Genomic DNA, 72,089 nt, shown 5'->3' with positions numbered 1-72,089 from the left:
TTATGCAAAAGTATTTTTCCAAAATTCCTCAGTGTTTGAGTCAATCTATTCCAACTTCTAATTACATATATTTAATGTTTGCTTCTTAAGATTTTCTGGAATGTCTTCCCTTTCCTACATCGACTAAGCCCAGTCAGAGACACAGATATTTCAGTAAGTTTTTTGTACTACTATATGTATCTCTTATTTGTCTCCTCCTGGTTTTTATAATAAAGTCTAGACCATACAAAAATGATTGATCTGTGTCTGTTCTTGTATCCTTAGTTATTTTTGATGTATGTTGTTATTTTTCTTCAATTAGATTATAAGCTTCTTGAGGACAGGTATTATGTCTTCTATCTATGGTATCATCAACATGTAGAGCCTAATATTTGTGATCTAGTTTAAGCTCAATGAGCACCTGTATGTTGTTGTATTCAAAAATTCTAGTAGCAATATCCTCAAAACTGAATTTTGATGCCTCTTATCAGCAGACTTCCATATGATTAAAATTTTTCTATATTCCAGTTGTTAATTGACTGAATAATTTTTCACCCTCAAAATTTTGGTGCATGGAAAGGTGTGAAGAAACAGAATACAATATGTGCGGTAGATTATTGTGTTAGATATTTTCTAATTCTCGCTATAGATCCACTCTCTACCATTTCTCACAATTTAATATGCTTCAAGAAGCCGACTTACTTGTCCTGCATCAATTAGGCTTTTTCTCTCTAGTTTCAGTACGATTTTAGCTAATAGGGGCACCGTAAGATAAGAGAGACAAGGAAGAAGAGGTCGGAGTATTATTTTCCCTTAGTTCCTTTCCTGATAAGCTGAAACTGGAAGTGGCTGCTTTTCTCTGCCTAAGGCCACAGTTCCTTTTGAGGGTCAAGTGGCTCTTTTAATTCAGCTCTGGCTCTTGCTGCATTCTGGAAGTCTATCCTTCTCAGTTTCTTCAGGACTAGGAGTGGGGAATCCTCCTAATCTTGCTACCTCTGAGTTGTTTCCTTTGACGTTATCTCATACTCCTACTCTCATCTTTGTAAATAAAGTTGTCCCTTAATTACAGTCCCCTCAATTACTCTTCTTGTGCTACCTTTTTTCTTTGGGGACCCTAAATTATACAATGTTTTCAGTAAAGGATGAAAAGATGACGACATCTTTTATACTTAGTCTTGCCTAAGTTTATTCTTAGGGAAAACATTTGTACTTGATATCAGTAAAGTGTTATTTCTGGTAACCTTTATAGTTGGTGATGCGTAAATAAATGGAATCTAGGTGATGTCACTTCTAAAGGGGGGAAATTCAGCTCAGATTGACCTTCTGGAGAATTAAATAAATACAAAAATGAAAAACCAAAACCACACAACATATTGGCGAAGAAGTGATGACATTTACCTGCTTGTAAAACAGGCACTGTGTTTTCTGCTTCTTAAGCCCATAAGACAGCTAACAGAAAAGATCTCAAAGTGGCTTGACAAAATTTTGGAAGTACCATATAAAAGAGTCTGGTTGACATCTTGTCATGTTAACTTTATTTCTGCAAAGTCAGATGTTCTTATTCTCCTTTACTTGATGTAAGAAGATTAAGGGGCTGCGTGACAGATGGTTTTAAAAAGTGCATACCATTCCATCTGGCCCCAAATGGAAAAATGAAAGTCACTCACAATTTTTCAACTAAAAATTACGGTGAGATGATTCTTCAAAGTGAATTTTAACACTTCACAAAGGAATTCCATAAGATTCTAGTGATGCTGCATTCCAGTTATTCCCCCGTTATGAACCTTTGTGCCACTTGTCACCCTGGAGATCACCAAACTTTGACACAAAGTTAAACTCAGAAAGTTCCAGAACCATATTAAGGCAGTGACCCTTAGCTCAAGTTTCAGCGACCTCTCTGCTTCCTTCCAATTTTGATAAACTTCTTTCAGGTGAAGGTCTTATTCACTAATCTATTCTGTTGTATAAACGATAGAAAATATTTCATGTGTTCTCTAATTGAGAATTTTCATTTACAGATAGATAGCGCTTATACCCAAAGAAACAAAATACTAACTGTAGCATTTAAGTCCCCAGAAAATCAGGTTAAGGGTGGCTTTATGGATCCAGAAGGCATTCTCAGAGTGCTGAATTTTCCCAAACATACAAAATTTCCAACCTATACAGATCCAGTGCTCAAAGTTTTAAAAACCTTAGGTTGATTCAATCCTGTAGCAGATGCAAAGAAATTTAATTAAATGTCACTGGTGTTGATACGATTTTGCATTAAGGAGAGACTGTTCTTTAATAACAGACGGCAGGTTTTTTTGTTTTATGATAAAGTATAATCAGGTCAGATTGGAGATCATATAAAAAACTGTATCAATGTAGATATGATTATTACACAAGATAGGGAAAATTTTTTCAGTGTCAGAACATTTTCACATTTTAGTTCAAAGTTTTATATAATTGTTAAATACAGGGGGGAGTATGAATTTAAGATTAATAAGATAGATTTATAGTAATGTAACACCATGTTTATAATAATTAACAAGTAATGATTAATAACCAACATTTATATAAATAGTTTTAACTTCATAGTTACATTCACATGCACTAAGTATGTAGTGTATGTGTGAATAAATCTCTGTGACACAGAATCCTTTACAATAATGTTAAATGACATTTCATTAAGGAATTAATAACGCATTATATTAACTACTCAGTTCATTCCTCTGTATCTTTGTTCTCACTGAGGGGAAAAGAAAGATTATAATTCTCATATTATTTTACTATTTCGCACTGCTATTATGTTGAGTACATGATCTTCCTCTGGAAAACATGTATGAGACTTTTCCTAACACAATTTTTTTGGATGTCTTACAATATAACTATCCATGATATTCAGATACTGTTATATTATTAGATATCACAATTTTAATTGATTATTTAAATTGACTGAACTTTAGATTCACTTCTGGCTGTTGATATTTACGTGAAATTCAGGGCAAAGAATATTAGTCACATAATTGATTAGAGATATATTGTCAGGGAAACAAATTTCCTTGCTATTTCTTTCTTCTTTTATCATTTCCTTTCTTGCTTCAGAAATGTGTAGACTTCAGACTGCCAAGTCTGTGCAAACTGCTGCACTAATTACACTATGTAAAATGATTTTTTTTAAAGTCATATAGGATTCATGGTTTCAAAGGCTTATATTCTAATTGTAGAACAGAGAAATATATATAAACAAATAAGCAAATTTAAATTTGCGGTGTATACTAGGTAAAACAAACAAAAAGTAGAAAATGCATCATGACCAATTGGAGTTTATCCCAGGAATGAATAGACGATTCATCACTTGAAAAGAAATCAATGTAATTCACCATTTTAAGAAAGTAAAGCAGAAAAAACACAATCGTATCAACTGATGTGCAAAATGTGGTAGGAAAAATTCAACACAGTTTATGTTAAAAACTTTGCCACATTGAGTGCCTGATAAATGGCATCTGCCAAAACCTAACATTATTCTTAATTGTGAACTTCTGAATTATTTTCCTCTAAAATTGGGAACATTTTTCCTATTCTACATTGTAATGAAACTCCTGGCCAGTGAAATAAAGCAAGAAAAATAAAGTCTGGGAGACTGGAAATAAAGTAATAAAATTGTCCATATTTGCAGACAATGTGATTGTTCAAGTAAAAAACTCCCAAGGATCTACAGGAAATCTCTTCAAACCAGGTGAGTTTACAATGTTGCAGAGTACAAAGTCAACATACAAAATCAATCTTATTTCTGTACATTGGGAAATCAACAATTCAAAGCCAATTTATTTATCATACAGTTTACTATACCTCCAAAATATTGAAATATATATAAATCTAATAAAACGTATGCACATCCTGCATGCCAGAAATACAAAAATGAAGATAAAAAGAATCAAAGATTTATTATCAAAGAAGACATACCAAGCTCATGAATTGGAAGACTTGGCATAGTTCTGATGACAATCCTCCAAATCTATGAATAGACTTAATGCAATTAAAAGAATGTGGAAATGCAACCAAAATATTACCTCCAGGGCAAGACTTCAAGATAAACAGTTTACTAAAAAACTTTTAAGAAACAGTAATTGTCATGATACATAATATTTTCAGAAACTAGAAATATATGGAAAGCAACTCAATTTCTTTTATTAAAACACATTACCACACTACCAAATAAATAAATAGATAATCCCCCCCAATTACTCTAGCAGTATTTTTTGGTAAATGTGGAGAAGTTGCTCTAAAATTTATAAGAAAATGCAAGTAATAGTTAAAACTCTTCTGTTAATGAAAAAAAGTTGAGAGAGCTTATATTATATAATTTTAAGGATTACTATATAGCTACAATAATGAATAATTTGTGGTATTAGAGCAAAGATAGACCCATAGATTAGTAAGAAAGAATTAAGAGTCTAGAAATACACTCATACAAATATCACCAGTTGATTTTTGACAAAGTCACAAAGTAAATTCAATGGAGAAAGAATAGTGTCTTGAGCAAATGATGTTCAAACAATTGGATAGACACATAAAAATGACCCTTGATCTGTTCTTCATAGATTTACAAAAATTAACTCAAAATAGATCACGTATCTAAAGGTATAATGTAAAATTATTAAACTTTTATAGAAAACATAGGAGCAAATCTCAATGATTTTGGGCTATGCAAAATGTTCTTATAAATGAGAGCAAAAGCAAAATCCACAAAACAAAAGTTGGACTTTAACAAAACAATAAGAAAACAAACAACCCAATTATAAAAATTGACAAAACTTTGACTACTTACTTCATCAAAGAAGATATGCAGATTACAAATATGTTCAGGAGAGGTGTTCAAGATAATTGTCCAAGAAGAAAATTTAAATTGAAATCAAAAGGAGATAACAGTACCACTACACACCTATTACAATGGTTATAATGAACAAAGTTGACACTATCAAGTGCTGACAGCAGTATAAGGTAACTGGAACTCCACAGCCTGCTGGTGGGAAAGCAAAAACGGTACAGCCTCTTTGGAAAATAGTTTGAGAATTTCTTGGCAAGGTAAATTAACATAACACTCAGCAACTGCATTCCTAGCTATTTTCCCTAGAAAAAGACAACTTACATTCACACAAATGCCTGTACATAATTTTTACAGCAGCTTTATTAATAACTACACCAAACTCAAACAATTTAAGTGCTCTTCAATGGGTGAATGGATAAACAAACTATAGTATATCCATAAAATGGAGTACTACTCAGAAACGAAAAGAAATAAATTATTCATAATGAAACAACATAGATAAATCTCAAGGACATTACACTGAGGAAAAGATGCCAGTCTCAAAAGTTTACATACTATATAATTCCATTTATATGAAATTTTGTAAAAGGAAAAACTTGAGGGACAGAGAACATATCTGTGGTTGCCAGGTGTTGAGGTGGGGAGAGAGTTTGGCCATGTAGTGGCAGCAGGAGAGAATTTTGGGGGATGATGGTATTATTCTGTATCCTTATTAAGATGGTGGTTACAGAAATATATAAATCTGTTAAAATTCATGGACTGTATATAAAAAATTATCTTACTGTGTATAAGCAAAGTAAAACTCACAAAGTTACCCCATCATATCATCAAATTGGAAAAAACATTTAGATGTGTATTTTCTTTTAATGGGAACAATGCCAATTCTTATACACTGCTAATAAGAGTGTTATTTGGCAAAAAGATTTTTGAGAGCGATTTGGCAGTATCTAAGACCCAACAATTCTATTCCTAGGTATATACCTATATAAATTCTCATATAGGAGTGCATGGTAACATGTACAAAAGTGTTCATACTAGTGTAATGTGCAATAGCAACAATTGGAAATCACCTATATGTTCATTAGAAGTAAAATCACTAAGTAATTTTGGTAATTTACATAATGACCTGTTATAGAGAATTGATAATAAATCTGCTAGTACCATTTATTATGGAGTATGATGCTACTCACAAATATAATGCTGAAAAATGAAAGATGTGTAAGATCCACAGGACATCACTTATTACATAGAAAAAGTATACACATGCAAAATATTACTGTACATATTGAGTGGGAATGCATATCAATTTCACAAAAGTGTAAAGACATTCAAGAGAATGGTGACTATAAAATTGAGTAAAAATGTTACCTTAGGGGTGTGTGTGCATTGGAGAAAGGGATGGAAGAATGTATGATTAGGTAGAATGCATAGAAAGATTTAACTGTATTTGCATAATTATTTCTTAATGTATGTGGTTGATACCTGATTTTTTCTTGTATAATTATATATCTAAAATATTCTATATAAACTTTTTTTGAAAAGAAAAACTAAGGAAAAATAATGTGTATTAAGGTGCTAATAAGTCTAACATTTATCTTTCCAAAGAATGCTTAAATTTTAAATAACTATGTAAATAGTGTGATGTTTCTCTTAATGGACATTGTCAGAAATGACAGAATTTCAGGACACCATAATGAGCTCAGATGGGGGTAGACAGCTGAAGGTGAGATGGCTTCACAGAGAGCCATCATATCCTGGAGACGAATTTGTAAACTGCCTCTGAAAAAAACTGGGCTTGAGTAGTAGAATTTATACGTTATCACCGCAAATCCCATCCTTAATCTATCAGTCATACTCCTTTAGTATTGAATTGTAATCATAATTGAGAATGTTTGAGTTCTCTATAGGGAATCCCAAAACACTGAAAATCAAGACATATGGCTACTTCCTGTGGTGATAAGTATTTTAAATATCAGCATAGCTGTCCTTCAGTTCTGATTTCAGTGGGACATGTTGCTACATGTTTTCTTTTAGAAGTTTTTTCTTCCTACAAAGAAAAGCATATGATTATAGATAAACAAGAACCCAATAAAATAAACAGAAGTACTACGTAAAAATGATTGATCTTTCTCTTCCACCCAATGTAACCATTCATGGCACATTACTCTGTTCCTCCTCCTCTCCTCTTCCTCTCCCTTCCCTTTCCTCCTCCTTCTTCTCATTCTCTTTTCCCTCCCGTGTCTCTCCCTCTCATCTGCCCCCACCCCAATCCCACTGTCTTCTTTCTCATCTAACATGAAGATCAAAGAAAAAGATTCTGGGATGATGTCATCATCTAGTATGGCTCAAGCAGTAATGTTCTCAGTTAGAGGCATTTAAAAATGAAAACACTCCCAGAAAAAAGGCAGAACTTGATTGTCAGAAAGCCAGGATTTTTCTTAGCAAGAAATAGAACACAAGCAATGTTGACAGGAGGATTATGTGTTCCTAATATGAGGTTAGGCAGTTTGCTCTATGGAAAAAAATTACTATTAATATATTGTGACACATTTTCCTTTAAGTGAAAGAACTATTCTGATATTTACATTTTTTGGAATACATGTATTAATTTAGGCCAATCCATAACTTTTTTTTTTTTGCTACTAGATGAAACAACATAGTTCTTAAAGACTTTATAGTTGTATTGGTCTTCTATTGCTGGTTAACAAATTAGTAGAAGTAAATAAATATAAAATTGTCTAGACCTGAATATTGGTGAAGCTTAATGTACATTGAAAATATTAATTAATGATTCAGATTTTTTACTTTCCATGTATTTATATGTATTTAAATGTTTAAAATGTATTTATATCTACGTATTCATTTAACATATATATAGAAATTGAACATATATTTACCTACTAAGTGTCAGGCACTGTACTAGTTGTTTGAGATACATTAGTGAATAAAACAAACAAGAATATGTGCCCTTCTAGAGCTTACATTCAAATAAAGGGACAAAAGCAAATAATTAAGTAAAACACACAACATGTCAAGACGATAAGTGCTATTTATAGCAATAAAGTAGGGAATTGTGATAGGGAATGGTATCAAGGTTCATTTCTCATTGCCAACACAGAATTATATAGATTAGAATCAGAGAACGAAGGATGAATGGGTGGGAATTCTTGTCTTCTTGAGGTGTACAGACATAAACAGAGATAAAGGTCCTGAACAGTAGTCCTTATCATCATATGCATTGTTGGTTGTTGTGAAGTTGAGATTATTGGAGGAGAAAGGGACAGGTGTAGGGTTTTTGCCAGGAACAAGGGCCATGGAGGCATGAAGACTCTGCAGAGATGGAGGGGATTGACCTGAATGTCTAGAGGCCTCGGGGTGGGAAACTTATCTAGAGCTCCCTGAGTGGTGGGGTGCCTTCTTGAATCCCAACAGTGGTAAAGAGGTATAAGACTTACTGAGGATCATTGTAGAGCACACAGAAAATTTTGACTCAATTTTTGCATAATTTTGCATAATTATTGCATAATTATTGGTAGTATCTTTTTTCAAAGTCATCAAACTTGAAAATAAAACTTGGATATTCACATGTACTCACTTCATTTATCATTTTGAAGAGTTAAAGTCAATTTAGATGAGTTTGAAGGTGAACCGCTATTGAAAACAATGGTGAGATTAGTTGAGCACTGATGACTATAAAGCATAAATCACACAATGGGAAATAATAGAGAAAGTATTGAGTATAAGTAGTAGTCTTTTTATTAGAATTTTTTTTTTTTAATTCTTGGTGTAATAGATTTTTAAAGAGATCCTAGAGAAAACCAACAGGTTTCAGAAATGAATGAAAATATTATGGCTAATCCAGAAAGATGATAGTGATAATGATGATTCACAAATACTAAAAAAAAAATGACCAAATGAATGAGAGTTGCATATTATGAAGAAAGGTCATGGTATTGAGATCTAACTAGCTTAAGGCAAGGGAAAAAAATTAAAAGACTATAGTCTGACTTAATTGGTGGCTACAAGTAAAATAAGGGATTTTATGAATATATAACTGCATTCATGAAATTTAACACTTTAGCCAGAGTCATTTCAGTTAAACATTAGGAAAAGCCATTTTGAAGATGAGAGAAATAAAACCCTGGAACTTCTACTGAGAGCTTGAGGGGATCTGTTCCTGGAGTTTATTAAGCAGAGAATGACAGCTCTCTGATTTAGATAATGTAGTCATTCATCTCCTTCAAGCATAATGTTGGGATTTGACGAGACTTCTTTCTCTTTTTTAACAGCTTTATTGAAATATCGTTGATATTTAAAATTTTATATATTTAAGGTGTAGAATTTGATGTTTTGATAGATGTATATACTGCGAAATGATCACCACAATCAAGGTAATTAATATATCCCAGTATCTGTCATCGTAGTGATGGAAAGAGAATCTAAGCATACTTTTCACATTAGATGAAAGCCAGAGTTTTATCGGGCTTGGTCTTGGATTGACTATTAAAGGAATGAACATGAAGGTGTTATGTTTATAAATGGTAGAAGAAAAACTTTGAGATAACACTCATTATCTTGATAAGTTACAAATTATATCACTTAGTATTTCTGCAGCTTGTCCATAAAGTAGCGCATGTCATCTGGACGTACGTTTAAATTCGAGAACAATATGACCAGTCCAATTCAACTCACAAATAGCATTTACTGCAGCAGCTGTGGATCAAGCATTTATTTCTCCTAGTCAAACAGATGGCTGAATACGTGTTTTATCATAGCATGACTACATCACTATAGGGAAGGGGATTACCATAATTGTACAAACACTATTTTCCCTGTCCTTTCACATCAAGAGAATTACACTTCTTTTCCCTTGTTTCTTTCCTTTCTTTTCTCTCTCTCTCTCTTTTTGGTGTTATCATCAGGTATACACCAAGGAAGAAATGCTGTCAAATTAACTCACTTCTCTTAAAATCTCATTCTTGCTGTGTTAATGCCTAGATAATCACTGATAAACAAATTCAATTTTTTAATCAAGTATAGATACGATTGGAAATTCACTTAGAGGTTTTGACATCATTTTATGCATTGTCAGGAAACTGAATTGAAGGGAAATATCTCTCACAAATAACACAAACACTTTTCTATGTATATACATAGATATACACAATGTAAAAGCAAATAAAAAGAAAAAAGAGCATGTGGAGCTATACAAGATAAAAAAATGTCTGTTTCCGTGGTGTGCTCTTCCTTCTAGAGCAAACAACGATTAGTGATGTTATTTCGAGAGAATTCAAATTACTTAAAAAAATATGTTTATTTATCTACTTGTTTTACCATATGGAACCAAAACATTTTCTCTTGATCACAAATTACTTCTTCCATTGTTATAATTCACTGATCTATTATGCATAGAGGACAACATATCCTTTACATAAAGCAAAATGTTTATTTGAAGGTCACAAAAATTAGAGAAACATAAGTACACAATATTAAAATTAAGATCATTTGTTTATCGAAAGGTATTTCTAAGAGAGTAAAAATGCAAGCCTCCAAGTGGGAGAAGACATTTGCTGTCCCTTATCCAACAAAGTCCTTGATCAGAATATACAGAGTTCCTTCAAATCAAAAAGAAAACAGAAAACCCAATAGGAAAATGAACTAATGACAGGCACTTCAAAAAAGGAAAATATCCAAATGACCAATAAATATATAAATATGGGCTCAACCTCATTAATCATCAGAAGAATAAAAATTACAGGACACTACTAAACAACAAGAATGGCACTAATGAAAGATATGTGGAGCAAGAATTCTCATACACTGCTACTGGGAGTATAAATTTGACAAGCATTCTGTTTGGCATTATTTAGTAAAATTGAATATGTGGTTACTTTATAACCCAGCAATTCCACTGCTAGCTATATTCCCAATGGAAATGTTGGATATATACACTAATATTCACAACCAAGTCTATTCATAGCAGAACTTTCATATAGTCCCAAATTGAAAACAACCCAAATGCCAGTCAACAATGGAAAAGATTAATACATTTTGAAGTACTTATTTATACAATGGAATTCAATATAGCAATGAACACTACTAAGTTACCCTAACTAGTTAGAATGGTGATTACCTTGGTAGGAATAGTGCCTGAGAGGGTACATGGGGGGACTTTTTGAGGTGCTGATAATATATACTGTTTTTAATGTGATATACAGGGGCATCCACTTTATGAAAATTAACTGAGTTTACATGTATGAAGACATATACCACCTATCTGGATGTATGCTATGCTTTCATCTGTTAGATCATAGCTACCCCTATTTGTTTTACCTGCAAGATTTAATATGTAAGATTACCCTGGCTTTGTATAAATTGTTCTAATAATTAAATCAAACAAACAGCACTTACAAATATAGAAAATTCACGACATAAAGAATATTTTTAAAAACCTGCTTAGCATGCTGGGTACAACTCCCTGGCATCTGAATCCTGACCCTTTTGGGGTCATCTGATCTTGTTCTCTTTCCTATGGGTCTCTCATTGTTATTATCTCTTGTAGTTTATTCTGCATTAGTATCTCCATTTCTTAATTTCTCAGAATCTTTCTTACTAAAATAATCTCTCTTTATGCAGTTTTGCCAACAGTAGGATAGGGACTGTATTAGTTGGTTTTGCTTCCTTCCTACATGTTCTGCATAATTCTGCCAAGGACTGCCTTTCAGAATTCCTTTGCGTTGTCTCTTTAGTCTGTGCACGTCACTACTCTGAGGAATCATGGATGAGGCATGTTCCAAAACTGTCTGTTACTTTGACACCCTGACTTCTAGTTATTACTTTTTTGGGCACTACCTTGGACTTATCCTCTGGGCAATGGTGAATCCAGGATTTGTGGGGTCCAAAGCTTCTACAGTTCAGAGTCACTCTCTTAAAAAAATTACAAAATTAAAAATGAAAAATTAGGTATGCAAGTATTTATTTGCTTGATTCCTGGCAAGGGCCCAGCAAATGAAGAGTACTAGAGCTTATGCCCAGGGGCTTATTATTAAAGCTACCTCTGCCACAAGATTTTTACTCTGGTCCTAGTTTAAAAAATCCCTTCCTTGAATGTTCCGATATTTATCTCTGTGGTCTGGACCTAAACCTTGTTTTCATCTTTCTAAAATTCTAACTGCAAGTTTTCTTATTTTAAAAAAAACATTTGTAATCGTCTCTCTCATCTTTAATCAGTGTTCAATTTCCTCACTTTTCACTCTGAGATCTACGTGTCTGGTATTTCTTGCAAAGCAATGTCCTTCTGTTGCCTGTATGCCCATTTTTCTCATGTCTCTAGGACTTTGCATGTGCTGGCAGCTTTACCTACAGTACCTCTTGTCCTTCTTGGATACAGGAATTCTTATACATTCTTCAGGGTTTAGTGTAACACAATCCACTTGCTTCTTGGAGCTCCAGTCACATTCTCATGTGTGCCTCCGCTACAGCATGCACCTCATGGTGTTACAACTCTGTTTACTTATCTTTGTCACACACTGGGTCGTGTTATCCGCAAGAGCAAAGATTGTGCCTTTTTACTTTACATTCTTTCCCAATTACCTCACACAGAGGCCCAAGAATAGGTCCAGACTGTATACTCAGGCACATCCGTTGACTGCCTTAATCTTTAATTTTAACTTCTATTTTTGGTGAAAAACTACCATGATAAAATATGACCTGCAATGTTGCGGGTTTTTGTTCTATTGTCACTGTGTGCAGTGCGTGCGTGTGCGCGCACGTTTTATTATATAATTATGACCTTGTGGGAAACATTATGTGAAAAGGGGAGTACTGAATATCTAGTTAGTAGAAATACGCTGAAATAATATATGACATTCTTGAATAGAAGAATATTTGGAAATCACCTGTCTCTATCTGTCTTCTCACTTGCAAACAATGTCCTTCAGCATTTATTCAAGGAAAAAAAAAAAAGAATTGGTTGCCTAAGTAGCTGCAGATCACCTTAAACAGGAGCACAGTCCAACTATTTCAGAAAAAAATACAGTACCATTTATGCATGAGAAACAAAAGGGAAACCATCCTGGATTAATATATAATGAAGGAAATGCTAAGTATTTGATCCAAAGGTTTCCCGAATCTCATAGTTCCTGCGTTTTTTGGAACTGCTTCATGCTGAGAACGGTACAAACAGAAAAGAATGTGAAATGAAGCCATGTTGAGGGCTCTGGGGTTTTACAAAAAGTTACTGTGCCTTTTAAGAATGATCAAATCAAATGGTTTGTTCCCTAGCTTCAGTGGCTAGCTCAGGCTCAGTTGCATTTGAGTACGCCATATTTATTAGAAACATTATGGAGAGAACCTAAGGCATCAGTCACAACTCCACAGGCCTCTTAAAACGGAGTTGAGAAGCATCACTGAATAATTCTTATCTGAGTGTTGTCATGAGAGGTAAAAAAGGTTTCAATCCTCTAAGCAAATATAATCCTTCTTTAAAGACTTATATTAGCTTCTCTCATAGGAGCCAAACAGCCAGTTTAGTCATTTCACTCAGTTTTTATTTTTAAATATGCTGCAATGTAAGTCAATTAGGTGGATTTCCTTACTTGACAGAAATAGATGACACAGTGGATGTCCTTGGGTATATTCCATGAGCTCTTAAAATCATATTCTAGCTTAGTGACATAAAATCATTCTGATTTCAATGTAATAGCCAAAAAATGATACCTGCCTGAGTAGTTCATTAAATACATATGGTCCAGAAGTTAATCCTTCATATGTACTGCTCTGAAGACTTAGGAAGTGCTTAGGGTCAAAATCCTTCAAACTATGTTTACTTGTAGAGGAAAATATACTTAAGGACTTATTGCTTAAATAAGTGTTGCTTAATTTGTTTTCAACTGATAATGCCTAAGTAACCTTCAAGTTAATAAAAAAAATACAGATATAAATTAGATACTTTAGGAGTACTAAAAGGATCATCAGTAAAGTATTTTTGTATACAAGACATCCTAAACCAAACCAAGTTCAAATTATAACTATTCCTCAAATACCAGCTTCAGTCCTGTCTTTTCGTGAAACATTTCCTGATGCCCCAGTCATCATTAAAACATTATTTGTGTGTATTACCATTTCCTTTATTGTTTTACATCTTAATCCTACCTAGTTTGAATGACAGTTCAACAATTTCCTCATGGTGATGAGAAACTCTTTTTGAAAATAGTTTTATATTGAATTTTCTCTAGGGGATCCTCTGCTCTCCAGCATTTTGCAAAAACTAAGAAGCAGATCTTTATTTTATAACTATGGTTGAATTTCTATTCTCTTTTCATGAAAAAGTTTAATTCACGCCATCAACCAACTTTCCTACTGCACAAAAGTCACTGGATTAAGGGGCAACTTCCAAAGTGCTTTTTAGAAAAGCTGAAGTTTTATTCTAGCTATCGTTTCAGAATTTTCAGCAATTTGAATTACCGTATCAACTTGACCAAAAATTTTCAGCTTACCCTTTGGAATATTCAGTATCATTTTATTACCACTATGAATGAGGTCTGTGTCATAAGCATAGTTATATTTTCCTTGTCATTTAAAAAATATATTCACTACCATCTGTTAGGAAATGATAGTTCAAAGTACTTAGTAATCAATGTCCTAGCAAAGTAAATTATTACAAATTATTACAAACATATTTCCCCTGTTTAGGGAAAAGGATATTGGGCAGAGTTAACTTTAAGATTCAATAGCCATGCTTCAAGGATGGAAATCTATGGTAAAATGGACCCAACAGTTACAGCCATGACTTCTGAGCTTGGGGAAGACTGACAATAATGCAAAGCATAGCTTCTTACTCAATATTTACAAGGTACAAGCCACTGTCACAGGTACAAGAAGAATCCTAGATGTGCACCATGCATGGCACATTCTTAAAATCAGCATATTGAGACTAATACAAGTGATAAAATTTACAAAGGAAACTGCAATAACCTAATGATTCTCAGCCTATTGCTAATCACAGAGATCAAGTAGTTTGCACTGTAATAGCTGTAGTTTTTGTAAAGTCTCCACCAAGTATCCAAATTTACACTCCTAATTCATACTTGGTTTGCAGTTCTGGGTTTCTTAAGTATCTCTGTGCTCTTAAACAGGTTCCTTAAGCTATCTAGACTAATAAATATTAAAATTAGGCACTCTCTTAGTGTTCACTTAACTCTAGCATTACCCATTTCTGATATTGACATAGAACTCAGAATTCACTGTATGCCAGAAGTATATACGGCTGCAGTAATAATCCACTTTTACATTAACACATGAGCACCTATAAACAGCAATGCTCTAAAATGCTGAACCAACTTTCTGGATATTCATTAGTTTTTCTTAACATTAGATGGTATTATTGCTTTTCACTTAAGAAAATTGAGTGAATAAAGCAAATAAAGCCAATCAAGTATTCTAATAATGCAGAATTTGTGCCTCTAAAGTAATTAGAATGGGAATCTAGTATATTCTTCATAGTTATAAAACACATGTAATATAATTGCATTTTTTCTTGTTTCTAAGACTATATACTTAAAAATTACCTAAGGATAATTGAGACTATTTCCAGTCCAAGCTAGTATCAAGTTGCAAATATAACTTATAACAAAATAAATCATTCATTTTATTGACAGAATGGTTTTTATAATTTAAGTGTATATTTTCCCTGAATGATTCAATCATTTGTGTATTCTACATTTAAAATAAATAAATATTATTTTACTGGGAGCATTGCTTTTTCATGTAAGCTACATAGTAGGCTTATGGAAAATTTGGCAAGTCTTTCAATGTCTAAGAAAGCTATCCGAAGATATGTCTTGTATCTTCACAAAAACTTTCCAAATATTCACGTATTCTTTCTAAGCAGATATTGTGAAGAGAAAAATCATTATTGTTAAAAAGATTCTAATCCAGTCAAGGAGTATCATACATCTTGACTATTCTTTCAATTTTTTTCTAGATTTGGTAAATGCATTTTCTTGAATAGAAAAATATTTTTCAATAAAATTTCAATTTATTGCAATTAAATTTTCGGTAGAGTATACAAAATTGTATTAAAAAGCTTAGCATTACCTTCTTTCTATAAAATTTTCATTAGTGAGAGGAAAGATGAAAAAATCCAAATATTTCTTGCATATGCTAAAGAATATGGTAATTTTTAAGATATTATGAACTTTAGGACATTTTTATTTTAGCTTTATCAGATTTTGTTGGTTCCTTTGACCCTGCCCACACTTCTAAAAGTAGTCTCTCCAATAATTACTTTCAATTTGCCCATTGGGAATGCCAAATCTATTTCCTGCCAGGAGCCTAATGTACTCTTTATCTCTTAAAAAATGAACTAGGCCAAAATGGAATTCTAATTTGTAGGGAGAAAATTTACACTAAATTATAGAGGAAAGTTATACGAATTAGAAGTCTTTCAGTTCCAAATGTCATAAAACAACTCAAAAATGACTTTTAAAACCACAATAAAACACAAACAAAATAAAAAATAAAATACATTGGCTCTCTTACCTGTCGAATGGTGTCACTGTGTTTCTTACCTTTTCACCTCTGCTTTCAATTATTTGGCTTCATTCCTCATTGAGAGCTCTGCCCACGGCTGAAAATAATTCTTCAGCCACTCAGGCTTACGTGGTCCTTACAGCCTACCCTTTCAAAAAGAAAGAGACAGTCCATCTCCCATCTCTTATACTGATCTCCTCAAAAGATCCCTAATTCATCCTACTTGAGCCACAGGCATACTCCAGTACCAAAATTTTGGTCCAGGAGAAGAGTCCTCTGATTGACTGGTATGGGCCAAGTATTTGAGTACTTGTTCAGGAAGGGCAGTCCCCAAAGAAAAGAGGTGGAGAAAACAGAAAAGTAGCAGATACCTAAAATACTTTAGCAAATGTAAATATATCATCAATGCTCATTCATTCCTTTATTCAAGAACCATATGAAGCAATAGGTGTATACAAGCAATATAATGAGGGTCCTTCGTAGGTATGTGGGGTAAATACTTGGTTTAGATGGAGACAGAAATATTGGAGTGTGAATTTAATGTTTGAATTTTCAAGAACTTATGCTTCTGGGCTAAGAGAAGAATTATGAAATTGTTCTGTAGGGTGGTTCTGATTTACCTATTTTTCATTTTGTTCTCTATATCTCATGCTTGAAACGGAGACAGTCATATATATTCTTGTGAAATATTGCTAAGATTTGTGAGAACCTTGCTTCAATCATTAGGTTAAAGCTATAGCTAATCAGATAGATAGATAGGTATGGATGGATAGTTAGACAATAAATAAATGTAGTAGTAGCAGTGTTGGTGTGTTGGCACCAGGGAATGAATAACGTCAAAAATCACTGGTCAATTTCAAATGAAAGTAAAATATTCAAGCTTGCCTCTGGCTATTTATACAAAGAGGCACAGAATAGACTTGACATTGCAAAAACGATACTTGCTTTTTCCAATCTGGAATGCCTGCAAATCATTTATTAGAGTTTGTTTTCCATCACTGAATAAAGAAAAATTTATTTTTAAATTGCTAAGGTTAGAAACTGTAGCAAAGCAATCACATTTCTGATTTGTAAATAATATGCCAGCAAAATTAAAGATGTCTCCATAGCTTAGTCTGTTAAAGTATCTCTATAAAATATCTTCACGGTGCAATGTAGTACATATACATATACATCATATATGCAGTATATAGTATAGTACCCTATGCTCTTTTCTTTGTAAATACTGTGTGTGTTCTCACTAGAGAGTTTTCAACGAAGTGAAAAATCATAATAAGAGTTTGTTTGAACATTTGATTACTAAGAATATATCCACACAGAACTTGTTGTACTGAGTATTTTCCAGTCTGAATAAAGAGGGATTTATTTGTTTTTATTGGCTTAGTAAGTACTGGCTGTTATTTTGGACATTTACCTAAGTGTTGTGCAAAGTGGATCCCATTGTGGTCACCACCTGTCATATATCAGGCCAATTCCACAACACATGGCATGAACTAAAAGAATGAATTTTGTTGGGGGAAATGTACAGGTGTTCATTCAAAAGGCAGGTGTTCAATGAGAAGAGAGGTACATTTTCCCCCAGTCATCTCATTACTCCTCTAGAAAAGCATGCAGGATCAAGGAACTTTCTGGATATGTAGTAATATTTCATCTTTAACAATTGAAGAGGTATCCTACAACCCTTACTTTCTTAGAAGATAATCAGATTACTGGGAAATCAAGCAGTCTGAATTGCAATTACAGCTGTTTAGAGTTGTTGCCTTGGAGAGACAGCTGCCCAACACCTGAGTACTTTGGGACTCATGGGAAGTTGGGTTCAGGAACAGTATCTCCCACCAGGAGAAGCAAGGCCCTAGAAAAGCAGAGTTTGGGTGTGACTGCTTCCACTGAAGAGTGGGCCCCAGCGTGCAGGTGATACATATTTCAGATAACATAGAGCATGCTCCCAGGGTCATTTCCAGACAGTCCTGCTTGTCAGACTACACTTAGAAGTGTAAAGTGTGATATTTTGCTAAAGTTTAGATGTAAAAACTCACACATTTGCTTTTGATTGATTAGTGTGATCTTTTCAGAACTAGGTGAAATTTGATATAAAATTTGTATGAAAAAGATTCCAGAAAGATGGCAGTTGTGGAGTTGTGGCAGCATTGTTTTTAATTTTCCCAAAGGCTTGACAAAATCTGATTGGATATGAAGACCGAAAGTCTTCTGAGCCTGAAGTAAGGGCACTGTTGGAGAAGGAGGAGGTTCCCGAGGCATAGAGACTTGTGGAAAGACATGAATGAGAGGGAAAACTTTGAAATTTTAAATTTCCCTGATACTTCTTCACTGATGGAAGCAAGCCCTTCTCTTAGCTACCAAAAAAAATCCTTTTACTGATTGCACTTCTGATGATTGTTGCACAACCTCACAAGCGCATGCTGATACTGTTACAGACCAATCTGTGCCACTTCTTGTTGCCTCTACATCAGTGGTTCTGAACCTGGGTGATTTTTCTCCCCCAGGGATACATTTGACAATGTCTGGAGACAGTTTTGGTTGTCACAACTGGAAGGTGAATGCTACTGGCATCTAATGAGTAGAGGCCAGAGATGCTTCTAAACATTCCACAATGCATATGACAGTTCCAGACAAGAAAGAATTATCTGGTCAAAAATCTCAGAGTACTGAAGTTGAGAAATCCCGCTCTAGGACCATAGCAAGAGTTCTTACATTAATTTTCTATGCTGTGAAACAAATTACCACTAACAGAAGCTTAAAAGAGTACCACTTATCATCTCACAGTTACTGTAGATTGGAAGTCTGGGCATAGACTAGCTGGGTTCTTGGCTCTCTGCTCAGGGTTTCCCAAGGCTGGAGTCAAGATGCAGGCTCAGTTATGTTCTCACATGGATGCTCAACTAGGGAAGATTGACTTCCTCAGGTTGTTGGCAGAATTCATTTCATGGTGGCTGTAGAATCCACGGCGAAAATGGAGAGAAAGAGAAAGAGCCTCTTCTTCCTGTCTCTAACGTTAGGGAAGGCCTGCGCCCCCTTGTAAAGGGCTCGTTCATTAACACAGGCCCATCCAGGATAATCTCTCTTTTGGGTAACTCAAAGTCCATAAATGATTAGAGACTTTAATTACATCTGTATAATCCCTTCTCCTTTGCCATAAAACATGAGATAACCATAAGGTTATCTCATACCATATTCAGTTGGTTAGCAGCAAGATACAGATTCCGCCACCATTCAAGAGGAGGAAGTTACACCAGTGCATGGCACATTGGAGGTCAACTTTGGCTATGTTCACCACAGTTCCTACCTGGAATGAAAAGAGCCAAACTTCAAGAGGATATAGCTTCATTTTGTACCCATCCTGTGATTATTTCAGACTGACTAGGAGAAATGGATATAAACGGACAGATTCCTTCTATTGTTTTCCTGCCTTGCCAAGTGAGAGTCATTATGGCAGGGAGGGGCACCTAAAAGCCCTGGAAGTGCCACCAATCTCTATCAAGTTAGTAAATCAAAAACAATATAGCTTCACTAGGGCAAATGTACAGTACAGAACTGCCATGAAATATCTGAAAGATGCAGGGATGGTGAATCCTGTCACATCCTCATTTATATCACCTGCTTGGCCTGTGCAAAGTCCAAGTGCTTGGGAAGTTGGTGGTAGGTTTTCATAACCTTAATGAGATGGTACTGCCAATTGTAGCTCCTGTACTGGATATTTTATTGAGGGAAATACTCATAATCCTGGCACCTGGTATGCAGCTACAGACCTGCCAAACACTGGCAGTTACATTCCCATAAGTAAGAAAAATCAGAAGCAGTTTGCATTTATGCAGCAAGAACAATAGTACACCTTTATCCTTGCTCTTTCTTTCTATTATAACGATATTATTTAGAGGACTTTTGGACATCTCAATTATCCCTCATAACATCTTGCTGATCCATTACATTCATAATATTATGCTAGTTGGATCGAGGAAGCAGTAAAGTAGCAAGAATCATAGATGCCTTACTACAGATACACTTCCGAGAGTGTGGTAAATAAACCCTCAAAACTTTAAGACCTCTCCTATTGGCGAAGTTTCTAGGGATCCAGTGACATGGAACATTTAGGGATATGGCCTAGTAAAGTAAGAGAAACCTTGCTTCACTTTACACCACCCATCACAAGGAGGAGGCACAGTGTTCGGTGAGACCTCTCGGATTTTAGAAGCAACATAGTCCAGTTTGATTATTCTGCTCTGCTCATTTTTTAGATAACCCCTATTATTGTGACCTGGAGCACAAATTTCTGCAGCAGGTCCAGGCTATAGTACAAGATACCTGACCATTTGGATCAAAAGACTCCAGAGATCTAAAAATATTGGAAGGTCTAAGGCAGACAGTTATACTGTAGGAGCATTTGGAAAACCCCAAAGAAGAATCAGAGCACAGACTCCTGGAGCTACTACCTCACTGTTTCTATCTCAAACCAAATCTTTCATCTCATGGCCAGTTAACACAGAAGAAAAAAGTAGTAGCATGGTCTATGGGTAAACCTTCCTGGTGTTCTGGCCCAGGCTGAGGCTGATGGCTTTCGTACCGCCGCCCCAATTAGCAGTGATCTTTTATTTACACATTGAAGGGAAAATTTCCCAGTTGGCACAATTTTGGTGATAAATCTGGTTGGTCATCTAATGTGAAAGAAGAGATTGCTTGAGTACCCCACCTGCCAATAGCAGAGGCAAATGCTTATCCCTAATACGTCGCCATTCTCTAGGGAAACCAGTGGGCTTCCCAGTGGTAGGTTTATTACATTGGACCCCTCCTCTCATAGAGACACAGCCCTTTATTGTCACCAGAACACATATATATTCCAGGTACAGATTTGCCTTTCCCTTCTGCCATGGCTCTGTCAGTACTATTGTTTTATCACTTACTGAATGCTTTATATACAGCCATAGCACCTCTTATAATATTGCCTTAAACAAGAGGACATGCTTTTTTATAGAAGAAAGTGAGAATACCTACTGTGACTAATGCTGTATATTTCACTTTTTAAGTGTAACACATTTGCTATCACCCTGAGATGATGTCATATCTTGATGGTAGTTTGTTGATCTTCTGTAACTGAGACACAAATGTTTCATACACAAAGGGCAGAGGGGCTGCTGAAGGGTAAATGACAGAGATTGTTTCAGTTATCTTCCATTTGTCCCTCAGAACCACTCTCCACTTTTTCCATCCTGCTCCCTGTCTTAGGAAATTGACAAGTATGGGCTATAAGAAAGGGCTCTCATGTTGCCTGGCTTCAGTTTGATTCGGTCAACAGCGAGTCCTACAAAGAGATCAGAGGGAAGGAGAATAATTATTGAGTGATCCTGGGTTTACAATATCTTGACTTTTTCTCTTTTGGTCTCCTTAGGTTGGCTATGTCCTTTCGCTGAAAGGCACAGGTCCTCTCAAGTTGGCTCTCTCTATGTGATTCCGCTGGGTTTAGGTAACTTCTCCCTGCCTCTATCTCTTTGGACTTCAGGGTATTAATAGCACCACTCTATCTTTCTGATTTCTATTAGTCACGCTATCTTCTCCTCCACTGAGGTCTAAGTATAGTAACTGTCCCCCATTATTAGTCCTGGGTACTGCATTGTTCTTTGTGGTGCAGTTTGTACCCAAACTGTTGTAGATAGTCCCTTGTTAATTATTTTTTACTAATTCTAATTTGTGTTTTACATCTACTTACTAAGGTGGTCCTGACATACAATGGCAGTGGGTAGAACACAGCTGAAAGAGGAAAAGAGACAATATCTTACAGCTCATCCTGATATTACCCTTCAAGAAGGAGCTGGAATCCAGGAAACCATTGAGATATACTTCTTAATTTTGCAGATAATCAATAGCAAACAGACTCAATTAATATTTCTTATAGATTTGAATAGACAAACCAAATATAAATAAATGTGGCAGTTTCAAGAGAAAAATACAGAGAAAATCAACATGAAATACTCAGCTGAGTGAATTTGAAGGTGATATAATATGAAGTAGGAGGAAAGACAGATATTACCTGAACCTTAAAGGAGTATGAACAAGGAGAGGAGAGGAAGAAAAGAAAGGAAGGGAAGGGAAGGAAAGGGAAGCAAAAGGAAAAGGAAAGGAAAGGAAAGGAAGGGAAGGAAAGAAAAGAAAAGGAAAGGAAAAGAAAAGAAGAGAAAAGAAAAGGGATAGAAAGCAGAAAACCAGCCAGAAAGATATGCTACTTACACCCCAGCATATTCAAGTCTTCAGTCAAAGACATTACCTTGAAAGGCTTATGTCATAATGATGAGTCCTTCCTTGGACCCTAGGGGTATGCGGTTAAGGTACATTTTAAGAAGTTGCATTTCACTAATCTACTAATGGAGATACTTCCTGTGGAAATTTGGGGACAAAGGGAATCCTTCCCCATGGTCAGAGGCTTTAATGATCTAAGCAATCCCTCCTCTGAAAAGGCAGGGACTTTGGCCACTGTGGCTCAGGATTTAAGATGTTTGCTCACAAAATGCTGGAGGTTCAAAGAAGAAACAGGAATTAGAAGATTTTGAAAAAATCTTTTTTCAAATAAGATGTTGTAATTTAAATGCCACAACTATAAATAAATTAGCTCTGTAAGAGACTAAAGATCTAAAATGACACACTCTGAAAATAAAGACTGTAAGAATAGGTAGATTTCTACCCAATGCCCAAACACACTCTAGATATGGTAAAACATAGTTAAAAAATTAAACTTCTTAACACTTTTCCCAATTGTGTTTGTGTGCACAGATCACAGACTATTGATTGGGTAACTATATATTCTGGTTTCTTAGGACAGTTCTCATTTATTCTTGTTTTTCCAGAATCCTGCTTATTTTAGCATTTGTCCTCTCCAGCTCATACTTTCTCAAAAGAGGCTCAATTTGTGAGATAAGTTATGTGAACATTCTAACTTTATAAACCCAGCATAGAACGACTGACATTCAGGCAAGATTGAACCAACGTTTTCTCTTTTCTATTTACGCTTCTTTCTGTGGACGTCACTGAGACTCTGTTGGGATCTTTGGCAATGCTAAGGGGTTAGGTCTGGAAGTAAAAATTTGTTTGGGGCAATAGCACGAGGAACCTCAGACTTCCTTGTTTCTCAAAATGTCATGAGTGTGGGGTTCATTTTTAAGCTCCGAGAAGAATATGACTTTTTGTTTTCAGGGTTAGATTTTGCCTCCTCTATTGAGAGATACCCCTGATTTTATGAAAAAACCTTATGGTTTCCACTCTTATGACGGCTCCAACTAGCATTAATTCCCTCTCCCTCCTGTCTGTCCATCTTTGTATGTATGTATGTATGTATGTATGTATCTACCTATCTATCTATCATCTATTTTCTTTATATCGTCAGCAGCCTCTATCCCACAGTTCACATATGAAGAGCTTTTTCTTTTTACAGATCTGGCTCTACTTATGGAGGGCCCATGTGAGGCCACCAGGACTACTCTGGTCACAGCAGAGTAGAGTAATGCAATTGGTAGCACTGGCTTAGCCCCTGGGAGAACAGCAGGATAGCAATGATTGTAAATTTAAAACAGAAAAATGCCATTTTTGAAATGTGGATACATTCTAGTTGAACACAACTGTGACTTTAGAAAGACATTTTTCTGCTTTAAATTCAGAGTAATTGAACTTCTTCTATGTCGACTTTCCTCTCCACGGGCTAAGCCAGCATGGCTATTTTGAAAGATTTGTTCCTCTGTGACTTGAAGAGCAATAGACATTTCAAACAATGGACTCAGAGGCAAAGTATACTGTGCATGGGAAAATGACTAAAACATCCTGAGAAGAATTCCAGTGCAAGGCCTTTGGAGAATTGTTCTAGCCCTGTGCGTGCTTTCCTGCAAAACACTCAGATCTGAACACAGAGAAACAAAGAAAAACTAAAACAAATCCTGTTGTTAAGAGATTAATTTAAAGAATCGCCTGGGAGTTTCTTGTTTGCTTTCTTTTTGTTTTGTTCGCTTTGTTTATTTTCTTTTACTTTCCCCTCTTTTACTTATATTAACATTGAAGAACTGAATTAAACCAGTTCATCAAATATATTAATTCTGTAGTGAACCTTGGGAAAAGTGGTGAAGAAATACTTGCCGTTAAGAAAACTTTTGAACTCCTTGACTTATAGTTTTCCCTTTCCAGTCTCCACCCCCTAATTCCTTTCTATGTTTTAGCTAATACTTTCCTAATTGCCAAATCCAATGGATCATTCAAGTGTTGATTATTTTCCCCCTTGTAGCTCTGAATGGAAGAGACACTTCCTCCCTTGATTTCCACCTCAGAAGTTGGCCCATGTCCTCCACTTCCTTCTCACTTTTTCTTGTTCTCCTCATCTCCTTGGTGGGATTATCTTCTGCTCTCTGTCCTTTAAGTGCTTTTCCCATTGCTACTATGCTTCTTTCTCTTCTCAGCTGTACTGCATTGAGACAATCACATCTGAAAACTTGAATCTTTATTGCATTAAGTTTACTTTTTAAATATGTATACCACAAGTGTAGACAGAGAAGCCTCATTTCCTGTCCTATTAGTTTTACATCGATTCCATCTACCAAAGATAATCAATTTGATTGGTTTTAGGTCCATTATTTCTGTGCTTATTTGTACAAAAATAAGAAAAGACATACATATTCTTATTTATTTTTACTAAGCAAATGATGGCATGCCATGTATATTCTTTTGCATCATGGTTTTCTTATTCTATTAAAAACATATTCTATAAATTACTCCATAGCAGTTCACAAAATAAATTTCATTTATTTTATTTTTTTATTTTTTGAGGAAGATTAGCCCTGAGCTAACTACTGCCAATCCTCCTCTTTTTGCTGAGGAAGATTGGCCCTGAGCTAACATCCATGTCCATCTTCCTCTACTTTATACGTGGGATGCCTACCACAGCATGGCTTTTGCCAAGCAGTGCCATGTCTGCACCCAGGATCCAAACCGGCAAATCCCAGGGCCACTGAGAAGTGGAATGTGTGAACTTAACTGCTGTGCCAATGGGCCGGCCCTTCATTTATTTTTATAGCTCCATAGAATTCTAGTTTGTTGTCTTAATCTTCAGCCCTATCTGACCTGAAGCTAAGGAAGAGAGAAACTCCTTCAAATACGAAGTGAAGATTGTCTTTTTTTCTCATAAGGTATTAATTGAGAATTCAAGACTTTGATTTTTCTTCTCTCCATGTAAATTTTCCAGTTAGAAAGTTACCAAAATGTGCCACCATCTTTGTAATCACTATTTTCACCAAAGAAACTAAGTATCAAAGCTCCTTGATCACCCAATGTCTTTTTCTCCATCTATACATCATCTTATACCACTGGTGATAATTTAGGTAATCATGATATTCCACATGTCATAAGTTCCAGTATCCCATCCTCCAAATGAGGAGGATGATTTATGTTGGTGTTTTCTTTTGCTAGACACACTACTAATGCAGGAACAATCTGGGTTAATTCACAGATTAGGCCAAAAGTTTTCTCACCCTAAATCATACTAAGACAGGGGAAAAAAACTGATATCTTCCCTTCAATGTCTACATTTTAATGAGTCTTTACATTAAGGGTATGCAGGATGTGTGTGTGTGCTCAGGCTTGTCATTTCTTAAGGCTTTGCTTCTATTCCCCATTTGGCTATTAAAACGTAAGACTCACCTGACACAGCTTAATTGGTATAACAGAGGAAGGAAAATACCTACTCTGAAGGAAGACAATGTCAGACGAAGTCTTATGGTTGTTTATTTACATGTGCTTAGTATCCAAAACAAGATACCAAACTTACAAAGAGGCAACAAAACATGACTGATAAGAGAAAAAACAAAAGAAGACACACAAATAATCCACATATAGGAGTTTTCATACAAGGGTTCTAAAATAAGCATAATTAATACATAATTAATATGGTAAAAGAATTATATGAAAAGATGACTCAAATAAATGAAAAGATGAAGACATTCAATAGAGAACTGGAATCTATAAAAAAGAATCATATAGATATTCTAAAGCTATAGTATATTAAATTGAGACCCCAATGAATATATTTATATACTATAGCTTTTAGAATATCTATATAATTGGCCATAGTAGATGAGATGAGATGAATAATGAATGATGCAATAAATAGCAACTTAACTAGACTCACTCTCTTCAAATCATTCTTCCCCATTCAATGAGAAAGATCATTATAAAATGCAAATTTGATTACTTCTCTCAAAAAAAATCAATAGACTCTCAGTGCACTTAGGATAGTGTACATATTGTTTAACATGGTTAATATTATCTTACAAAACCTGTCCTTTGAATCTTCATGGAACATATTCGCTCAGAATATATTACTTAAATGAAATATATTTGTTAGTGGGATAGAGACGAATCTCACCTAATAAAAACAGAACATATGAATATGAGTTTCAACATATTAAAATGATTAGTTGGGAGACGTTACAGGTTCTTGTCCAACTGAAAGTGGTATGTTGAAAATTTTAGCCTGGCAGTAGATTATAGAGGGGATTTCTTTTTTAAAGATTTTATTTTTTTTCCTTTTTCTCCCCAAAGCCCCCCAGTACATAGTTGTATATTCTTCGTTGTGGGTCCTTCCAGTTGTGGCATTGGGACGCCACCTCAGCGTGGCCTGATGAGCAGTGCCATGTCCGCACCCAGGATTCGAACCAACAAAACACTGGGCTGCCTACAGCAAAGCGTGCGAACCTAACCACTCGGCCATGGGGCCAGCCCCTATAGAGGGGATTTTAGTTGAGATCATTTTGTTTTAAAGATAAACTAGCACTGGTTTTTTTAAAAAAAAATTATAGGCTCTTGGAATAGTATTTATTTCCAATAAACTTAAGCTGAGACATAATCTTCTTCCTTCCTGAGGCGCTCGTCATGACCAATGAAAGACTTTCTGCACCTAATTCTTTTTTTCAATGTCGTGTTCACAAACCCTCTGTGACTATTTCAGACTTTGACAACAAATGCTGATAAACCACCACACAATTACAGTTGTTATTTACTTTTTTGGGTACAAAAGTTAGTGTCAAAATCACATTGAAGTAATTAGTTTTCTAAGCTTTAAACAAAGATCTTTATCAATTTATGTTTTGAGTAAGAATTATTGGCTTTACTAGTTGAGTTCCTCACATCTATGGAAGTCTAAAAACAGATTAAAACATGCTAATTATCTAAGAGATAGATATAAATTATTTTAAAATTCAGTTTATTAAAATGTGGAAAAGAGAAGGAAAACTTCAAAAGGATGTATTCTTCCGAAATAAAGTTGAGTCCTATTTTTCTTTCAAATTAAAAAACTTTAATGTCTTTTACTTCCCTAATAAATTGCATTATATAAAAATATAAGAATTTTTTAACTGTATTGAAAATGATTCTAAAGAACTCCTCCCATAAAAGACTCACATTTGAAATAACACCAAAATGACATGCAACTTAAGTGATATAAGATAAACAGGAATATAGTAAAAACTTCCTATATCAGAACAACATCGAATTTCTTTGGAAATATTTGAGAAATATATTTTTGTCATTAATTTTACTTGGATAGACAAATATAATGATTACTGAACTTTGGATAGTAAGAGTATTAAGGAATATAGATACTTATAATGCAAATTACAGGAAATTACACACTTACATAATTACTCACTTTCCATAAAATGAAATGCAGAAATACAGTAGTATTTTTTTTCTGGCAGAGGTATACTTAAGTTATATTTTGTTCTTCTGCCTGATTACGTAGTTGAGTGGATTATGGTGCAAATCAAACTAAGGTAGTAGTATCTGTAATCTCAATTGATGCTGTTTTCATTCCTATTTCATTGGTCACAGATTATAAATTCAAATTAAGGAAGCTTGCTAATATGTTCTGTTAGCCATGAGAAATAAGTAGTTGGATAAAACAAAACAGACTCTACAAAAACATCTCAAAATACATGTGTGCTGGGCTATTGGTGATATCATCATAGTTCAAAGACACACGGAACTCTTGAATACAGAACAATATTCTTCCACATCAATTCATTTCCTATGCTGTGCCCAAAGATGCCTTTAAGTTGGAGAAAATGTTTCAAATACTTGCTGTGCCAAATATACATTTATATGAGTGCCTACTCAGGCAAGGCAGTGGTAAGACATATTTGGTTCTTAAAATGGTATTATATTGATATGTGATTTCTATGGCTGTTGGTGTCTTTAGTAATTTCATTATATATCTTACAATGCCTTGGTTAAAAGGCATTAAAAGCTCTAGATTCAATTTAAAAAGCACAATAAATATGCATTGTAATATGGAAACTGAGTAATTAAACAGAACTCTAGCAATCTTACAATAATTTTTCAATATTATTGCTTTAAATGCAATACACACACTGCACAGAATGTTTACAGAAACTACATACGCAATGCCTCTCAAGCACTCATTACACTTATTTTTACCATATCCCTGTGGGTTAAGTGTTATCAATTCTGTTTTTCATTTAGAAAAATTTAACTGCCTTGTTCAGTTCAAACCATAGTTAAACAAAACATCTTGCTCTACTGTCTATGGAGTGATAATATATTGGATATGCCTCCACTGTGCAAGGCAGTGCACATGTAAACTCACTAAAACATAGTCTCTAAAGAGAATGTGCTTATTCCTAAACCTGGAATTAATTTTTATTTATTTATTTATTTACATATTTCTGCCGTTCATTTTTAATCATATGTAGGTAGAGCGGCCTGCCGTTTGGGCTTGAGTCTTCATTTGGCTTCTTAGCTTTCACAATAGAGAATTAACCCTGTCCACTATTAGCTTATTATTAAAACATACGGGATTCTCTGAATTAGCAAAGTTAAGTCTCTGCTCTGTGGGTGTTTGCCAGAGGAAAGAAATTGGAGTTATTTATTGTAGGGACATCGTCGATGATACTGCACTATACATCACAATATATGGCCCTTATGAGGATTTACGGGATAAGATTCACTGAGGTCTTCAAAACAGGAATAGACTTTCCTAACGTGGTCTTAACTTTGAGCACTGTGAATTACATAACTGAGGCTCTTTCTGCCTTGACAGTGATTGCTAGAAAGTTCAGAGCAAATTTGTGGCCCAATTCTAACAAGTGTGTAGGACCTTACAGTATGTGCTTCATTCCTGGCTTCATTTTATTTCTCTTACCACTAAAGCACTTCACTGCTATTTCCACTGTTATTTATGTTGCTGTGTTGTTTGTGTTTTAAACTGTCTAGATATGCCATAAATATAACTTTACTCAGATTCATTTCACAGAAAATTTGAGACAGTTTTCTAAGAATACACTCAATACAGTAAAAAACATCATAGCAAACGGATACATTATCATGAGGAATATGAGTGTGAATAAGCCAATACACAGATATGGGTCAAATACAGTTTTTAAAATTGGGCTACACATTTGGTTCAATACTTTCTTGTGGTCAAAGGAAAAAAACGTATGATTAATTACGAAATTTACATTGTCAACTAGGGGAGATATTTTTTTAAAGAAGTATATTGGTTCCAGAAATGTCATTTCTTCCTAAAACTTAAGTTTAAAAGAGAGAAATTATAATGACATTCAACCCTACTTTTATGTAAAATAATGTATACTGTGGAATCAAGTGAACAGAGAGTATCACATGTGAGGAAAGATCATTCTTTGTTTCTACAGAAAATAGGGCTGAGGAGAGAATTACTAACAATGATTTACACTAAATATTCAAAATAACTTCCACGTTTCTAATAAAATGTAATGAAAAAACATGTTAAGAAAAGAAATTGGGAATATCTTAGTTTATAATTACAAAGTAAACTGTAGACAAACATTTTGCTTTAATGATCAAATTGCCTCTTATTCAAGGAATATACAACATATGTTTTTTCAAAGTGTTTGTAAGCCTAATGGGTGCACCTTAAGGAAGAGCTTACATTGTAAAGAGTCTTGATGACATGGAAGCCCTCAAATAATAATGTGGTCCAGGAAAGCTCAGTCTACATTTCATCTTCAGTGCGTTCCCACTCCTCATTCCAAGCCTGAAAACAAATACACTACAGCTGCATGTGCATACAAGAATTAAATATGATTAAGTTGGCATTTAAAATATGTTGGGAAGTGTAAGCTAATTAAAAAATAATTTGGAAAAAATTATCAATTTAAAAAATAAAATTATATCTCTACTCTTTACCATTCACAAAACATATAAAAATGTAGAATATAATATATTTATTACATTGAGGCATACAAATTCTTTAAAACAAACTTATAGAAATTGATATTGATTTTTTAGACTACCAAAATGATAATATTTATATAAAAATTCACAATGAGGGGCCGCCCAGTGGTGTAATGGTTAAGTTTATGCGTTCCACTTTGGCAGTACCAGGATTCAAGAGTTCAGATCCCAGGTGCAGGCCTACACACCACTCCAAAAGCCATGCTGTGGTGGTGTGCCACATACAAAACAAAGAGGAAGATTGGCAACAGATATTAGCTGAGGGTCAACTTTCCACACCCAAAAAAAAAAAAAAAAAATTCAAGATGAATTCAAAGAAAAATATCAGAGAGGGAGAAATTATTTGCAATGTATATCTAAAAAGTCACTGTCTTAGTCCATTTGGGCTGCTATAACAAAATACCATAGATTGGATGACTTATAAACAACAGAAATTTATTTGTCATAGTTTTGGAGGCTAGAAGCCCAAGATCATGGCATCAGCAGATTTGGTGTCTGCTGAGAACTCACTGGCTCATTGATATAGTCCTTTTGCTGTGTCCTCACATGTCAGAAGTGCACAAAGGAACTGTCGGGGGGTCTCTTTTATAAGGGCACTAATCCTATTTATGAAGGCTCCACCTTCATGACTTAATCACCTTCCAAAGGCCCCACCTCCTAATACCATCAACCCGAGTGTGAGCTTTCAACGAATTGTGGGGGGACACAAACATTCAGTCCAAAACAGTCATCAAATCAAAGAAGTCTTCTCCAACACCTTAACTAATGAAGCACATCCCCCACCCCCGACCCATCTGTCATCCTTTATCTTGCTCTATTTTGTTTATAGCACTCACCTTTGCCTGGCATAATATTTCATATTAATTTTTTTGTAAGTTTATTGTATATAGTCTCCCACTAAAATACAACGTCTATGAAGGAAAGGAAGGTTTTCATTCTTCCAGGACATGGTCTCGGTCGTAGAGGTGAGCATGCTAGATATTGTATATAACGTTCACCTCAACTCTTTTGTGCTTTTCTCTGTGTCAGTCATTCCCCAGAGTTCCAGCTTAGTTTTTACTAAAGCGGACATTTGTTGATATTTGAAAGGAAAAGGGAGGCAGAAGCCAGTATTACTTCTACCGCAGAAGTGAGGACACAGGCATTAGTGGGTGACCAAGGACAACTGCAGCAAGTTCAGAGTCTTCTTATAAATCACCTACTTTGGTGCTGCAGGCAGCTGCGGTCACTGACAGCAGTTTCTGACGATTTCTGCCCTTCCTGTTTTAAAGACTAGCACAGAGGTCTCCCTGACTCTCCTTCTGTCAATAGTTCCAACTTTTTTCAGCTTCCAATTTCTTGTATGAAGTTACTTTTTGGTATAAAATACCCAGAAGTTACCACTTTCCTGGCTAAATATCCTCTGCCGGCTTGATTTATTCAAAGCAGGGAGATTTTCATTGGCCCCAACGGTTTCTGGTCTTGCTCCTGGAGAGACTGCTCAACAAGGCACTCCAACACAGTCTTCCCTTTGGCAGGCAGGGAGGAGCATGCTGTCATGCAGAGTTCCCACTGGCCTACCAAATGCCAAAAATGTGTCTATTCCTGCAATCATTAAACACACAAGCGAGCCGCTGAAATCCATACAGAGCTCTGTAGCCATCTTGAATTAAGGCTCCATGACACCGCAGAGCTCAGACTTGAAAACTACTCACAAGTCTACATACTATTAAATGAGCTTTTCTGTCCGCAACAGAACAGTGGCAGAAATTCTTTTCAGGTTGGATGTTAGGGGATACCCAGTTCAGTACATTTTTGGTATTTACTAGAAATACACATGCATGCAAACACACACACGTATAGTTATAATCTGCAATCATATAATGAATAGACATTTAAATTTAACACACCCCAGACAAACAGCTGTTTCCCTCTGCTCTAAATCAGCTTCACCTCAATGGTTCCCAGGTTGGTAGAATGAAGCACCATCTATCCAAGAGGATGAAGCCCAAAACTACAGTCATATTTTAAGCCTGCTTTTCCTTCATCCCCTGCATTTAATCGGTCAGTTGTGTTAGTTCAGCTTCTGAAATAAGATATCTCAAAACCGTGTGCTTCTTCCTTTCTTTACTCTTCTCCAGTTAGTGCCCGGGTTACTATCGTCTGTCTGTGAGATTACTGCCGAGCCTTTGGCCTGGACTTCACTGCTACTGCCTGTCCTTCACAACGATGATCCTGACATTAATATATACATACACACACACACACGTACATATGCATACATATATACATATATATGAGTAGTTAGTAATCTTTTGTTTTTAGATTTAATTGCAAAAATTCTGGATCAAGAGAGTCTTTTGTAAAAGTTGGGAAATTTGACTACCCTGGATTCATCATCCCACACAGCCACAGGGCATGTGCTTTTCAAGTTGCCAAAGTGTTAAGGCTTCCCTATGGTGTCCTAACTCGAGCTGTGGGTATTGGCTTCCAAATTTCATTCTTTATACTCACGTTGCCATTTTTCTCATGATGAAATCAAGAGGAAAGAAAAATGTTTCCTGCACAACGAACACATCTCTATCAAAAAATACAAAATAAAAATCAGCTAAAGCAGAGCACAATCCTAAAAAAAGTTGAGAGAAACCATGTATCTCTTTGTAAGTGAAGGATATTCCTACATATTTAAAAGTCAAGCTTAAAACATCCATAGTTGAGATATTAAAATTTAAGGTGCCATTATAATACCTGGGCTGTAGGTATTTAAGTATGGGACTACTGCTCCGATAATAATTCTTTATCCATAATAAAGATGCGCATAACGCCTTATGATTTAAAAATCCCGTTAAACACAATATCTCATTTGATCCTCACAACACTAGCAAGTAGGGAGTGTTGAGATGAAGGAAGGAATAGCCAGAGAAGCTGATTTGTGTAAGTGCACGCAGTCAACAAAAAAGCAGGGAATAAATCATAGCCTTCAGACTTTAAGATCTGAACTTTTACTAACCCAGGGCATCCACATACTATACCACCTCAGTATAAGGTAATTTCACATGTGCATCTCATTTGCTTATCACATTCACAACATTGATAACTTAGAGTTCTTCAGTCAGAGGATATGTGTATTTCTGCAGATCATACCCCTTTAACTTTAAGGAGACAGCCTGGTTTAATGGAGAGAATTCAGTCATGGGTTCATATTCTGGTTCTGACATCTACCATATTCTGTGGGAACTAAAACATGATATAGATTTATGAATTAAACTTACTTTGTGAGGTTACAGAGAGGAAAAGATGAGACAATATATGTAAGGTGCCCAGCATACTTTGGCTTAATAAATGTTAGGGCTATTCCTCTTTTCTCCTTATGGCTAGCCATCTTGCTTCCCCAACCCAATCCACCCAGGCAAGCACAATCACGTAAACCAGACCACTGTGGGCCCTCTCGAACCACTGCTCCAACAGTGCCCAACAATCCTCTAGTTGTGCCTTACAGCTTTTTCTCTTAGGAAAAAAGTTCAACAAATAATAGGTATGAAGTGACGTATGAGAGAGAATTCCATTACCAGGAAAAATTAGCTCTCAGTGCCTCTCAATATTGAGGCCTGGAAGCTACTTTCCTAGTAGTTGTACTTTCCTCTCTCCTGAGCAAATCATAGTGGGGTCTGGAATCCAAAATTTGTCTATGACATACTGATTTCTATTTTCTAATCAATTGACGGCTAAAATCAAGTTTTAGGTACATAATATAGGGGGCATCCTGTATTTCCTTATTTGTTAAAAACATAAATTGAATTCTAAATTACTTTTCTCAGTGGATCATATAGAAGAAAAAAGGATATCTCAAGTTCGGATTCATGTCCAGAAATTTGGTGACCCATCTGTAGAATTTGTTTTAGAAAACTTGAGCCACAGTTAATTAAAAAGTATACAGTGATTACCAGAGAGGATGGTGGAATTGAGAGAAGGGTAGAAAAAGTTGCAGCATGAAATTATAAGCATGGAGATTTGTAATACAGTTTTATTTTGGCAACAAAAAGCTATGCTTTATGATCCATAACTTAAAAAGAAAAAGATTAAGAAACCTAATCATTGACTAGACAAATGTATTTCATATCTTTACACATTGGAACGGAATTTCATAAGAGTATTAAATTCATTCTGGAATGCTTCAAATTAAAATAAAAGCATCTAATTTGGAAGACCACGGTAAACAATTAAAACTTCGTTTTTCTTTTTCAAAGATCTAACTTGGGATGTCACTATGTGTTTGCAATTTCTTTTCAAACTAGGTGTGTCAATTTACTCTTACTTTTCTTCTTGTGCCTAAAAATGCAAATAGGAAAGGCCCATTAAAAAAATCTCTTTGAGAGAGAAAAAATAGAACATTTCTCAGAGAAGACTTTGATTGAAAACAGCCTTTGCTTGTTTACCAAGGTACAGTCTCAGGAAGTTTTTTTTTTTTTCTCAAACCCATTCGGAAATGCTACCTTGAAGAATGACATTTCAGGAGATGCACTTTGTTAGTTGACAAGACACCACTATCCCTCCTCACTAAACACTCTACTTTTCATTTCTTGCTGTGACAATGGTGTTAAAATCTCCAAGGTGGTGTTTAGGCTGCTCTCAAGCTATTCCATCCATTTAAGAGCTTTAAATTCTTTTCTAAGGCAACAAGGTTGATAAGGCTTTTGAGCTTGAAACAGCAGCGTATTTGAGTTTCCACTGAATAATGCATAGGTATGTTTACGTGGGCATGCTAGGTTTATCTAATTTTATTGCAATAATGGAAAATTTTGAAATTTTACATAAAGTAAAACCTAGCATTTAAATTTTCAGATTTCACTTTATGTAATATAATAATAATAATAAAGCAGAGACATTGCCGAAGGCCAGAGTATGGCAGCCATTGGCTGGGGGAGTCTATTGTCTTTCCTAGATTGAAGATCTCCTAATCACTTACGCACAATGTTCATTAGCGACCATGCTGAGGTCATTGTTTTGCCCAGGTCACTGTGTCAAACATGCACCTCATCCTGCAACCACATCCCAACCCCACCCAGAATACAAAGCCCTGACACCTTCCCAGGTCACTGGCCCAGACATAACCCCCCCCCACACACACACACACCATTTATAGGACTGTGCATCTCACGCAGGCTAGGTGTATGGCTTATAAACCTTAGGAGACCTAGGAGGCCAAGCCCTCCAATTGGGCTAGGAACTTGAAGCACCGTTCTTTGAGACAAGAGTCTGTATGCTTTCTATAAGTTGTGCTAACCAACAATTTTTTTGGCAAGGAAGATTGGCCCTGAGCTAACATCTATAGGCAACCTTCCTCTTTTGGCTTGAGGAAGATTGCTGCTGAGCTAACAACTGTGCCAATCTTCCTCTATTTTACGTGTGGGACACTGCCACAGCATGGCATGATGAGTAGTGTGTAGGTCTGTGCCTGGGATCCCAACCTGCGAGCCCTAGGCCACTGAAGCAGAGTGCGTGAACTTAACCACTATGCCACTGGGATGGCCCACCAACCTATATTTGTGTTTGCTTTGTATTTGCTTAGATTTTGTTTTGGGCATTAATTTTCTTTCATTTATAAATTAAAAAATAGGCAAATGAATTAAAATTTAGCAATTAATTGCACAATTATTGTGGACAATCATTACCTTTTAAATTTTTTATTTTCCTTATCTTTACAACATAGTTATACATTTTCCTTTTTCAATATTTTTTGGAAATTTTCAGATATATAGCAAAATTAGTTATGCATTTTAAGGCAGAGTTGACTTTAAAAATCTTCATTTTAATTTTTTTTTAAAAGATATTATTTTTCCTTTTTCTCCCCAAATCCCCCCAGTTCATAGTCATATATTTTTAGTTGTGGGTCCTTCTAGTTGTGGCATGTGGGATGCCACCTCAGCATAGCTTGATGAGCAGTGCCACGTCTGCACCCAGGATCTGAACCTGCGAAACCCTGGGCCCCTGAAGCAGAGCGCGTGAACTTAACCCTCAGCCACGGCGCCAGCCCCTAAAATATCTTCATTTTGATAGCTGCATACTGGAAGGCAAGGCGAGTCTTTAGCAGGAGTAAGTTAACAGCACTACCTTTTCCCACTAACACGAGGGCACTGACTATGACTTTCCTATCTTCCATGACCTCTATAACCAGGCTACACAGAGAGAGAGCTGAGATTTCTTTTCTCTCCTTTTCTCGTCTTTTCTTGTGAAAGAAACACCTGACATGAGAAGATCTACCCTCTTAGCAAATTAAGTGTGTAATACAGTACTGTTATCTATAGGCAGTTCTACAGTAGATGTCTAGAACTTATTCATCTTGCATAACTGAAATTTTATACCCGTTGATTAGCAACTCTCCACTTCCCCCTCCCTCCAGCCCCTGGCAACCACCACTCTATTTTTTGCTTCTGTGAGTCTGACTACTTTAAATACCTCATATAAGTGAAATCATGGAATACTTGTCCTTTTGTGACTGGCTTATTTCACTTAGCATAATATTCTTAAAGTTCATATATATTGCTGCACATTGAACGATTGCCCTCTTTTATAAGGATGAATAATATTCCATTGTATGTAATATATATACCACATTTCTTTAATCCATTCTCCATCGATGAACATTTAGGTTGTTTTCACATCTCAGCCATTGTGAATAATGCTGCAATGAACATAAGAGTTTTAACATCTCTTCAAGATCTGATTTCAATTCTTTTGGCTAAATACTCAGAAGTGGGATTGCTGGATCAAATGGCAGCTGTATTTTCAATTTTTTGAAGAATCTCCGCACTGTTTTCCATAGCAGCCATACCATTTTGCATTCCTACCAATTGTGTACAAATGTTCCAATTTCTCCACATCCTTGCTAACATTTATTATCTTTTGGGGTTTTTCTGGATAATAGCCCTTCTACCAGGTGTACAGTGACATTTCATTGTGGTTTTGATTTGCATTTCCCTGATGATTAATGACAGTGAGCATCTTTTCATATACCTGTTGGCCCTTGGTATGCCTTCTTTGGAGAAATGTCTATTCAAGTCCTTAACCTAACCAAATTTACTTCACACCTCAAGGATCTAATAAAAGAACAAATTAAGCATGAAATTAGCAGAAAGAAAGAAATAATAAAGATAATACCAGAAATAAATTAAATAGAAAATAGAAAAATATCAACGAAACTGAGTTGATTTTTTGAAAAAATAAACAAAATTGACAAACCTTTAGCTGGAAGAACTAAGAAAAAGAGAACTCAAATAAACTGAATCAGAAATGAAAGAAGAGACATTACATTGATACCACAGGAATATCAAGGATCATAAGAGACTACTGTGAACAATTATACACCAACAAACTGGATAACCTGGAAGAAATGGACAAATTCTTAGAAAGATACAACTTACTTAATCATGAAGAAAGAGAAAATCTGAACAGACCAATAATAAATGAGGAGACTGAATCAGTAATCAAAAACTCCCAACACGAAAAAGCCCAGGATCAAAGGATTTCAGTAGTGAATTCTACAAAACATTTAAAGAACAATTAATACCAATCCTTCTCAAACTCTTCCAAAAATTTGAAGAGGCAAGGACACTTCCAAACTCATTTTATGAGGCCAGCTTTACCCTGATACCAAAACCAGAGACACTGCAAGAAAACTACAGTTCAATATCCTTGATGAACATAGATGCAAAAATTCTCAACAAAATACTAGCAAACCGAATTCCACAGCATATTAAAAGGATCAAACATCGTGACCAAGTGGGATTTATTCCTGGGATGCAAAGGTACTTTGACATACGAAAGTCAATTAATGTGATACACCACGTTCAGAGAATGAAGGTTCAAGAACACATGGTCATCTCAATAGATACAGACAGAGCGTTTGATACAACTCAAGACCCTTTCATGATAAAAACTCTCAGCCGAGATTTTTGGAGCAAGTCATGTACATGGTGGGCAAGGTCTGTAGGAACTGAAGGCAGGAGAAACTGATTCGAGGCTCTCTGATTTAGCCATCAGTAACATCAGAAATAATACTGCAAAAAATATGTCTTTTAGGAGAACAGATTGTTTTGACGAAGCATTTTGAAACAGAAAGATAAATGTAATTAACAAAGGAATGTTTAAAAACATGCCTTGTAATGCATAATAAATGTAGATAGGACAGACAGTGCTAGGTTTATGCAGTGTGACATCAGATATTGAATAAGTTTAGTAGACATTCCAAACCACCTCCCTCCCTTTTTATCTCTATAGTTTTGAAAATGTTTGAATAAAGTACAATGATATAATAAATAAATATTTTAATAGAGAATAAGCATCTTTTGAGATATACTGGAGACTTCAGGGCTAAGGTGAAATGCTCCAGTCAGTCATTCCCTCATGATAAGAAGCATTCAGATACTATGGTGTAGATCTGTGGTGTCATGTCATGCTATGCCGAGAAAAATATAAAGAACTATACTATTTAATAGCAATGAAAATAATCTAAATACAGGTCACATGCTATTTTAAGTCCATGTCAAATTAAATGTGTACTCTGACAATAGCCCATGTTTTTCATAATAATCAATTTCTGCATGAGGATGAAAGACACCAGGAAGGCTGGTTACTTGCCAGAACAATTCTTGGAGAAAAATTATCATTATTACATTTTTGGTAACTGAGTTCTATAACACTTTGTCATTTTTTTTTCCTGAGATGAAATTATTAACCATTGTCTTATTAGAAGTGCTTTCTTAGCAGCAAAAAATTTTAGGAATTGATAGGAAATGATGACTGGGAGTCCTCTAGCACAATGATGAGGAGTGGGTACCCCAAAATCTAGGGACTTTAGGCTTCCTCACAGTAAAATGTATGATATTTTCACATCTTCTAGAGCATAAGAGAGAGAAAGAATCCATTTCCCACTATCAACTATCATACATATTTTTCTGCAATATATAGCTTTATTTCTTCATTATTAACTTTCAAGGTAAAATTTACAAACAATGAAATGTACAGATTTTAGCATACAATTTGATTGATAAGTTTTGTCAAATGTATATACCCATAAAATCAACACTCCAACCAAGTTATAGAACATATCCATCTTCTCAGGATGTTCTCTGGTGTTCCTTTCCAGTCAGTTGCCTCCCTTACTCCCATTGATAAATCAGTGTTCTGATTTCTATCACCATAGCTTAGTTTTACGTGTTCTTGAAACTATTATAAATAGAATCATAAATAATGTACTCTTTTGTTTCTGGCTTCTTTCACTCAATATGATATTTCTTGAGATCCATTCAGACTGATGTATCAGTCTTTATTCTTTATTCCAAGAACCCCAGGTGTTTTTAATCTGTATTTCTAATTCCATAAAGTGAAATGCCTAGATGCCAAGCGTACAGGTCAATGTTTTTTGACAAATGTATATTCCCATATAACTATGACCCAAATCAAAGATATAGAACACTTTCATCATTGCCAAAAATCTCGTTGTGTTTCTTTCCAGTCATCCCCACATTTTTCCACAGGAAATCCTGGTTCTAATTTTCATCACTACATATATATTTTGTCTGTTCTAGACTTTATAGAAATAAAGTCACATGGTATAAATTTTTAGTGTTTGGCTTCTTTTGCTCAGCATAAGTTTTTTGAGATTAATCCATATTGTTGTGGGTTATCTGTAGATGATAGCTTTTTATTGCTGAATAGCATTACATCGGATGTACTAATGTTTATTCATACTTCTGTTGGTGGACATTACAGTTGTTTTTTGTTTTTGGCCTCTATGAATAAAGCTGCTACAAGCCTTTATGTACTCACCTTTTTGGAGACATATGTTTTCATTTCATTATCCATCTCTAATTTATGTGTGAGTCTAGTTCAATGAAACTGTCCAGAGCAATAGTACCCCTTCCTTTCCTATATCTGTAAACCTTACAGTCTCTCCTTCTTTGTGGGATAGTGCATATCAGATTTTGATACACCTTAGAAAAAAATGGGATGAGGTTATTTCCATAAATGAAAAAAGACATTCATTTAAATGTATGTATCTTGCCCAGATAATGATTCTGAGTTTTCTTTCAAAATAAAGTAACATAGGTATGGAAGATGAAAATCAATGCAAGGAAAGATCAATTCCTTCATTCACTATGTTCAGTTACTCATTTATTCAACAAATGTTTTATAAAGAACCAGCCTTAAGTGAAATACTCTGCTAAAAGATGAATTGGAATTCCAGAAACTTTAGTTTATAATTAATAGAAGATTATGTTCATATAATAACAAGTAATTTTAAATCAGAAAATTCAGTGGAAATAAAAGTCACAATGGCTGTCAGGTACTACTTAGCTACATCACTTTATTGATTATATTTTTATTTTGAACACTTGATTCAGAGTTATAGAGATATGTTTGAGTAAAGACATGCTCTTTTTAAAGTGGATCTCCAAATTCTCATTCCTCAAACCAATTATTGAGTCTATTAAGGCCAAGCAATCTTTTATTATATAGAATGTAGCAAAACGATTTGAAATTAACTCTCCACTTTACAAAGCAGTCGAACTTTCCCTTCAATTTACAAGTGGGAATTCCTTGGCGAATACTATTTTGCTGAATTAAGGATAAATATCACAGTTAAAGACAGTGATACTTTAATAATAATCCCTCCAATTTACATATCTGGCAAAGACAACCACAAAAACACAGTAGCATTTTCCATTTTTTGTTTTGTTTTGTTTTGAATTTAAAACTAATTCTGGGCCCAGACTCCTAGCTGGTTAGTTGAAACACGCAGTTGTCCTGGACTTGAGTCAGCTGCTCTCCCTTCCCCTCCTGTGGCCTGACATGATGATGTCTTAGTTGATACAATGTCATAATGCAAATAGCAAACGATGGATACTGATGACCCTATTTCTACAACGCTGAACTCACTCACTGCAAGGTCATTTCGTTAGAATTAGATGTGGCAGGTCCGGCAGCATACAGGGTACTGGTTGACATCATTCAGCTGCATTTTTTCCCTTGCATTCTTTTACATGAACATTTTGCTACCATCTACACATCTGAGAGTTAAAAGCAATGAAATATAGGTATTTTAAATGTATTTTTAAATCTTCCAATTATGCTATTGATGTCTTAGAAACTATTCACTTCTTTCTAATCTTGAAGCATGTCTTTTTAAGGCCAGATTTGCTTAAGTACTTAGTGAATAAGCTTATAATAGCACCAGACAATTGCTTTCAAATGCAAAAGGCAACGAGATCCATAAAAATGAAGATTCTTCCATAAGGGTTCTTAAAGAATTGTGCATCACTGTATTTTTTTAAAGACTGTTCCTGGGGCCGGCCCCGTGGCTCAGTGGTTAAGTTCGCGCGCTCTGCTGCAGCAGCCCAGGGTTTCGCTGGTTCAGATCCTGGGCGCTGACATGGCACCGCTTGTCAGGCCATGTTGAGGTGGCGTCCCATACACCACAACTAGAAGGACCTGCAACTAAGATATACAACTACATACCAGGGGGGGTTTGGGGAGATAAAGCAGAAAAAAATATATTTATTGGCCACAGTTATTAGCTCAGGTGCCAATCTTTAGGAAGAAAAAAAGAAGACTGTTCCTTTTGCCTTTCTTCAAAATTCTCAAAATTAGAACCTCTATCATTAGCTGGAAATACTGAAGGTTATCTAAAATTAATATAACTTTATAGATCAGTGTATCCTATCATTAACTCAACTACATCTTTATTGAACATCTGTAATGTACCCAAATCTGAAATGTAAGTTTTATGTTTTTCATTTTCAAGATAAGAGAGAATAAAGCACCCTTGTATGCTGGTGGAAATGGACAAGGTAAGACTGATATTGCAGGTACAAGGGTATAATTGCAGGAGCAAAGTCCTCAAGAAGGTGAGAAGTGATGGAATTCAGCAACCCAAATAACTTTTGAACAATGTGTTTCGACTGGATACCACCTCCAGACCAAAGGAAAAAAGAAAACTGTAAATAAATACTGAACTCTAAATAGGTTTTTTGTTTGTTTGTTTGTTTTTAAGTAGTGTGGGCTAATAAATTTGAGACTGACATTTTTTACTAAAAGATTTGGGGCTTCTTGCAGAGATGGTTTACGCTGAGGCTAAAAAGGGGAAGTACTAAATGAGACTAGAAAGTCATTTTATGTTAGCAATTAAAAAGATCAAAGGAGCCCACTTGTAGATGCTCCTACTAGTTAAATCTTAAACAATTTGGACAACGAAAAATAATGCTGTGGCTGGGCCCATGGCTTAGTGGTTAAAGTTCCATGTGCTCTACTCCGGTGGCCCGGGTTCGCAGGGTCGGATCTGGGTGTAGACTCACTCCACTCATCAGCCACGCTGTGGAGGCATCCCACAAACAAAGCAGAGGAAGACTGGCATGGATGTTAGCTCAGGTTAGTCTTCCTCAAGCAGAAAAACAAAAAAGGAGGAAGATTGTCAGTGGATGCTAGCTCAGGGCAAATCTTCCTCACCACAAAAAGTGTTGTTAGCAGACTGAATAAAAATTAAAATCCATGAGTTCACACATCAACAAATTAATATTTTTTAAATAAATTATTGGGGGTAGGAGGATAAAAACTCTTCTTTACAAGAGAATGTCAACCAAAAGTGTCAAAGATATTGATTACTAGCATCCCTAGCTCCATCCTTGATGAAGTTAAAAAAAATCATTTTAAAACCATTATAGTAATAATTGATTCACAGAAGAATTATTAAGGATGCTAAAACTAGTGCGGAATCTTTGATCTGGAACAGCATTATACACATTCCCGAGTACCGTCTCACAATTCCTTATTAATTAAAAAGGGAAAAATAGTAATGGTATACAGGAAAGAATGGCAGACACTATATTGACCAAGTGATCAAAGTTATCATCATCAGTCATGGGACAATCCAAAACTCATATGCTACCCAAGATGATGCACTAAGAAAAATAAAATATCATCTCCAAGTATTTCCACTAAGAATGCATGATTTTTTTCTATTCATGAGGAAACACCACACAAACTCAAATGAATGACTTTTTACACACACGCACAAAGTAAAAACTTGTCTGTACTTTTCCAAATTTCAAATTCATGATGGACAAAGAAAAGAGAGAGAGAGAGAACCTAAATGTTAAAAATGTTAGACATAATCAAGAATATATGAACCTTATGTCGATCAAAATACTAAAAATCCAACAAGAAAACAAAATGAACCATTTTTTTAGGACAATTGGGAATATGCCAACACTGACTGGATATTTGATGACATTAAGGGATTTTTGTTATTTTCTTAGGAATTTAGTATTACTTAAAAAAAGAACTCTTCTCTCTTAGAGATATATGCTGAAGTATTTATTGTTAAGCTTATATGATATCAGGTCTTTGCCTCCAATCTTCCAAAGGATTTGTTGGGTCCGGTATCAGTGAAATAAGACTGGCCATTGACTACAATTGTTTAAATTGGTGATGGTTACGTGGGAGACTATTTTGTTTTATTCATTTCTTTTGTATACATTTTAATTTTCCATAGTAAAAGTTTTACAGATTTTTAGGAAATCTGTTGTTAATTCATAAAAGAATATCCTTGCCAGGAAATATTATTTATAAAATATCAAATAGTATACCAAATCTGGATATTATGGAGAATCCATTTTAATGTAGGAGTTCATTTATATTTTTCAAACACTGACAGCAAAAGCAGTCTGCTTTAGAAACCCTTTCTGTGCTGCACACACTTCTTATATATTCCTTTTTTCTCTCCTAAACTTTTAAAATTTCACAAGTTGAAGAATATGATTTTTCCCCATTTTCCGACTGTGAAATAACTCCTGTGTGTAGCTTTGGTGCACTTGGTTGAATATTCATGGAGTGGCAGGAGGAGAGGGGAGTGCTAAGACTGTGCATTTAGTGGGTGAAACTTGATTTTAAACAAACCTCTGGATCATTGTTGAGTGTGTGGCCTTTTAACCCTATGAATAAGGGTCCATGCTCTACAGTGATTTATAAGGGACAAATTACATCAAACCGTGAGAGAACTGAGAATGACATGATTCCTTGAAAACCACAAGATAGGATTCTCTCAAAATCCATTTCAGTGATTTCAAACTAGACATAGGAATTTTTTTCACATTTTGAATACCAGATTGAATTTAGAATGACACGATTTCATCAAGGTATTCCTGGTGATAGCTTCCAAGCTTGCCTAGTGACTGCTCAATCATATCATACAAAACCTCACAGTACCCCGAGTACTTCCATGATTTAAATTGTTTTCACATAGCTTCTCTCGCTCCCCATACAAACACATCAAACATGCTCTCAAACCCATATCTTTAAATGTTTTCATTCTGTATGATTAAAATGCTATTGTGAATTCAAGACTGAAGTATTAAAAAAACCTCATAAAGCTGCCGATGAGTAGATTTCTCTGAAAGTGCAGCAGCCTAGTATCTGTCTGTGTTATTCAGTCGAACACACTTGCACCTTGAGAAAATATTATTTCCTTACTGCAAGCAACCAGAATCCTGAGCTGTGCTGAGAACTGTTCATTAATTCTGTGTTTTATCATTGATATTCAAATAAAGCTACAAGTCATTATTTTTCTGTATCCCAAACTGGAGAAATGTATCTGACATACTTTTAAATTGGACGCTTATTTTGTGTCATTTTCTACTCGATTGCTGATCGATCATTCTTCCCTTCCACCCATCCAACACCGATACTGTTGGATCCACCCTTCATTGGAGCCACACGATCCTGAGAGAGAAACACAAATCTTGCTTCTTGATTGTCCCAACAAAATTCTTCTTTATCTAAGAACATAATACTTAAACAATTTTCAATGAATGAAAATACTATTTTTCCCAACTCCATATAAAAATATTTTACTCTAGAATTCAAAGTAAAGTAGAATCTCATCACAGGGTTTGTGATCAGCACAACATATCATCAAGTGAGCAGAAATTCTAAGACCAGAGAATTATATAGTAAAGGCATATATACTAATATAAACATAATGAAGTAACATCGTTTTCCTCTAATATAAACATAGGCACTGTCCATCAGCAAGTGTTGTAAAATAGTCCCATTCCATCCTCCAAATCTGTCCACCAAGTATATTAAACATCAACTAGAACTTTATTTCACACACTTGAAGAGGATGAATGTTGTCAATATGTTTTATAAAATAAAAGTAAATTATACTAAGCATATTATCATAATTACAACAATTTATATATTATGTAGAGAATTCTATGCAAGAAAATTAAAACTATTATTTATTTAAAAGTTTTTTCCCGCAAAATGTTAGGAACTCAGTTTACTTGGGAACTTAATTATTTCTAAGACTGCTTTATCTGAGTTACTATTTTTATTTAATGTGTCCATTTAATGGAATTAGATTAAAGAGGGTATAATAAGCTGAAAATGTATAACCACATATTAATATCTGATTTTAGAATTGTATGATCATACTGCGCCAGATAATTATTCTCATGATAATCAAACAGAATTTGATTAAGTATTCTCTGAACTTATACTCTCTATCTCAAAGGGTACTGAGAAAAAAGTTTACTAAGGTATTTTCTGTGACAACTGAATGCCAGAAGCTAAGAAAAAGGGTTTGCTCAGAAGAACAAAATAAAACAAAACAAAGCATTCCAAGTCACTCTATCAAACAAGTAAAGAGCCTTTCAAAGCAATTCTACCCAACAGATGTACTTTCTTTGCTGACTTGTATAGCCTTGCTGCTGGTGGCTATTGCTAAGCTGCCTTTTGGGATATTTTCTGAAATTTTCTCTGTGAAAACTCTGCCATCCTAAAAGGGATTATACAAGTCTCTCCTTGAATTGCGGCCGACTACCAGCAGACAAGGCTTTCCCCTGTGTGACTACTTCAGGGGCAGCAGCACTGACTTCCACAAAGGCACAGGATATAAAAAAAAAAAAATCACTGAAGCAAGCAAGTCTAGCTATTTAAGTTCACAAGCTTCTGTTTCCTTCAGAACATGAATTTTTATGCTCCTCACATTAGGGGGATACACAGTTAACCCTGAAATGGGGTCAAATTGAGTGATCAAGGATTCTTTATAGAAAATACAACGGTTACATTTATATGTTTTCTTACTTTCTATATGCAAAGAATCAACCTTTTCCCCTTATTTTGACATTTGCTACTGCATCTTATTTTTGACTTTGGAAGAATTACTGTTTGGAGACCAAATTCTCCCAGGTAACATTTTTGTAATCACTGTACTTTTGTAGGACATGTAGGAGTTCACTTTGTCTTTAGTTACTGGGACCAAATTTTAAATAAGTGTGCAAAATATAGTGAATAGTAAACCTTTTATCCTATCTATTATTGAATATCACTCAAAAATAAATAGTGTACGATTAAATATTAACTACAAATAAAAGGCAAAATACATAGCAACACAAAATATACCAATATGTAATACACATATAAACTTGGGCGATTATAAGCCTTTACTTAATCTCACCTCATTGTTTAAACTCTCTTTAAAAGTTCATTTCCTTTCCTATCGTATGATTTCTTTTCCTTTCTCTTCCTTCCCTTTCCCTTTCCTTCCCATCACCTCCCTCTGCCTTTATTTCCTTTCACTACACTGGTTTAGCCAGTGTAGAGCCAGGGAGTAAACGCGAGTTCCATGCAGGCTGATACTTCATTTAATTCTTCCTGCATCAAATCCTAGGACAGTTTTGATATCAAAGCATTTAACTATGCGCTTGTTGCAAATTTAAGAATGTTTGACTTTTTTCTAGTTACTTCCTTTAGATCTCTACACAGTGTGCGTGTACGTGTGTGTGTTTATTTATGTATGCATGCATATATGCTGAAGTGATACTGAACATATTTAATAATGGAAGATTATTTACCAACAGTGTATAAATATTTTAATAATTTTGTCATTTTAAAGCCATAACAATACTTTTCTTTTAAGGAGAATTCTAACCACTTGCTCCTACTTTCTAGTAATCTAAATGAATTTATTTTTCTCCAATTAAAAAAGCACATTCAGGAACACATGTTTCTAATGCACACAGATCTTCTTTTCCTTTTTTGTAGTGGATGTCATACTTTTATTCCACTTTGAAATCCAGACTTTCTGTTGTGATAGATGTCTTAAATTTATCTATCTATCTGTCTATCTATCTATCTATATTTGCTTCTGTCCTTCAACATTGGGGGTGAGGCTGAATAAAATTCAACTCAAATTCATTGTTATCTCCAGTTTTGATTAAAAGATAGGAAAATGGTTCCACCTGATAACAAAAGAAAAATATAAGGACATTTAAAATTGAATATGAATTGAGGCATTATTTTCATCATTTACACATTTAGTTTTGATCAAATCAGTGTTGACATTTTCAAAACCAATTTCAATGTTTACTCTCTTCCATATGAGAATCTAAATTCTATGGAAACAGAAATTAGATATCTTATAGGGATTATAAGAAAAGGAAGGACATGGTGCATATATTTTAGCATCATTACTAGATAAAATAGATTTATTAAGAATGTATCACATAATAAAAACATTGATTTATAATAAAAGTTGAAAGGTATGAATGAATTAAACATTAAACATCTTTATACACCTAATAATTTAGCTTTAGTATACATAAGGCATGAACTCAAATATAAAATGAATAAGACACATTTCACATTAAATTGAAGAATTTCTAAAATATAGCTAAAATAGAGGGAAATAAAATCATAGAGAATCTGAATAGCTCAATAAACCAAGTTCCTCTAGAAGTATTAGAAAATAAGTATATATTAGTTCACAAAGAAAATCTCAATAAATTTGAAAAATTGACATTTATGTAGGTCATATTTTGTCCAAAAGAGTTAAGACTAGAAAATATTTTTAAATTATAGCTTAAAAACCACCTCTTAAGTGAAGACTAAGCCAAAAAAAGAGAGAGAGAGAATAACACTGTTCCAAATAATTTGAGTTAAAGAACAAACAGGACCCGAAATTATAAATGGCTTAGAAACATGAAGTAAAGGAGTCGGATACGGAGCTGAAGAGGTCAGTAATTTAAAGACAGCCAGAAACGCTTTAACATTCTCCCAACAAGAAGTGGAGTTTACAAATCTGACTGCTTTGACCAATAGAATACTGCAGAAATGAAGCTCTGCCAGTTGGCATTTTTAATTCCGAGCATTTGGAACATTCCCTGTTGGGGAGGCAAGCTCCACATAAGAAGACTCATTACCTAAAACAATCATGATGTGAGAAGCCCAAACACACAGAGAGGCCTTAGGGGATAAGACGTCTCATGAAAAGAGAGAGACACTAAGTTGTGTGTCATATGAAAGCAGAAGCTATTGTGGAAGGGGACCCGTTAGCTGACCCTTTACCAAATTTCTGACCAGCAAACACATGACTAAAATAAATGGTTGTTTTAAGTCACTAAGTGTAAAGCACAGAGAAACTCAAAACAAAAGTTTTTGCTATAAATAAATTTACTAGGAAATAAGAAATATTGGAAAGAAATAAATTTATGATCCATTTCAGGAAGAGGGAAAAATGACACACTAAAAGAAAATCTTTAATAAAAATAAAATAGAAAGCGTGTGAAACAAAAAATAACATTTTTGAATATTAATTTTAATAGATAAAATTAAAAAGGGACTCCTTTAAAAGGTTAACAAAATAGACTAGCTTGGCAAATCTGAGCAAGAAATGAAAAGATTGAAGAGCATCATAAATGGTTCATCCCCACATAAAACAATTCTAAAGTAATTCTGTTTATCAATTCTTTGCAATAATTTGATAAACTATATGTAATAAATGGATTTTATATTATTTGTCTTAAATATTAAACTCAAGAAGAAATAAAAAATCTGAGTAACCAGTATCCACAGAAGAAATATAAAAATATTCCTTATAACATAACAAACTCTTAAAAAGATAGGAATGGAGGAATTTAACTAGTAGATACATACACACAGACACAACTTGATAAGGGGAAATTGCTGGAATCCTATAGCATTAGTAATTAAATATTGGAAGCATTATCTGTCAAGCAAACTATAAGTCGTAGATTCTTACTACTGCACCATTATTCGATATTGCACTATAAGGACTCACTAAGTAATAAGAGATGAAAAAGAAATGAAAGTATAAATAATGGTGAGGAAGAAAAAAAAGACAAAAATATGTAAGCATTTGCATAAGAGAAGATTGCCTACATAAAATATCTGAAGAGCTAAATGAAAAAGCAAATACATACAGCAAAGTGAATATGCAACATTTAACTTGCATATAGACCTCTTCAACATGCAGTAGACCTCACTCACAACAGAAACGTTCTTTAATAATTATAAAAATACATCATCTCACTCATAAGTAGAAGATAAAAACGACAAAAAAAACAACCACATAGCATTGGAGATTGGACTGGTGGTTACCACTGGGGAAAGGGGGAGGGGGGAGGGCAAAAGGGGTGATTAGGGTCACATGTGAGGGGATGAACTATAATTAGTGTTCGGGTGGTGAACATGATGTAATGTATCCAGAATTTGAAGTATGATGTACATCCGAAAAAAATAAAAATTAAAAAAAAATTAAAAAAATAATTTGAATTAAAAAAATTATAAAAATACTAATTACAATTTTAAATTCTAACTAAAACTGAAAAAATCACTAGCTATTACACAAAAATAAACCAAATATGAGGTGTATAAGAAATATAAAATTAGAATGTTAATATTCCATATTATAAAGATATTGGTTCTTCTTAAACTAATTTGTAAATAAAATGTTTTCCATGTCATGAAATTATCAAACACATTCTAAAATTTATATAGAGTAAATAATGTAATGGGAGAATAGCCAAGAAATTTTCCTAAAGAATACTTAAACTTACTCTATCATATAGCAAGACTATAAACACAATTTACGAAGAGTGGTATTGGTGGAGGAAAAGGAAAATAATAGTAGAATCAAATTCTTCTTTTTTCATGTGACAAAGAAGATGTGAAGGAAGTGTTAAACCCATTCAGAATGTTCTCAATATTGCTAAAAACTTTATTGCATTTTTGAGGTCTCCATGTGAATCTCCACCTTTCAGCTTTCAAGATTGCACAGACTATTTTCCATCTGCCATCCTCCAAAGATGCCACTCTCTGTCCTCTCTCATCCAACCATATCAAGCCTGCTACTGAAAAAGCATTGCTGGCAAAGGTCACAAACCCAAATGATAGATGAAACAGTGATGTTTTAGTGTAACTGACAGCACTAAAATCATGAAGCAGCTGCATCAAAAACATCTTTGGTATCAAAATGAGTTTATCAAAACTTTCTGCTTCATGGGAAAAAGAAAACTACACGACATGATTTCTTGACAAATCTAAATTATCTTTCTTAAAGAAAGTGCATTTTTAGTTAGAGTCTCTTAGGAATGATCCCCAAATGTAACATTGGGCAAGGTTTATACAGGGTTCCGTGCTGTGATTGAAGATATAGCAAGGAGGACACTAGGCTGGAAGCAAATAACTTGAAAGTCCAAATTCAATATAACTATATAAATTTTACAAGAGGACCTTCAACCAAGGAGTCTGAATCCAGTTCTGACATAGAAGCCCGCCCCTGCAGCAACACACACAAGTACGTGCACACACACTTTGCACGCAAAAGTGGGTACAATAAAAGCGTAATTTAATCAAATTCATTTGGGAATTTCAGTTTTAAATACACTTAAAGAATATGTATTACTAAATATCCTAGAAACTTTAACATGCTAATACAATTTGTGTATTACTTTAAAAAAAAAAAAAGGACGTAAGTTAAAGTGTTTTTTAACTATATTTACCTATTTTCCCTGAGACTAGACTTTGGAAAAGCTGACACAATGGTGAAGAGCACAGATATGAAAGTGGCAAAGTTTGAAATAAAATTCTGATTCCACAACTGATAAATGGCTCTGTTTCTTCAACTGTAGAATGAGTATAGCAAAAACTACCTCATAGGGCTGTGATGAGGATTAAAGATAATGATTTTAAAGCCTTTGCTTATTATTTGGTCCAGAATAATTATATAATAAAAAATACTTATAATTATTATTGAATATTATTGAGGGCATTTTAAAATTAGGTTTTCCTTACATTTTATTCCTCTTGCATATGTACACAAAATATAGTTAAAATCATAGAAGTATTTGTTGTACAATTTGAAAGGCTTTAACATACATGAAATTATTTTACTCAGAAAACAACTTTTTGAATTGCTTGTATTACAGCCTGCATATAATATAAGAACACTGAAGTTTAGAGAAGTTGTAACTTGCCTAAAATCAAGCATCCATTACGTGGTGGAGTTGCCATTCACCCTGTAGTTTACTGACTACGAAGTCCATGTTATTTCTATCACATTACTTTCAAATACTTAGAAGTCATATAAGCAATCACATATGCAAAGATATACAAGCACTTGAGTATACAGAATATTATCACAAACACTCCGACATCCGTCTACATTTTTATGTTCAATATTTATGAAATTTTATATTTCCCATATAATGGATAGTATACATTTTTCTTCTTGAATGATTGTGACATTGTTTTATGGGATCTGGATACAAAACTTCAGGTTTATAACAAATATATATGGTTAAATATTAGCATATTTAATCAGTAGTCTAAATGATGTATTTGACTAGCTCTAAAACTGAAGAAAGTTTTATTAAGTTTTGTGAGGTGTAGTGACTTTGAACATCATTTTAAATTGTCCAATCAAAACAAACATAAAAACTATCCTAAGGCTAATTTGCAGTTTTCAGATTTGTATAATATAAATATTTAAAAATAAATAGGAGTTACACATGTTTTTAATAATATCATTTATAACAAATACTGACAGTATTTTAAGAAACTGAAAGAACTTATTGTTTTTCCAAATGGTTTTTCTAGTTTCATGGGTTTACACACTAAGAAATAAAAATAAGTTAACGCACTCTGTTCTTGAGACAGCAAAAATATAATAATTTTGTTTGTAAAATTTGGATGGCACTTCATGACGCTATTAGTTCAGATGAGCAGGAATCATGTAGTACAGCTTTCTCCCCTTTCTGGTCTCCTATATATTCATCACAACCCTATCACTCCATGCCTCTTTCTACAAAGTGTTAATATGTACTAGAGCACCTCATGACTCTCCAAAACTCGAAACTCCTATGCATTAAAATTCTGGCCCAATGGCTCTTGATGTGAGTATTTAGTCTCATTCTTCAACTTTGTTGTAAAATAAAAGATTATTTCTAGACAACATTGTGAAGAACATAGCTTTATTTTTCACTTTGTCTTTCTGTGCCCATCTTTTGCCTCAAGATACCTTCATAAACTCTATGGATCTAGCATCCTTCCATTGAACGTAAGGACCGTTAGTGTAGGTCTTCTCTTCTGAAGCCTCCTCAACACCTGTAAAATCCAGGTGTTGTCTCATCCTTTTATCTTCTCTATCTGTGCCAATAAAAAACTGGAAGTTCCTAAGTTATTCCATGCTGTACAGGTGGTAGGAGCTGCAAGAATTTATAAGTATGAGCAGAAGGTTTAGAGGTACAGAAATACATGAACAAACTAAACTTTAGAAGATTTCATGAATTATACAAGAAATCATGTATCTCAATGTGGCTGGACATCAGGATGAATAAGAGATTGCAAAATTGGTCACAAATTTTTCCCATTCTTGTATTCATACTCTGATTGCAATGTGATTTTGTCATTCCTTCCATTAAGAAGGTAACCCATTCTCCACTTCTTGAACCAGGCTTGACTATGGGATATGATTTGGTGAATAGGATGTTAGGAAATTTGATTCATGCAGAGACTTGAAGCAGAGGCTTGAAGAACATTCATTTGGACTTGTTTTCTCCTGCTGCTGTTTGGACCCTGTGACTACCATGTGAGAAAGCCTGGCCTGCCCTACTGGACAATGAGAGGCCATGTGCAGTAGACCCAAAAGATCTCACCCAAGCCAACCTATCCCCCAAACTAACCAGTCTTTCACTACTAGACAACCAATGGAGGCCATCCTAAACCATCTGAGCCCAGACAAACAAGCCCAGGCCTGAAGAACTGCCCTGCTGACCCCCAGGATAGTGAGAGAGAATGAATGTTTGTTTGTTGTTTTAAATCTCCAAGTTTTGGGATAGTTTTCAGACTAGTAAAAAAGGAAACATATATTTGGATTACTTTTAACCTTTATTTTTCTAAGCTTAAAGCATATGTTTAAAATATCTTCAATATTTCCTAATCATAGATTTTGCAATTGACAATTACCCAAGAGATAATTTAGCCTCAATCTTTCATTTTATAATTCAGGAAAACAAGTCTTAGAGAAGTTAATCAACTGGTCCAAATCACACATTTAGTGAAAAAAAATAAAGCCAAAATTCACATATCCTAATTTTCAGTTTGAAACTCTTTCTACTATCCCATACTATAAATCAACATTTAATATCGATAAACTTTTTTCTCTCTTAGTAAGAAACAGAAGTATAGAGGATGCTCATTAAGTCTCTAATTTCCATTTTTACACTTGTATCCCAATCTACCGGTTATGATTGTCAAGACTATCAATATTAACCCTTCAGAAGTACACCTTCTATAGGAGTGTCATCATCAAACTTTTCTCATCAGGAAACATCTCCAGCCTTATCAAGTAAATATGCTTTATGTTGACTAATTGCATACTTGTCCCAAATAATAGATTCCTTTACATTGCATCTTAAATTTAAATATTATATATGTGTGTGTGTGTGTGTGTGTGTGTGTGTGCTTATTTATCATTTTTATACATCAAGAAAGACAGCACATAGGTGGGAATAAAATGAATAAATAACACAGGGAGAATAGGAAAGAAACTCATTCAAAGATATTTTTGGTACATTAGTGGTGATATATTTGATTTTTTTCACTGTTATAAAAAGACAAGGCTCATATACTTTTATTAGGCAATTGATGTAATGGCTTCAGTCAAACTTTTCTCAAGAGAGAAAATCATCTTTTTAAAACGTGCTTATATGTGTCCTGTAATTTCTTCTATAGTCCATTTAGTTTCAGGTTGTTGGCTTAATCCTTGGTGTACATGTGTAAGCATTTTGATTTAATTCAGCATGCATGGGGATCTCAGAGTGAGGAACTCAACTGTTCAAGCTCTGCGAATCCACGGGCGTTCATTTGTGAAAAAATGACCATGCTGGATTCTCTGTTGTCAACTCTGCTCCATCCTCTTTTAAAGCTCACTATTATGTTTCCCAGAATCCTCCTTATTTTTCTAGATTCTTTGCCCCAAAGAGGAGTTCATGCAAGATTTGGAAGGCAGGTGAAAAGCAGAAACCCTGGTTCTTCGGAGGGAGTTGCAGCTAGACTTGCAAATAGACAAAGACTCACAGTGACCGCCCTGCAAGCTTGTGAGACGCATCTCCCAAAAGTGCTTTGATGTCAAATCTGCTGACCCGCTGGGCAGCCTCTCTGGCCTCTGTGCTCTTTCAACTTAAATCTGTATTAAGCTTTCTTTTAATTCAGAATATATACAGTGGCTTCTGTTTTCCTGACCAAACCTTGACAGATTATCGATTTTAGCCTGTGGATAGGGGTGGGGTCATAATGAAAAACCTACAATATGTGCATTGCATTTTGGCAAGAAAACTCTTACCAGAGACTGCAAAAATTATAACCTAAATTCTGTAGTGACAAAATGTCTGGTAAAACTGCTGTCTATAGTCACTTGTACACCAGACAATGTACCTAATGAACTTGCTGCATTGGACAAGAAAGTTTTGATGCAGATATCTGAAAGCATGAGCTAGCTACCAAGATAAGGCAAACAAAAGGAAGATGAGCACAGAAAAGAACTGGCTAGTTTAAGGGAAATTTACAGGAAATATAGAGAGTCCAAAAATTTCAGTTTGTTTTTAATTTTAGTTTACTAAATCAAAGTTGGGTGACATAGCCTCAGGGTATGTGGGAAGAAAATGACTAATTGTGACTAAGATGGTTGACTATGGCTTCATGGTGCATGGCATGGACTTCGCCTCCCCTTCACTCTAGGTTTGACTATGTGACACCCTGGTCAATGAGATGTGAACAGGTGTAACATGGTAGGGCCTAGTATTGTTTTGGGCAGTTTGGTTGCCTTCTTGTGAAAGTGCCTTTGCAGTGAGAAAAATACACTGAAGATAGATACCGCCCCTCCCTCTTGATTCACGAAATACACAGAGAGACACCCTAGCTGCCTCACATTTCTGCAGCCTGAAGCAGAGCTGTTCCAGCCAAGTACAAACATGTGAGCAAGAAATGCATGTCTACTGTTGCGTGGTACTGAGATTTCTGGGGCTGTGTATAAAACATAAAGCAGCAAAGCTAACTGATGGAGTGGGCCTCACATGGGAGTATGTTTATAGGCAGAAATTCTTCTAAGGAAGAGAAGGAGGAAGAAGGTCAAGATATACACACTCGGGTCTAAGCTAACAGATTCTCACTAAAGGGAAGTATGACAGACTGGATTGCTGTTCCAAATACTGCTCCCTGTAACACATCCACACTGTTCAGCCATGGAAATTTGCAATGTCCCCCTTCTGGGTAGAACATATACTGCTCCCTCCTTGAGTTGGGTTTGGCCAGTGTATATCATGCGGGGAGAGATTTTAATAATGCTTTCCTGGTTTGGTTTTCCCTCCTGCTCCCCTGAGATCATCAGTGAGAAGCATGTTCCACAGTAACCACTGGACCCAGAATCATGATGTCACATGAAGCAGACTTGAACAAAACTGAAAGCTTGAAGCAGAATCATTCCACATGACCTACAAATCCATGAGCAAGAAAAATATACATTTTTTAAAAATGTAAGTCTCTGAGATTATGGGTAGTTTTTTATTCAGTAAAAATTGACTAATAAAGGAGAGGTATGACATTGAGAACAAAATGCTCTGGGTTATTCAAATGGCCTGCTACCTTTGAATGTTGGGTTGAGTATTCGAATAGTGACCACTTGATAAAACAAATCAAAATAAACAAAGTAACAAGGAAAGAAGGGCTGCTTTGTGACCAAGTAAAATGGGATAAAAGGAATAGATATTGAAGATGGTTCCTTTATTTTAGCATAGTCAGTGATGGAAAGATAGATCAGCAGAATATTTTCCACATCAAAATAGTGGATCAGGGTTAATTTGAGGAATTATGAAAAACGACAGCATAGCTCTGGGTCAAGAGCTTAAGTAAAAGGAGCAGGTTATGCAGCATGATGCCCTACGACCTGTGTGGCCACCATAGGGAGAAGCAGGGAAGGAGGCTACAGGATAGGAAGGAGGACATCATTTGTAGGCACAAGCGAGATGGCCTCATTGTCACCAAAAGCCTTGAAGGGAGAGCTATGATTTGATGTACTGCCAGTTAGAGAACTGAGACCAATTCACACACTCAGCTTGGAGAATTCCAAGAAAATACCAGTTATATCAGTTTTATTTTTACAAATGCACTGATAATTTATGTTAGTAAATTTATCATTTCTTACAAAGTGAACAGGTGGTTTATTTTGCTGATTTAATCAACTAAAAACAAAAGCCTAATTTTAAGTATCAGTCAAGTCGCAAACACAGAAAATCCTTTTTAGATGAAGGTTTTCCAAATGGTTTACTTCTTTTTGCAAAAACAAAATGTTCCAATTTTTCAAAAATACATCAGTCCAGTATGGGTAAGTGTTAATAGGTTTATAAATGTAGACTGAAAAAGATATTATAATTAATTCCATTTTTAAACTTTTTTTTAATAGCACAAGCCAATTTCACATAAATATAACACATAACATGAAATGAGAAAGTCAGAAAATTTTAACTGGTCTTAGTATCAGCAACCTCCTTAAAAGACAAAAGGATTGCTTTTCTAAAGAACCACTGAGAAGTGAATGTCAGTTTTTTAAATCATATTTTCTACTATAACTCAGATACTATAAAATACACCTATTTAAAGTGCACAATTCAATATTTTTAAGGACATCTATAGCTGCAACCATTGCCAGAATATAGTTGTAGACCATTCCATCACTCAGAAATTTCCTTCCTGCAAACAAGTATTTGCAGTCAATCTCCATTCCTGTTTCTGGAAATTTTATACAAAAGAACCATACAGTATATAGTCTCTGGTACCTGGCTTCTTTCACTTAGTATAAAGAGTTTGAGGATCATTCATATTCTAACATTTATCAACAATTTGTTATTTTTATTGCAGAATCGAATTTCATTGTATAGATACACCACATTTTGTTTATTCAGTCACTAGCTGATAGATTTTTGGACTGTTTCCAGTTTTTAGCTGTTGTGAATAATGCTGCTATCAGCATTTGCATAGACTTTGTATACACATAGGTATTGATTTCTCACAGACTTAAGAACGGAATTAAGTTTATACTTGACTTTTAGGAAATTGACAAAATCTTTTCCAAAGCAGTTGTTACCATTTGACATTCCCACCAGGACTGTATAAAAGTTCAATTTTCTCTACTTTCTTGCTGAAGCTTGGTATCATCAGGCTTTTTGAAGATAACTATTGCAGTGAATGTCTAGTAGTATCTCATTTCATTTCACTAATGACTTTTTGGGCAAAATGACAAAATGAGTATCGACTAATTATGTTGAGCAACTTTACATGTGTTTATTAACCATTTATATATCTTCTTAGGTGAAATGTGTAATAAAATATTTTGCCCATTTTTTAATTGGGTTTCTTGACATCTTCTTCTTGAGTTGTAGGATTTCTTCGTATATTTTGGATACACATCCTTTATCAGATGTATGATTTGCAAATATTTTCTCCCAGTCTGTAGCTTATATTTCATTTGTATAATGGTGTTTCTTGAAGAACTAAAACATTTTAATTTTAATGAAGTCCAATCTATCTTTTTTTATTTAATGGACTGGTTTTTGGTGTCATATCTAAGAAACCTTTGTTTAATCCAAGGTCGAATTTTCTCCAATGTCTGCCATCAGAAATAATATAGCTTTAGCCCTTACATTTAATCTAAGATACATTTTTATTTGATTGTTGTAAATGGTGTTGAGGGGCTAAATTCTCCATGGCTGTTCTTTATTCTTCTTTTTAACGATTATTTGGGGTATTGTAAAGTCTCTCTTTATCTCCTCCCTGTATATGTAGGAGCATCCCAGTCAGCCGTGGGTATGTGGGGAGCTTGTCTAACCCCTCCACTGCTCTTTCTTCTCGTTTCCAGGATTTGCCTGTTAAATTTCCAGCTGGTCAGCCAGTTTGCTGCTCACTCTAAAGACAACTGCAGTCTCAGGTTAGGAGTGTTGTCAGCTTTCCCTGTTAATTTCCTACCAGTTTTGCTATTTTTACTGGCAAACACTACTGGGCATGACTTTTGTGCCTTCTGCTCAAAATAAAGTCTGTTCCCTCCCAGTGAAGCAACAGATTTTTATGGGCTGTCCCTGCCTGGTAGCCCTGGTAGCAGTACTGTGCCTGCCTAGCTGGGGGGTGGGAGGGGCTGGGGGAGAGGGGTTGGTGAAAGCAGCCTGGGTAAGACTGCTACAGATTCCCACTGTTCTTACCCAAAGTTGAGCAGTTTTTCATGAATGAATACTTCTCAATTTGTTGCTTACATTAGTGAATTTCAAGAGTCCCTGAATTGGGTGTTATTGCCAATTTTGTTCAGCTTTATAGTTGATTTTTGGAGACAGGATCCTTTGAACATTTCACTTCATCATCAAAAAAAAAGGTTGTGACAACTGGGGCCAAATTTCAGTAAGCATTTGAGAAACTTAGCCCCAGACTGTGGAAGGGAGAGGATTGTGTGTGTTTTCCAAGTAGTTATGCGCTTCCTCCTGCTTACGCTCTGTCAGTGCAGGCTGGTGGGGAGGGCGGGGGGATTGTTGCATGATACCCTAGGGAGGCTTGTCCTAATCTCAGGAGATTTCTGGGCCTGGCAGTGGATTTGCCTCCTTTTAAAGGAACCATATAGGCCATGAGCATATCAACGGTGGCAATAACTTCAGGATGTTTGTCTGACTCTACAGTGAGAGGCCCAATAATGATTGAAATGGGATTTATTCCCACATTAGGTGTTTGGAGACATAAAGCAGATTAAATATAATTTTAAAGAAACAAAAGAGATATGTCACTTTTATATTCCAGGTTGGAGGGAAAAGTTCATATCTACTACAAATTGGAATCGCTAAATATGAAAGTGATATTTTGTTGCAATAAATAGGATTTATACATTTTAAGTGATACCTTATTGGAATAAATCTGGTTTATAAATTTAAAGGCACGACATTTAAACACTAAAGAGTGTTTAAAGATCCAGGCTTGAAGATGATGGAAAAAGTAGTAATATAATTGATTGGCCTTTTTTGGTTTGTACACCATGGAGAAAATTCTGATTCACAAGGCTCAGAAGTTTCATTTTTAATGGCTCACATCTGTACTCTTCAATTAAACTGATAAAGCAGCTCAAAAGAATAATGATAAGACATTTTTGTTTCAAGTGAGATCACTAACAATATCCAAGGAACTGCTTACTTTCCATGAGAAAAATAAAGATTCGAGCACAAAGACTCAGGATTCAAAAGTGCTAAGACTTTCTGAAACACAGGATTATCTGAACATGATATGTTATGCATTTATTTGTCATTGCACGATTGACTATTAGGCTGTGACCAGAGCATGCACCCAGCAGATGCGCTGGGGTTGTGCTTGGCATTTAATTGAGTATGGCATTCGGAGTCTGTAGATGGATATTACTTCTACATTTTTACATGAGCAGACGCGTGCTGTACTGCATTTTAATAAGCCCTAATGCAGAACCACAATTGTCCCTAATCTATGGTATTCTGACAAAGTTTACATATATAGACAGAAGTGCAGAGAGTGCTATGTTCAGACATTTGCCCCCAAAATGAGGGAACCTAGCAGTACGTGGGAAGGAGCTGGCTAGCAATGTGAGAAAACTAATACGCAGCCAAGAATTTAAACATAAACATTTGAATAGCCCTATATATATTTAAATGAAATTATTAGTAAATTCTATGCAGAAACCCTACAAATTTCTACCAAAATCTAGTACTTGTTACAATAACATTTGAAAATAAGTTATGTACTCACTCTTCTTCCCCAAGATCTTACAGACGAAGAGGAGCTAGCCCCAGTGAGGGGGCCACACACCATTTCCATCAAAAAGCTCAAAGCTGTTTCTCAGAGTGAGAGGGAACACTTTCCTTTTTGTCCTTGCTGTTGCCTCCATAGATTTAGTCTCTGTCCTTTACTCTTTAAAGAGGCAACTGCTGAGGGGCATTTATTAGACACACTTCTGTATGGTTTAGCTGTGCTGTCCAATATTATACCTACTACCCATATGTGACTATTCAAATTTAAATTAATTATAATTAAATAAAATTTAAAAATCAGTTTCTCAGTCTCATTAGCCACATTTCAAATGTCCAATAGTGCAAACATAGAATATTTCTATCATTGCAAAAGATTCTATTAGACTGCACTTCCTTAAAGTTTTATAAAGAGCATGCATGCCTTTAAGGATTAATGAAGAATAGAGAAATATGTATTTTTAAAGCTATAAACAATAGGATTGGTTATGGAGATAAAAGGAAACTTAGCTGCTCCTTTTATCTTTTATTGTTGCCTTGGAAATATATATTTAAAGATCTTCATGTTTCATTATCATTCATCACTTAACCAATATTTATTAAATTATTATTCCAGACTTCATGTTAAGTTTTGGAATACAATAATTAATATGACAAACATGACCCCTACCCTCATGAGTTTATAATCCAGCAGGATAAAATAGGCATTAAATTGATCTTTTGCTTTTGAGGAAGATTAGCCCTGAGCTAACATATGCTGCCAATCCTCCTCTTTTTGCTGAGGAAGACTGGCCCTGAGCTAACATCTATGCCCATTTTCCTCTATTTTATATGTGGGATGCCTGCCACAGCAGGGCTTGATAAGTGGTGTGTAGGTCCATGCCCCAGATCTGAACCTGTGAACCCTGGGCATCCGAAGCAGAGTGTGCAAACTTAACCGCTATGCCACTGGGCTGGCCGCAATATTAAACTGATTTTTACACAAATCATAAGGAAATATAGCATCTAATGAGTGTTGGGGTGTTGAGGTTGCTAACCTATTCTGAGAGAGTCTGGTGAAGTTTTCCTCGAGGACCTGGCTTTACTTGATGCTTTGAAAACTGAAAAAGAAAATAACTTAGGTAAAGTTGTATATGTTGGGCACTGACAAAAGGGAGCAGTGATGGGACACTGGATGGGTGTTCTAGGTGGAATGAATAGTAAATGTATGTATAGGTACTGAGATAAAAAGTGACTGAAAATCAGGGGTGGCCACTATGGCTGGTTTTTGGAACAGTAGTAGAAGGCTGGATAAATAAAGGCAGGAGAGGATCATGCAAGCTGCTGTCTCAGCAGTAAGGAATGATTTTGTTTCAGAAGTGATGGCAGACTATCAGACTCATAGAAGCAGAGAGTAGAATGGTGTTCACCAGGGGCTGTGGGGAGGGGGAAATGGGGAGATGTTGGTCAGGGCGACAAAGTTTCACTTATGCAAGACAAATATGTTCTGAGACCTAATGTATGACAAGGTGACTCCAGGTGACAATACTGTACTGCATACTTGAAATTTGCTAAGAGAATAGATCTTAAGTGTTTTCACCACCAAAAAAAAAAAAATGGTAACTACGTGAGGTGATGTATATGCTAGTTAGCTTGCTGGTGGTGATGATTTTACAATGTATACGTATATCAAGTTGTATACTTTAAATTTATGCAATTAAAAAATGGAATAATTTGAAGAATAAGAGCTCATGATCAGGTCTGCAAAAGCATTTTGTCAGAAATGATAAATGTAACATGGAAACATTGAAAAGATTTCATTTTCTTGCAGGAATGGTTTTCTGTCCTTTGGTTTTTAGATCATCACTGGTGGAAAATTTTCAACTCTCATTCTGGCTTTTATTTGTGGTCCTGCTGCTCTTTAAAATTGATTTCACCTGTGTTTCCTTTCCTTATTCTTCCTCACTCTTCCTTCCTTCCTAGTTCCTGTTATTACTCTTCCTCTTCCATGTCAAGGACATTCAGACGGTGTAGAGGAGGAAGACATTTCCTCTTCCCACTCTGGGTCCTTCTGGCCAGACAACAAATTAAATTCACATGAGACAGAATAACAGGAGAAAATTAAACAAAGCCTTATAACATGTATACCTGGGAGAGACTCAGGCAATCTGAGCAACTCACCAAAATGGCAGAAGCTCTCACCTTAAATACTATCCTCAGTTAAAGACAAAGGAGGATGTTGGGGATGGGGGGAGTTGGTTACGGGAGGTTACCAGAAAAGTACAGTAAAGAAGAGTAAGATTATTATGCAGATTTAAGTCCTTGCCTTCTGTATTGATAAGAGTTTCTAGAGATAAGGTCATCCCCCCTTCTTCCTGGTACAGAGACAGAGACACCTTTACAGAGGTAGATTTCCTTTACAAATGTAAATATCTCTTAACAAAGGATAAGTAAATTCTACTTTTCAGAGTTTCTCTCATGTCTGCAGTTTTTAAAAGTAACCAGCCCAAAATAATCCTCAAGCCAAAGAGACATATCTTGGGGTGGCCAATTCCAGTCCCCCACAATGGTCACCCCCAAACAGACGGTTTTTAGCACAGTCATCAGAGCATTCTGTAGTCTCAGGTGGGGATGGAATCCTATCAATGGCCTCTGCCAACACCACTGATTCTTTTTCCTCTACTTTAAGCTGATCTAGGGGAGAAAAGATCTCTGATCTTCTCTGTACTGTCTTTTATTATCTATCCAGAAATTCCAATCTTTTCATAGAATGTTCCATCTTCTTAAAAAAAGAATGTGTTTCATCTTATCAGAAACAGAAAACTATCTTAAGAAGCCTACTTACCTGTTCATAGGCCCTGATGATTGTGAAAAAGGTCCCACATGCCACTAGAGGGACTTTTCTCATCCACCATTGGATTAAAGAAGAGAACGAATGCCTCCAACTCTGTATCTGCTCTCAGGTATTTTCAGAAATTATTCTTCCTCTTATGCAATGATGCTAGCAGAAAATCATGTGTTATGTGGCCTGGAAATTCCTAACTGAGATCTTGGCCTGAGATCCAATCCAGAACTTCTAGAGCTCCTCTGGGTTTAGATATTCCATTCAGCAAACAAGAAAGCAGTTGAGGATTATATGATTGCAATTTTCCCAGCAGGTTTTGCTGCTGAAACACCAGATCCAATGTCCTATAAAGTGTGAAGATTTCTGTTTGTAATTTGTTTTATATATTTTCATTTAAAGCACGCATGCTAAAACAAAAATCATTCTTCTTTGGGAAAGAAAAAAAAAGGTTATTGTTTCAGTGGTAGTTTTATTACATTTGTTTCTTTTCATTTGTTTGTTTTTAGTTTATATTTTACCTCCTGCCCCGTTTTCTTCTGGATAGAGCCAGCTGTTGAGTCAGCAGTGTGTGGGCAACTCAAGTAGGACATGATTGCTTAGATTTCTTTCATGTCCCCCTCCAGGGCAGCCACCTGCTTTGTCATTGAAAAAATGACTCGTGCAGCAGCCTGACAAATACGTGGTTGCTCAGCACAGCAGTCTGTGAGACACACTTGTAGCTCTGCTTTAAAGGAGGGTAAAAATGAAGATTAAACACTCATTGAAATATCCCTGTAGAGCCCAGCTAAAAGGCAAAGAAAGACCTTCATTTCATAAATAAAACATTAGCAGAGTCAGTACAGGGCAATGGGCCTCTTTTATGATCATTATACCTAAATGATGCAGGAAAACAAGGCAACAAGATAAAAATATATGTCAAAGCAATATGAGTCCCTGATGTTTTCTCTGACCAAAAGCCAAACTATTTCAGTCACAACTTTCTTTGTAATTTACCCTTTGAACCAGAATAGTCTCAGTTAAGTTTGTGTCAAAATTCCAGTACAGTTAGCACATGCTGTGTAATTTAGCCTGAAAGAAATGCTACCTCTCTACTGTATTGGAAGCTCAAAGTGATGGTTTCTCTGCCATCTAAGAATGGTGTTGGAAATTGTTCCATTTATCTATGTCTGTGTAACACACTATGTAATTATATTTCAAATACTCTATCTGGTTGTTATTAAAATCATTCACTGAAGAAAATTTCTCGCATAAGAAAATAATTATTCTAAATTTTGTGTTAGTCCCTTAATGTTACTATTATGAAAATATCGATATCCATAAAGAGAGTGTTCCTTATTTTTATCATATTCTTGAGAACTTTGGGAAAGCAGCATACTTTTTGTGTTCTATAGATTGCAGTTACCCCCTTTAAGTAAAACATGATAGTTACATATATCTCTAAGTCATAATACGAACTGATTTTACCTGTGAGTGCAGAAATTAATGACAGTTTAAACACATATTTGCAGATCAAGACAGAAGTCAGTGAAACAGCTGCTGGCGTATTACATGGGGTGTGAAGGTCTTCAAAGGAAAAGCACTGGCCCTTAAAATGGAAATAGAACTACAGTGCATATTACATAGGCTTGATTATGGTATCACTAAGCCCCCTGTTAAGCAATTAGACAATATAGAGGAACTTACTCTGCTATTTCACGTAGGTTCATAATACCTTTGGGGGACATTTAATGAGAAGACTCTTACACTTTCAATGGCTTATTGTCTAATTTGTTTTGTAATAGTAGACTTGAGACATGATAGACTTAGGGTTGAAAGAGTTCTTCAAACATGAGGTTGTTCACGTACTTAAGTCAGAATCTAACCAGATTCCAAATACGGTCATTTAAACATCTCTTAATTTGCATTTATGGGCTCTAATAGTGAAAGAAAGCCTCCGATCTAAAGGAGTTCTCACAGAAGTTTATGTCAAGTAACAGCGATCATGGTGATATTACCACTACTACTAAATTAATACTATAGTAACAATAAACACAATTCTTTTGAATAAAACTCCAAATGATAGACATCAGTGTACAATACTCACCTTAGTCTTCAAATCAGAGACGCAGACGTTCCCAGCATCATAGCAGCACCTACTTGATATGCTCTGCTAAGTGCTTTTTAAAATTTGATTTCACCAATTCCTGATTTAGGTAATTTGCCTGTAATCTCTAAGTTTCTTTAAACAAATTTTAAAGCATATTTTCATGTACTACCATTATTTTCCTAAAGAAACTGTAAAACAGAAACTTTTTTAAAATTCAAGAAAATGCTCTTTTTTTTCAGAAATATACTTTGGAATCAGCAGAAAACATAGATAGGAAAAGCACTGCATATTTGGAAATCATCTCTCTTACTCTTGAGTTGTGTCTGGAGGACACTACAGCATCCAATTTTCATCTTTATCTTTTTCTTTATTTGACCTGCGGGCTCCCAGGCACCCACTTCACATATTTTATTATTATTGTATTCAATGAAATTATCTAAGTTATGGAATTACGTAAATATAGCCATGGAGAAGTATGCAAAGGGAGAAATAAAAGTAAGCTTATTTTTATGTATTTATTTTACTTTTCTTGGAAGATTAGTAAGTCTACCTTCAAGTAAGTCTGCCTTCAGGTAATAACTAATACATAATTTAATAAACGTTACAGACCTGAAACATTAGAATAACAAAACATAACTTAGTAAACATGAAGAAATATTTGCATTGGTCATTTATGTGTAAAATTTCTGTCCATGCCATTCACAAAACCTCTTCGATTCAAGATTACATCTTTCAGGATATTTCCCACCTAGTTATATAATGGTCCAATGAACAGGATACTGTTCTTTCTGGCAAATGTTAGTGTTTATGTAGTTTTTCTTACGCATCAGAATCAGAAGGTAGGAAAAGTGCCTTGCAAGTCATTGTTCACACAGCGTTTTATGTGGCACTACTTTTTTCCAGCAAAGAAGCATAAAACAGCTTCCCTGGTCACATTGATTCCCAAAAATTATGCCATATACATTTAGAAATCAGATGCAGAAATCTCTAATTAGAGTATATCTGACTAACTAAAGAACTTTATTTGTTCTGCTATTTGATTCTTTCTTGGGTTCTTTATAAAAACACTGGTAAAGAGCAATCACAATATGTACAACTAATGCCTAGTTCATAAGACTGAAGAAAATTGGGACTAAAGGCTATCTTTGTCTCGTTGCAATGTGTTTTTTTCTGTATACTCATCCACTGTGTATCAAAATATGATTGCTTTATTTACTGCGAATTTCCAACATGATTAGATAATAAGGCTATAATCCTCATAACAGCAATATTCAGTGAGATACCAGTATATATTGCCAACAGAAAAAAGAATGGGTAATGAGAGTTAACATCTAATTATAAGGGTAATTTTAAACGAAAATAACAATGTCTTTCAATATGTTCAGCAAATATTGTTTCTAGACTTATAGCTAAGGCTGCCACCTTTTAGCCTCATTAGCTATGCCCATACATACATAATATTCCAGAAAAGTTTAAATGTCTAGAGTTGCAAAACCTGCCATTATTATCTATTGGATAAAACACCAACTTGATTCACCAATGGAAATCCAAAGTGTCAAATAATGCAAAATTGTGAGTGGATCTGACAGTAAATAGCTGTGCTCATTTTTGAGGAATTAATACAAAGACTCAAGAACGTGGAATGGGAAATTTAAAAGAACCAAATGGGGGCCAGCCTGGTGGTGCAGCCATTAAGTGTGCATATTCCGCTTCGGCGGCCTGAGGTTCACCGGTTCGGATCCCGGGTGCAGACATGGCACCGCTTGGCAAGCCATGCTGCAGTAGGCATCCCGGATGTAAAGTGGAGGAAGATAGGCACAGGTGTTAGCTCAGGGCTAGTCTTCCTCAGCAAAAAGAGGATTAGCAGCAGATGTTAGCTCAGGGCTAATCTTCCTCAAAAAGAAAGAAATGAATGCTCCTTACTAAATATAAATGTATATATACCTTAGATGTTCACAAAATCCTACAAAACGTACCCTAACTGAGGCAGTGCTGGGATATCAGAGGGGCTTTTGTCCTGTGGTCATTACAGTTTGGGAATGACAAATACTCCACATCCTACTTTTGCAGAACAGCCTGGCACAGTGAGGGCTCTACAAAGTGCTGAACAAAAGAGATGTGGTGAACACATTTTATCCCCACATTTCCCAAATATATCTGACCTTAGAATCTTGTTTTATCCTTTTGCTTAACACCTTTTTAACATAAAATACGCTTTGTGAAAAATGGTATAGAAAAATATAAATCTCAAATTATTTTGCATAGTTAGATTGTGTAGGGGAAAGATTGAAAGAGATGCATCATATCTAGGAATTTAGATTTCTTTGAAAATATTAGGCTGAATCACAAGGCTCCATGAAAACAAACTGATGTGATATATGCATTTGTGAACATATTTAAATGGATCAGGTGGCAGTCATATACAGTGATCACACACTTTTCTTTCACTTTCTACACTGATTTTTATTTTACATTACTGAGACCTCCCCCCTACCATAATCTCATCAATTAAACAAATAAATCGATGTCCTGGAAACCTTTTGGTTTGGAAGGCACCTAAAGAATCGGCCATTTATTCACAATTAAAGTGTTCTTTTTAAACTGGCTTACTGCTTATTTGTACTTCAAAGATAGCATAAATCATAAAATAGCCTTCAGTTTAAAATATTAATGAGTTTTTATTTTGATAACATCATCTGTACTATTACCTGAGAATAATTACAGAAGGAATACGGTTTTGTTCAAGTATGCTTGATCACAAACACACAGATATGCATGCACCACAGAAAAAGACAGAGCTACTTACGTATGCAGCAGAATAACAGCACACTGAATTGAGAAACTAGTCTCTCGGGACCAATTTTATGCCTTCCTCTACAGCTGTATGGAGCCACTTTGGAACATAATATATTCTTTTGAAGTCAATGATCCCTGAGGGTTCAAAGCAAGATAAGAATTTGGCTCTTGACAGAGTGGATGCATTGTGTAGAATAGAGTCTTTAATTCTAAGCCTCACTGAGCACACACACATACCCGCACACATACAAGATGAAGAGAACTGGGGAGTAACTCACAGGAGAATACGTAAAATGATCAGGACCCAAAATATTGACTTGGCACGCAAGAGAAAAAATCAGAAGTTTAGCCATCCTTTGTATTGGGAGTGAGGTTGTGGAGGTATGTTTATTTGTCTTTACTCAAAAGGGGGAGAAATAATAGGAGGCAGATAAAAAAGAAAAGATCAGCTGGTTCAAAGGGATATGACCACAGAAAAGAGAATCAAGCTTTACAGGGAAAACATTATCAGTTTGTCTGAAATCTGGTTTCATAGCATTCAACCTGTAACCAATTTCTAAGTATGAATCAAATTTCCAAAGGGATTTGATTGGAGTAAAGTTGCTCACAGGTTTAACTCCAACTTAAAACAGTCCATTCATTCCAGATTTGTGGTGTGTGTGTGTATTCAGCTTCTTTGTAAGATTCTGCTGGTCACATTATATAAAAAAACAAGAAAACAATCCATTTGCCTATGTATAACGCATTCAGTTTAACAGTGGAAATATCAATTCATAACTGCAAATGATTAGTTCTGTTAATATTTATGTATATTTTTTAGTTAGCTTTTATTAATTGTTGCACCTTGTTTCAGGTTAATAGGCTCAGGAACCCATAGCTTAAGTTCATGCTTAACATTACTAACACATATTGGAACCTGATAGCACGCTAATAAGGAGGGGCTCTAGTGTTCCTTTTCAAAGAGCTCTATAATTGGAGCAGAGTTGAAATTTAAAACCTGTTAACAGAAGTAAAGCTTGTGAAACAGGAATTACTGGGCAAAAATCTAAGATAAAAATGATTTGCTTTTGTCCATAATTCTTGAACCAGAAAGAGAAAAGATAAGGAAACATTTGCTCCAGGAAAAGTTTCCATACATTTACCAATGGGTGAGAGATAACTGAAAAAGGAAGCTCAATTTGAGAGCAACGTTGGAGGAACTTGAAAGAGTGCAGACTCCCTGCTCCTTTGTTGCAAGGGTGAGGTATTTTTTGGAGATGTAGCAGGAATTGTGCAAGTTTCAGGACCCTTTGATGGAAAAGGCAGAGGATGTGATTTCACAATGATGGATATCTTGAACCAATTCCAACCTTTTGGCTGTTGCTGGGTTCCCTGTCATCATCAAGGAGTTGGGTTGTATTTTAGCTGGAATCTTTTGACTTGTCCTTTGAGGTGCCTAACCTATTGACTTGGAAGCTTTGATCCTCTACTTCTAGATACTGGAGGTAGATCAGACAGGTTATAGATTGGTCATATATAGATCTTTTTTCCCTCTTCTTCAATTGCTCTCAGCAAATCCCTCCACCCTTTGTGTTTGCTCAACTGAGCTTTTGAATTTTTCCACTGCTTTTTGCATGTATAGACTTGGTAAAGTTCTCCTTCAACTCCAAAGCCTATTTCTTTAGCAAGAAACTGAGATTGTCTGCTTCTCATTCTATATATAGACTCCTGGCACAAGCCAGGAGCAAAGCCAGATAGGATTTGTTTAGTGTTTGACTAAAACTTTAGCACATTGCCACATTTTAAAGCAACTTACAATAGTTTCTCATGGACACTAATACAGAATACAGAGTATAAGTAGTGAGGCACATCTGGAAAGTTTCTTAAAATTATTTAATCTCAAAACAAACATGGGAACATTGTCCATAGGGGAAAAAAACAATACTTTACTAAATAATCATGTAAAAATAGATATACAGAGAGCCATATTAACTGACATTCAATTTGATTTAGCAAACAAGAATGATAAAATCAGACAAAGAGGAAGGGGCTGTGTATATATCTAACTGCCTTACTATTAGGAGTTGCCCTTCAAACACAAACCTGCAAGGTGGGAACATTTCCATTTCCAGGCCAGCAAAGGAGGTGGGAGGAAGTTATGCATTATGACTTGGTAAGTAGAGATTTTAATGAAAAGGAAATAGTTAGAAAACAGCATGATGGCGTTGAAGGACAAACGGTGATAGAAATTTCCTCACACTGAATATATTTTCACATAGCTTCTGGAACAGCCATTCAAAAATGTAATTCTTATCATTTCAGTTTAAAATTCTTTTCTGAGATCACATCTTTGCAGACGAATTCTAATTTCATCTTAAATGGAAGCTCTTCATGAGCATGTCACCACTTCCCTCTCTACCTCATCACCTCTCATCCTACCTCTAAGTGTTATGCCCAAGTTCCAGAAATACCAACCCTCCAGCTGTGCTCTAAACGCACCAAGCAAGCTCCTTCCCAACTTTTGTCCCTCTGCTTATGCCTAGACATCCCTCAAATTGTCCCCTTTGCCCGGATAGTTTCTTTTCTTCCTTCATAACTCAAGTTTGATATATCACTGACACTTTCATGCCCCCAAAGCAGGACGACACAACCATCCCTTATGCTCCTCTAGTACCTGTGCTTAACTCCATTACCCTCTGTTTTGAAAATGCCTTTTCATTCCTTTATCTACCTTGAAGTGATTCCTTGCTGTGTGTGCATAGTCTAGCTTAGAACTTCCTATATACTATCAACTCAATTAATACTTTCTGACCAAGTGAGAATCAAATAGATGGTTTACTGGGACACCTAAAAAGTGCTTTAGAGAATTCTTATACAGAAAGTTAAATTTTAGGAGTGATTTCACTGTATATGTGACTGCCATATAGCTATATAATACTAGTAATTTACTAAGCAATGCTCCTGAAAAACTTCAGCATTTGGCTTTTGATCTTTTCTTTTCTTTTTTTTTTTTTTTGCTAATCTTAAAATCTGAGTTGTTATATGGATTATCATTAAAAAAGTGCTCCAAGATATTTTGTTCTATTTCTTTGTTTTCATGTGTAACGTTATGTGCACTTTGATAGATTTGCCTTAGGATAAAAGAACAAAGCTCAAATGCTTCATGAAACAAACATATAAATCCCTAGCAGTGGAAATTAATAACACTTAAAAGCCGCTATACACAAAATTTCCTCTTTCAAGCACCACTAACAAAGGCAAATGGAAAAAAGGATAAATATTTGCTCAGCTCCTGGTAGGTCAGCAAAAAAGTGTCATATTCATCACAGAAGAAAGCGCTATTTCTGAAAATTCTTAGACCATTCTGTGTTCTCTCTATTGTTCCTAATGAAGCATTTCTATGCACTGGGCACGAAATTGAGCTGAAATTAGGAAGCAGTAAGTGAACACATTACCATGGATTAAAGCATGCATTTCTGGTGTTTCCACTCCAAACGTTCTTAATATTTTTTGCTTGCCCTTCCAGATTACCATCTCCACATCCCCCCTGTTTTTTCTACAGCTGTCTCCCAATAGTGGACTCCATCAGAAAAGCCAAGTGGGCTTCTGGATGAATGTTACAAGTGTCAGTCTTCCTGGGGATGGGCAGAGGGAAGAAGGATAGAGTAAGTG

This window comes from Equus quagga, chromosome 8, assembly GCF_021613505.1.
Source record: "Equus quagga isolate Etosha38 chromosome 8, UCLA_HA_Equagga_1.0, whole genome shotgun sequence".
NCBI classification, from domain to species: domain Eukaryota; kingdom Metazoa; phylum Chordata; class Mammalia; order Perissodactyla; family Equidae; genus Equus; species Equus quagga.
This window is presented reverse-complemented; position numbering follows the sequence as displayed.